General features: G+C 43.1%; 1 protein-coding gene across 1 annotated transcript; it reads left to right on the top strand.

Annotated features, from left to right (window-relative positions):
* The first annotated feature begins 5,925 nt into the window (after nucleotides 1–5,925).
* Nucleotides 5,926–59,074, top strand: LOC311135041 (guanine nucleotide-binding protein G(i) subunit alpha-1). Its single transcript, XM_084168901.1, has 9 exons — nucleotides 5,926–6,398; nucleotides 27,607–27,649; nucleotides 28,967–29,108; nucleotides 32,520–32,677; nucleotides 48,686–48,814; nucleotides 50,217–50,346; nucleotides 52,112–52,265; nucleotides 52,583–52,774; nucleotides 58,022–59,074. Exons 1-8 carry the CDS (start codon nucleotides 6,281–6,283, stop codon nucleotides 52,771–52,773), a joined length of 1,065 nt encoding a protein of 354 aa, XP_084025027.1. The 5' UTR covers nucleotides 5,926–6,280; the 3' UTR covers nucleotide 52,774; nucleotides 58,022–59,074.
* The last annotated feature ends 13,015 nt before the right edge of the window (nucleotides 59,075–72,089 follow it).

Here is a 72,089-nt window from a genome sequence, read left to right on the forward strand (position 1 = left end):
ATATGACATTCTCCCAATCCTCTTCTGGATCATCCAAATGCACTCTAGCAAACTTCAGACGGGCCTGGACATGTACTGGCTTAAGCAGGGGGACACGTCTGGCACTGCAGGAATACTTATTTTCCACCATAATTTGCAAATAAATTCATTAAAAATCCTACAATGTGATTTTTTGGATTATTTTTTCTCAATTTGTCTGTCATAGTTGACGTGTACCTATGATGAAAATTACAGGCCTCTCTCATCTTTTTAAGTGGGAGAACTTGCACAATTGGTGGCTGACTAAATAATTTTTCCCCCCACTGTAAATACCAAAAACTACCTTTTACTTTTGGACGAAATCTGTTCCTGCATCAGTTCTGCCATATAGGCAATAGGAACTGAAGCAGTCTCATTCCATACTAAACATATGCAAGAGGGCCATAGGCTTCAGAATTGTTTTTATACCTAATAATAATATTTTTCAGTGGAGTTGCATACATTCAGAAAACCCTAATGCTGTGCACATACTTAGCACATTTTTTCCATCTAGAACCTAAAAGGGTTATTTGGCTGTCCCCATATGAGAACCCTTTGAAGAACCCTTTTTGGTTCGAGGTAGAACCCTTTTGGTTCCAGGTAGAACCTTTTTGGGTTCCCTGTAGAATCCTTTTCACAGAGGATTTTACAGTGGCTTGCGAAATAATTCACCCCCCTTAGCATTTTTCCTAATTTGTTGCCTTACAACAAATTAAAATTGATATTTTGGGGGGTTTGTATCTCTGGGGCTTTTCAGAACAGGTGTATATATACTGAGATCATGTGACAGATCATGTGACACTTAGATTGCACACAGGTGGACTTTATTTAACTAATTATGTGACTTCTGAAGGTAATTGGTTGCACCAGATCTTATTTGGGGGCTTTATAGCAAAGGGGGTGAATACATATACACGCACCATTTTTCCGTTATTTTTTTCATTTCACTTCACCAATTTGGACTGTTTTGTGTATGTCCATTTTATTTAAAAAATATATTTTGCCTTTATTTAACTAGGCAAGTCAGTTAAGAACAAATTATTATTTACAATGACGGCCTACACCGGCCAAACCCGGGACGACGCTGGGCCAATTGTGCGCCGCCCTATGGGACTCCCAATCACGGCCGGTTGTGATACAGCCTGAAATCGAACCAGGGGGTCTGAGATGCAGTGCCTTAGACCGCTGCGCCACTCGGGAGCATGAAATCCAAATAAAAATCCATTTAAATTACAGGTTGTAATGCAACAAAATAGGAAAAACGCCAAGGGGGATGGATACTTTTGCAAGGCACTGTACATGGATCCCAAATGGGTTCTACCTGGAAACAAAAAGCGTGCTCCTAAGGGGATAGCCGAAGAGACCGTTTGGAACACTTTTTTCTGAGTGTACTACTGTGTGTTGTGCGTACATTCATGAGCTCTAATGAATGTGCTTTTAGAGGTAAAAGAGTGGACACGTCACGTGATCATTATAAAAGAGATGCAGTAGTGCCAAGGGGGCATGAACTATAATCCAAGATGTAGTGATAACACACACACCTCCCCCACGCACCAGAGTGTTCTTTTGCTGTTTAAGTTCAAGAGCGGTGCTATGGGTTTCATTCCATGGTGGGATGCCACTTTATTACACTGTTCCCATGAAAGATGGTGGTCCACTAATATGTGTGTGAGGAAGAAAAGACCAGTGAACAAAGCAGGGCTCTCCTCTTTGACTCTATATGGATAAATACCCCAAGGTGCCAAAGGAAATGAGGTCACTCTGTAACATCCACAGCAGCTGATTGCAGAGCGGCCACATTTAACTTGAGGCTTCATCTGCATAAGATAAGATAAAGCCACCTAGTATTTCCACTAGCCACTGGCTTCTGTAATGGTTGATGCTTGTCAGTTATGCAGTGCCAGACCAGAACAGTAACGTAAGTTACCAATACGCAAGAATGTAATTGTCTTGGAACATGTGTTGCAAACATGCAGGATAGGTAGCCAAACTTTATCTATGGCTCTAAAGCAATACTGTTATGGATCATCATCTTTGTTTGTAACATAGACATGGACAGGGAGATGAAAGGGGTGAGGGGTTTAGGTCTACTGTTAGTATGGGTGGAATCAACCAGTCTTACAAAGCAACCCAATGAGAAAAAAAATATTCTAATGATGAGAGATGTGTACTCTTTTAGGATATAATTGTTTGGATGAATAAGTTTACAAGTCAGGGAATGCATGTGTATGGGCTACATTTCACCTCCTGCCTAGATCAGAGTTGTCTTTCAGCGACTTCACTGCCATCTTGTGGATAATTGTTTGTGTTTTAGTACAGACGGGACACCCCCAGCTGACAGCAGAGATGGGAGTCAAGCATAGAATCATCAAGACCCAGATCAAGACCTAGACCTGACTAAGACCCAGACCTGACCAAGACCAGACCTGACCAAGACCAGACCAAGACACAGCCTCTTGAGACAGAGAGACCTACAAGACCCTCTTTATCAAGACCAAGACCAGTTCAATTGTGGAAAGACAAGACCCAGACTTAGACCTAGAGAGACCCAGCCTGATATCAAGACCAAGACTCTTGACCAGCATGGCCATTTATAGTAGAAACACGGTCAAGATTAGTGAAAAGGGGTGACATCCTCAGTTCCAAAAGCTCACCTGGCTGTTGTTCATCTTACTAACAAAGAGGTGTAATGGGTTTGCACTCAAAAAGATGTCGCATAAAGCTTACTAAATTACTCAATGTTTTTAATTATTTTCACTGCATCAGGGATAGCGTACACAGATGTTTCGGCTTTACAGCCTTCTTCAGGGTGTAGGTACAATTTTCTTTGAATTCAAAACAGTATTTGTAAAGAACAACAGATGAGCAGCAGGTGCTTCTAATCAGGGTTGCCACTCATCTGCCAATCAGGGATGTGGCTTTTCTGGTCTACCTGTATACAAATTAGTCACAAAGAAATACAGAATGATAGGGTATGGGAGCAGGCACGAAGGGCAACTCACAAATCAATCATCTTACTGCCACAAGGGGACACTGTTTCACAATACAATGTGATGGCGCAACTAGCAGTTCAACCTCTTGAAAATCTGATTCACTCTCTCAGACAGTGATTTATTCTCATGGTAACACCAACACACCTTGCATCCTGTTAGTGTATTTGAATAATGATATGGGATTATGGGTATAGTCTAAACAAAATTGTTTAAAGCTGTAGTTAAATGTTTTTTTAAGTGGCCAACCCTGGTTTTAGAGGGCTGCGGTGGAGACAACTTTTGTTCCTGCTCAGCACTACTAACAATTTATTGAAATAATCCACTAACCATGGTCAATTGATCATTTATTCAGATGTTTTAAAGCTGGATTGGAACAAAAGACTGCACACACTGTGGTTCCTCTGGTCCTGGTTTATCCACCTCTGCTGTAGAGCAAGGAGTTACTGGTCCTGGAGTGAGGGAGCAAAGGGGGCAGAGTAGAAAGAGAGACAGAAGAAATGGATATAGACAGAGCATCGTGAAAGGGTGGAGAGAGATTGTGAGGGAGAGAGAGAATGAGGTATCTCATCCCTCAGTGGGAAGACCATGTAACCCTTGAAGGAGCCCTAAAGGAAATTCAATAGAAGCATATTGGGCTGTCTGTGCATCTCTCTCCACCCTGTGCACATTACACAGGCATCACACACACACACACACACACACACTAGTCAGTCCCACGTGGAGGTCATGTTCTCTTGGGAGCATAATGAGTACCACAGTGCTAGCAAGGCACTAATTTAAACTCTCCATTCACCTCACACATACACACATACTGGGGATGCTATCACTTACTGCTAAAAGAAAGCACAGCAAAGCTGGAACCTTAGTGATGGGGTTGTTCACATGGCAACTAAACAAGTCTCTTGCCCTGTCTTTGCCCCCTTAGAAACCGGTACAACTCCTACTCTCAGATTTAACTCACTGTGTTAGTCTCACTAAAAATCACAGACCATCTTTATACTTTATAACAAGTTTGTTTACTCAAACGAGAGTAGACACTGGTATGGTGTTGTTGATAATGAATTTGAGGTCTAAAAGCAGTTAAATGTCCCTTCAGATTCTAAATCTAATGAGGGCACAGAGACGTGTGACAAAAGAGAAAAAGGAAATATGACTTTGTGCTGAAATGTAAGCCCCTTGTGTTGATCCCTTACCAAGTCTTTGTTTTTGTCTGTGCTCTCTAACCCTGTGTGTTTGCTTAGGAAAATCTTTCCCTGTGAGTGGATCGAAAAAATGATGCCACTAGTTTGCATGTAAGGCCCCATCTGAAATGGAAATGCCATGTAAAGCAAGGAGGAGGATTATGACCATATCTCCCATTGCCTTTTTTATATATCTAAGCATTGCACCTGTGTGACTATATCTATGGTGAAGCCATATATATATAATCAATAGAATAAAGCCAACTATTTACACAATATTTAATGGATCTGGAATATGCCATAGCTGCATGTATGAAGCACAGAAAGAGGCAAAGTATTCTAAGCAAAGATGAGATAATCAAACATTCCAAATGGTCAGCTGTGACCCACTATGGCTGTGGTGGTCCACACACCACAGAGAGTTGCTTGGAATGGAATGTCCATTGTCCATTCTACTCATTCTACTTCTATGACGAGGTTCACTCTCTCTGCATTCTATAAGCCATTAGGCATCTGTCAGGATACAGTCATTTGAATGTCTAATCCTTCTGGATGTGGTTGGAGTGAAGAACTACCCAAGGGTTATGAACCTTATGTCATAGTTACTCCAGACAGGGTCATGTTCAGTAGGCAAGGTGTAGAAACAGTGAAACAGAAAGTTAGGCTACTACCTGAACATGTCCAATAAGAAAGCTTATTTTTGCTTTCAACCAATGACCCTGAATAGCATCTCTGTCTGACAGTATATAGGGCTGCTGTGTATAACTCTTGTTATTATTGTGGCTGTAGTTTTCAATGCAAATCCGCTCCTGCTCATAAACTATGTTAGTTACCATGACAGCATAGATGAAATATGAATTAAAATCTCCACAAACACTTGCACGCAAAACATGTACTACGTAAGAACACACACGCACACATTGAATAGAGATTTGAAATTTGGACCAACATATGACTGTTAAACATAGGCTACCGTCTTCAGATATATTCATATTCAGATGTATTAACACTGTTTTTCAGGGAGTCTTGGGATCCATGGAAACATTTATCATCTAAATGGCTGAGCATCTTGACTGGGCACAAGGCCCCCACAGCAGCCAACAAACAAACAAACATCAGCCATGCAAATTAAGGCATTCATTAGTTAACTCAATGCCTAATCCCCATTAGTCTCCGTTAACTCTCTATAATCCATTTTAGATTACGCTGGCTAGCCTGTCTCTCCATAGGCCCTACATAGTCAACCCCCATGCATTTGACATTGTAAAGCATATAATCACATATCAACACATAATCAACTATATTGTGAATTATTAGCATTTTCTAAATGAGGATTTAACATTGAGGATGTTAAATCAATGACTATTAAATTGCAATTGAACAGGGAAATGGACCCTCATCCAGATACTGTATCTACACTGTTTGTAGGGTATATAGTCATATCTTTGGGCCAGGCTCTGAAACCTGGCACTGCACTATTAGGTAGGCTACTTTCCTGACTTCTGAATGTCTGCAAAGATAACACAGCGATAGGTTAGATAGGCTATTGTATGCAATGCACCCAACTGCTTTTTTAGCCTGTCATGTATGTAAACTCACAGGTACAACATTTTGCCTTCATCTCAATGGGTTCAGGGCATCACCTCAAGAAAGCAGCAATATTATAATTTTGGTGCCACTGTGCCGACAGAAAATACAATTTTGTTGAAAGGACTGCGCGCTATCACGCATGCGCAGACATCGGGTACGTGAACAACGGGAAACAACCTATTGATCAACAGCTCAAAAGGGAAAAGAAACGCTGCTTTTTTTTATTTTTTATTGTGAACGATACCAACGGAAATGGTCATCTGAGTACTTCTAAATCGTTAGAGAAGATAAATAGAAACCACAACGAAAAGCTTTTTGAAGGAAAGTTATTTTAGAAGTGCTGCTGAGAAACCATTTATTTGGCTAGACTGGGTGCGAGGCAAGGGCGTGTTTGAATCTCAGAGGGAGGCTCCCTCCTTGTTTTAGCTTGTGCATGTTATTGCATTGTGTATATTTTGTCTTTTTAACTGTTACACCGTTTTGGGAATTGGCTTGAAGATGGGGTGTACTCTGAGCACGGATGATAAGCAGGCGCAGGAGCGCAGTAAAATGATCGACAGAAATTTACGGGACGACGGGGAAAAAGCAGCACGAGAGGTTAAACTGCTTCTGCTCGGTGAGACCAAGACGGAGTGTCGAACGAATGGTTGAATGAAAAATTCGCTAACCTTGGTTTGTTAGTGCGATTAGATTGCCTTGCTTAACTAGCTATCTACCCAGCTAACGTTAACTAGTTAACAGTTTTATACAGATGGTGTACAAGAGTTTGATAGTGCCAATATTGGCAACTTTTATGAATGGAATGAAAATTAACTAATCCAAATTGCTAGCTAACGTTAGCTTAGCCATTACATTAGCTCGCTAAATATCGTTAGCTACTTAGCGTAGTTAGCCAGTCCTTTTGAGTTAGTCCTACTGGCCATGAATCTAACTACACTAGCTAGATAGGTAACTACCCCTATCCTTATTGGCTAGCTAGATTTTAGCTGGTTAACTAATCCCTAGCCGACTAAACTCAACGATTTACAATGGAGTTGAGTGGCGATTAGTGTGAGTGGACTGGAGCTCTGACGTCACATGCAATTACGTTTTATCAACTACTACTGATTTCAGCACCCAAAGAACATCCCGCAATTACACAGAACAATGTCGTGTTTAATTGCGGGCTATTCTTTGGGTGCTGAAATCAGTAGTTTTTGATAAATTGAATGTTTTATGTGACGTCTGAGCTCCAGTCCATCTACACTAGTTGCTGCTCAACTCCATTGTAAATCGTTGAGTTTAGTCGCCTAGCTAATCTCTCTAGGTATCTCAGCTAGGCGTGACACCTGAGTCACTAATGTTAATGTTAGTCTCAATGATCAGATTAACTAGGTGGCTAACGTTACCTAGCTAGTGAACAAAATTATTTACCTAGCTAATGTTGTTAAATTAGCAAAGTATCCTGTCTTCATTTGCACTGCTTTAGCAAAGCCGTTTGAGCTACTACAGCCAGGTTTTTCTGACTAACACTGATTTATTGAACAAAGGGCTCTCAAATTTTCAGCTGAGTGTGCACAATGGCGTGTGAACTCACTCAGATAGTTTGTCAAATTTGTGGATTCGGTTATTTCAGCCACACCTGTTGCTGACAGGTGTATAAAATCGAGCACACAGCCATGCATTCTCCATAGACAAACATTGGCAGTAGAATGGCCTTATTGAAGAGCTCAGTGACTTTCAATGTGGCACCGTCATAGGTTGCCACCTTTCAAACAAGTCAGTTCGTCAAATGTCTGCCCTGCTAGAGCTGCCCTGGTCAACTGTAAGTGCTGTTATTGTGAAGTGGAAACATCTAGGAGCAACAACTGCTCTGCCGCAAGGTGGTAGGCCACACAAGCTCACAGAACGGGACCGCCAACTGCTGAAGCGTGTAGCACGTAATAATCGTCAGTTGCAACACTCACTACCGAGTTCCAAACTGCCTCTGGAAGCAACGTCAGCACAATAACTGTTCGTCGGGAGCTTCATGAAATGAGTTTCTATGGCCAAGCAGCCACACACAAGCCTAAGATCACCATGCGCAATGCCAAGCGTCAGCTAGAGTGGTGTAAAGCTTGCTGCCATTGGACTCTGGAGCAGTGGAAACGCGTTCTCTGGAGTGATGAATAACGCTTCGCCATCTGGCAGTCTGACGGACGAATCTGGGTTTGCCCATGATTTTGGAGTGAGATGTTCGTAGAGCAGGTGTCCACATACTTTTAGTAATGTAGTATATCTAGCTAGCTAATTCGGCTACAAAACTGCAATTAATTCATCCAATGGTTAAGTAGTCGTATAGCTAGCTAGCTGGACTTGGAATTGCAGTTACAGTAACATAGATAGCTACTAGTATGCGCCATATGACAAATCATAGTAGCTAAAAGTATGAATCCATTCCTTTTTGCTGTAATGATAGTTCTAACTTCACTCAAAAGATTCCCACAGCATAATAATGTGTGTGTTGTCAGTCAACTATCCAAGTTATTTGTGTGATGGTCAGGCTTTTTCATTTATTAGGTTTCTCAATTTGCTTCTCGAATAGACTTATGTTTTGTGTATACTGCTAAAATATTACATACGTTTTGTGTTTAATTTTATCCACAGTTTGTAATTATGTAGTTTTTTTTTCCGTTGGGACAGAAAACAAGATCTTAATTGGTCCTTTTCATTAGAATTGTTTTTTTCCCCTGCCAGTGTTTGAAAGCCAAACCTCAAGTCCAGAGTGGTATATTACGAAGCAAGCTAGATCTACTCAGGCTTTAATAAAGCTAGCCAGCTTCCGTTAGCCTCACATTCCAGGTCAGGCTTCATCCGTACTACAACGGTGGATATTGCTCGGGGCTTGTAACTGCTTGTTGAACGCCGAGCTCTCAAGTGAGACAATGCTAAAACATCAATCCATGAGCGTGTCAGTTCCACATTTTCATTTGTCCCGAAATCAAAATGAAAGAAAGGGTATCTTGCAAATTCAGCAGGCTATGGTGTGAAATAGGCTTTTAGAAGTGCCCTCTTAATTTTTTTTTTTACTCAGGTTATCGTTAATGCAGTATTTGGTGTGCTTATCAATGCACAAGCACCTTTTTTCCCACTCCTATCGCTCCTTCTATCTGTGGAACAGCTTGTTTTGTTCCTTCTACCTGTGGAACAGCTTGTTTGGAACCTCTAACCCTGGCAATTTGACTGTTAACCTCATGGGTACACTAGCAATGGCTGTCAGTCTTGACTTGAATGGGAACTGCCATCTGTTATGTCTATAGTTGGTTGCAGCTGTCGGTTTGCCTTTCACAAATTTCTAAATACAATCGCGCGAAAACGTACAGTTTGGAAGCAAATGCTGTCATTACTAAATGTGTAATGTAATGGGTATTTTAACAGTAATATTATTTTACACACATTTGATTAATAACATATTTAATCCGTTGTTTTTCTCAAGTGAATGGGAATTTGACACAATCTTTGCGACCGGGAGGGTATCCGATTTCATTGGTCCTCAACTCGTGGCTCAGGTACTTCATTCAAGATAAAGGGAGTTAGCCTGCCTCGGAAGAGGTTAGTTCTGAAGGATTCGTTGCCATAGAAATGTACCTGGATAAAAGGTGAGCCACTTTCGTGGTACCGGTTATCCCGTTTTTACCAAAGTTACTTCACCAACTCCTCAAACCTGATTTGTAGTGTAGGGCTCAGGAGTGCTGTCTGTGTGGTGTCTTTACATGCAAACACTCAGCTCCTAGAAAACCTCCATTGGCAGCTCAGGTAGTCTAGTTTGAAGTTTTCTTAGTTATATGTACGGGATACGCATGGTATACATCATCCAACGAAATGCTTACTTGCATGTTCCTTCTCGACAATGCAGCAACAATAAGGAATAGTAAAAAAATAGGAATATGAACAAAGTAAATGGCAGAATAGAAAAGATTTTAGCATAAGTATAATACGGGAAGGCACAAGTTATGGTACAATATTTACACGCGTATTGGGGATGTGGGGGTCAAGTGTATAAATTGAGCAGTATAATAAGGGTCTGGTAGCAGCAGTTGTGATGTGTGCTAAGGTGCGGAGGATCAGAGCAGGTGGTCAGTCCAGTTCAAGTGTTCAGCAGTCTGATGGCTTGTAGATATTTTTTAATCAGGGGAACCCAATTGAGACCAGTGTGTCATTTACAATGGTGCCCTAAGGACCAAACAAATTCCATCAATACAACAACAAAAAAGGTAACTACAAGACAGCTATAAATAAATACATTACATCAGGTTATTACAAGTTATACAAATCAATTGAAACAGTAGCAGACTTCAATTAACTCATTTAACAGAGTTTTAAACTGCCCTATCAGCACCAGGGAATCCAGGTTGTAATTTGTTTTGTAAGGTATTCCATAACTGTGGTGTGTTAAAACTAAAGGCGGATTTACCAAACTGGGAAGTGGGGTATGTTGGAAGTTTGTGGATCAGATCTTTGTAAACGAGAAGGGAGTAATGAAGTGATCTATGGGATTTTAGTGAGGTCCAGCCAACCTTCTGATACAGGATGCCGTAAAGCGAAGGGCTCTATGGTAGACGGCATCCAAAGGTTTAAGAGTAGTGGCTGCTGCATTCTGGTAAATGGTGTCACCATAGTCAAGAACTGGCAGGAAGGTTGACTGTACAATCTGCTTCCTGCTGTTCATGGAGAGGCAACATTTATTTCTTAAAAAGAAGTCCACTTTAAATCTTAGCTTTTTAACTAGCATCAGTATGTTTTTTTAAAACATTAGATCTTTATCAATCCAAACGCCCAGATATTTACAGGCGGGAACCTGCTCGATGAGAGAACCATACAATGAGTGAATATGTAGCCCGTCTGACAAATGTTTCAGTGAATTAGAGAATATCTATTTAGTTTTGCCCGCATTATGTACACGTTTTTAAATCAACAAGGGGTTTCTGTAACGTAACAAAATCAGATTGCAACTCTAACATAGCTTGGTCAACAATTGGTGCAATGGCATACATAACTTTATCGAATGCATACAGATGAATGTTACAGGATTTAATACATAGACCAATATTATTTATATAAATAGTAAAGAGAACAGGTCCCAAAATTGACCCCTGCAGTACACCTTTCGTAATAGAGGAAACTAGACTTGACACCATCAGAAAGCACACACTGTCCTGTCTGTCAAATAGTTCTTAAACCATTTGCAAGACTCATTTTCCAGAAACTGTCTAAGCCTGTTGGTGTCAGACGTCATGCTCCGATACCATCTGCCCGACGTTAAGGAAGAGAACAGCTTGTTGCTGGGGTGTGTGAGTTCCTTGATGATGCTGCGTGCCTTCCTCGGGCACCGTTTCGAGTAGTTGTCCTGGATGGGTGGAAGCACGGGCTGTCTTCACCAACCGCTGGAGGGCCTTGGGGTCGTGGATGGAGCAATTCCCGTACCAGGCCGTGATCCAACCGGTCAGGCCGCTCTCGATGGTGCAGCGGTAGTATTTGGAGAGGACCCGGGTCGGCATGCCGAACTTCTTCAGCCGCCTTAGGAAGTACAGAAGCTGTTATGTCTTCTTGACGAGTGGTGGTGGCGTTGGTCCATGACAAGTCCTTGGTGATGCGGACGCCGAGGAACTTAGAACTTGACTCTCTCTACTACAGTCCCATTGATGTGGATCGGGGAATGAACAATCAACTCCTTTGTTTTGCTGACATTTAGGGAGAGGTTGTTGTCACGACACCACAATGACAGTTCACTTACTTCCTCCCTATAGGCTGCCTCGTCTTTGGTTATCAGGCCTACAACCGTAGTGTCGTCAGCAAACTTCATGATAGTTGGTGTCGTGCAGAGCCATGCGGTCGTGGGTGAAAAGGGAGTACATCAAAGGACTGAGGACACCACTGTGGGGCTCCTGTGTTAAGTCAGTGTGGAAGTGGTGGTGTTGCCAATCCTCACAGCCTGTGGTCTGCCCGTCAGGAAGTCCAGGATCCAGTTGCAGAGGCTGGTGTTCAGACCCAGGGCTCTGATCTAGGTGTCGAGCTTGGAGGGGACAATAGTGTTGAATGCTGAACTGAAGGCAATGAACAGCATTCTCACATAGGTGTTCCTCTTGTCCAGATGTGTTACGGTAGTGTGAATAGCGATGGAAATGGCATCTTCCGTGGATCTGTTGCAGCGGTAGGCAAATTGGAGTGGGGCCAGTGTGCCTGGTATGCTGGCCTTTATGGGCCATGACGAGCTACATTACACACATCTGTTGCAAAAAGTGTAACCCAAAGCCTCTGTAGGAAACTTCATAATATATAATTTGGATACAAACATGGAAGTGTCTACCACAGTCTTTCTTCCCTAATCTTGTGATTTAGCCTAAACTTTGGATGGCCGTAAGTATTTTTATTGCATCACACAAACATTGTACAGAACAATATATACAAATATCACAAAAGACCAAAGAAAATTTAAATATACTGAACAAAAATATAAACACAACACCCAAGAATTTCACCGGTTTTACTGAGTTACAATTCATATCAGTCAATTGAAATAAATTCATTAGGCCCTAATATATGGGATTTCACATGACTGGGCAGGGGCACAGCCATTGTTGGGCCTGGGAGGGCATAGGCCCACCCACTCAGAATACATTTTTCCCCACAAAAGGGTGTTATTACAGATAGAAATACTCCTCAGTTTCATCAGCTGTCTGGGTGGCTGGTCTCAGACAATCCCGCAGGTGAAGGAACTGGATGTGGAGGTCCTGGGCTGGCATGGTTACATGTGGTCTGTGGTTGTGAGGCAGGTTGGACATACTGTCAAATTCTCTTATGGTAGAGAAATTAACATAAAATTATCTGGCAACAGCTCTGGTGGGCATTCCTGCAGTCGGCATGCCAGTTGCACGTGGCATTGTGTTATGTGACAAAACTACATTTTAGTGGCCTTTTGCCACCAGCACAAGGTGCACCTGTGTAATGGTCATTATGTTTTAATCAGCTTCTTGATATGCCACAACTGTCAGGTGGATGGATTATCTTGGCAAAGGAGAAATGCTCACTAACAGGGATGTAAACAAATATGTGCACAACATTTGAGAGAGAAGCTTTTTGTGCGTATGGAATATGTATGGGATATTTTATTTCAGCTCATTAAACATGGGACCAACAAGGCCTTCCGAGCGGCGCTGCGGTCAAAGGCACTGCATCGCAGTGCTGAGGCGTCACTACAGCCTCGTGTTCGATCCCAGGCTGTGTCACAGCCGGCTGTGACCGGGAGACCCATGAGGCGGCGCACAATTGGCCCGGGTTAGGGGAGGGTTTGGCTGGCCGGGATTTCGTTGACTCATCGTGCTCTAGCGACTTCTTGTGGCGGGCCAGGCGCCTGCAAGCTGACCGGTTGTCAGTTGGACTGTGTTTCCTCCGACATTGTTGCGGCTGGCTTCCGGGTTAAGCGAGCAGTGTGTCAAGAAGCAGTGCAGCTTGGCAGTGTCGTGTTTCAGAGGACGTATGGCTCTCGACCTTCACCTCTCCCGAGTCCGTAGGGGAGTTGCAGCGATTAGACAGGACAATTGGATACCACTAAAGTTGGGGAGAAAAAGGGGTACAATTTAATAATAATAAACACGGGACACTTCACATGTTGCGTTTTATATTTTTGTTCGGTATATAAAATACAACCAGAGACAAGCATATTACACTATAAACAAGTTACATTTTGACAAATACTGTAGACACTTTGATCATTTGCTATTTATACCTTTTCAGGGATGTTATAATATTCTAAATCAATTAGAAAAATTTACTTTTTTACCCCCCATGAACTTCATTTATAACTTTGAGTAGATTGTGTCAGTCACCTCCCTCACCCTGTTGGTTGTCCTGTCTCTCCAGTTGGTGGTTGGCGGTTGCTTGGCAACATGCACAGGCTGGTTCACATTACCAGCAGTGAGGTCAACAGTGGGCTAAACAAAAACAACTGGGGCACGATGAACCACTCACCTGACTGCTGTTGGAAGACCTAGGCATTATTAATGAAACTCACCTGGCTCTAAGGCTTGAGGATGAACCAAACTCACTGGCTTCAGAAAGTATTCATACCCTTTGACTTATTCCACATTTTGTGTTCTCACCCATCTACACACAATGACAAATTGAAAACATGTTTTTAGAAATGTTTGGAAATTTATTGAAAATGAAATACAGAAATATCTCATTTACTTAAGTATTCACACCCGAGTCAATACTTTGTAGAAGCACCTTCGGCAGCAATTACAGCTGAGAGTCTTTCACGGTAAGTCTAAGAGATTTCCACACGTGGATTGTGCAACATTTGCCCATTTTTCTTTTCAAAATTCTTTAAGCTCTGTCAAATTTGTTGTTGATCATTGCTAGACAACCATATTCAGGTCTTGCCATATATTTTCAAGTAGAAGTCAAAACTGTTACTCTTCCACTTAGGAACATTCACTGTCTACTTGGCAAGCAACTTCAGTGTAGATTTGGCCTTGTTTTAGGTTATTGTTCTGCTGAAGGGGAATTCATCTCCCAGTGTCTGTTGGAAAGCAGAATGAACCAGGATTTCCTCTAGGATTTTGCTTGTGCTTAGCTCCATTCTGTTTCTTTTTTATCCTGAAAAACTCCCCAGTCCTTAATGATTACAAGCATACCCATAACATGATGCAGCCACCACTATGCTTAAAAATATGGAGAGTGGTACTCAGTAATGTGTTGTATTGGATTTGCCCCAAACATAGCACTTTGTATTCAGGAAAAAAGTTAATTGCTTGGCGACATTTTTTGCAGTATTACTTTAGTGCCTTGTTGCAAAATTCACTCTGTCAATTAGGTTAGTATTGTGGAGTACCTACAATGTTGTTGATCCATCCTCAGTTCTCCTATCACAGCCAATAAAGTATTTTAATTCAGTCTGCTTAAATTTTTTTTTTTTTAAGTAAAGCAAATTATGTGACTTGTTAAGCACATTTTTAACAAAGGGGTTGAATACTTATTGACTCGACATTTCAGTTTTTATTTTTTATGAATTTGTAAAAAATTCTAAAAACATAATTCCATTTTGACATTAGGGGGTATTGTGTGTAAGCCAGTGCAACACAACAAAATGTGGAAAAAGTCAGGAGTGTGAATACTTTCTGAAGGCACTGTTGCTCTAAGACGGGATGAACCAAACTTACCTGACCGCTGTGAAGCTACCCCAATGAGCCAATGGCATTAAAGCAGGTTTACCCAACCATTGACTTCTCTGCATATTGAGCATGTTCTAGGCCAGGTCTTCTTAATTGCAGTATCAGGGGCCGTATCCACAAAGTGTCTGAGTATAAAAAAATTGGTCGTAAGTTCTGAGATAAATATAAAAGCTATGCATGAATCCTCTTAGGTTATAAGTTCCATCTAGTCAACAGATATTAAGTAGGCAGCGAGTCAGTGGTTCCTGCTTGATTTCGCATCAGGCCTAATTCACTATATGCCTAAATACTTCTAACCACTAGGCTAATAAATAATAATCTTATTTTTGATTATTTCATTAACCTACATGTTATTTCAATTTATCCATTTGGAGCACAATCACTTCTATTTTTAGATGCCTAAATTGGGCATGCCTATACGTTGGGCAATTGAAAGCATCTAGGGCCTATATTAACTTTGATTGTGTTTGGTGAAAATAGACCTTTCAAACATATTCTGCAACATTATTGACAAGTGACTTAATGCCTACTGTGCCAAAGCGATTTAGAGTTAGGGTGACGTGTGTTAATATTATCTAAATTCCGCTTTTAACAACCGTCATACTGTATGATTCAGTGCAATATGCATATCGCATTCAAAATATCAGAATTGGTTAAAAGGTTATTAATGCCAACATTAGGCAAGAATTAAGAGTAAGGAAAGTGATCGTGTCAGGCTAATTACAGTGCCTTCGGAAAGTGTTCAGACCCCTTGACTTTTTCCACTGTTATGTTACAGCCTTATTCTAAAATTGATTTAATTGTTTTTTTCCCTCATCAATCTACACACGATACCCCATAATGACAAAGTAAAAACAGGTTTAGACATTTTTACTAATTAATTAACAAACTATCACATTTACATAAGTATTCAGACCCTTTACTCAGTACTTTGAGGCCCCTTAGGCAGTGATTACAGCATTGAGTCTTTCTTGGGTATGACCCTACAAGCTTGGCACACCTGTATTTAGGGAGTTTCTCCCATTCTTCTCCGCAGATCCTCTCAAGCTCTGTCAGGTTAGATGGGGCACAGCTATTTTCAGGTCTCTCCAGAGATGTTCGATCGGGTTCAAGTCCAGGCTCTGACTGGGCCACTCAAGGACATTCAGAGACTTGTCCCGAAGCTACTCCTGCGTTGTCTTGGCTGTGTGCTTAGGGTCGTTGTCCTGTTGGAAGGTGAACCTTCGCCCCAGTCTCAGGTCCTGAGCGCTCTGGAGCAGGTTTTCATCATTCCCACAGCATGATTATGCCACCACCATGCTTCACCGCAGGGATGGTGCCAGGTTTCCTCCAGACGTGATGCTTCCGTCTGGCCACTCTACCATGAAGGCCTGATTGGTGGAGTGCTGCAGAGATGGTTGTCCTTCTGGAAGGTTCTCCCAGCTCCACAGAGGAACTCTGGAGCTCTGTCAGAGTGACCATCGGGTTCTTGGTCACATCCCTGACCAAGGCCCTTCTCCACCGATTGCTCAGTTTGACTGGGCGGCCAGCTCTAGGAAGACTCTTGGTGGTTCCAAACTTCTTCCATTTAAGATTGATCGAGGCCACTGTGTTCTTTGGGACCTTCAATGCTGCAGACATTTTTTGGTACCCTTTCCCAGATCTGTGCCTCAACATAATCCATTCTTGGAGCTCTACGGACAATTCCTTCGACCTCATGGCTTGGTTTTTGCTCTGACCATGCACTGTCAACTGTGGGACCTTTATATAGACAGGTGTGTGTGTGTGCCTTTCCAAATCATATCCAATCAATTGAATTGACCAAAGGTGGACTCCAATCAAGATCTAGAAACATCAAGGATGATCAAAGGAAACAGGATGCACCTGAGCTCAATTTCGAGTCCCATAGCAAAGGGTCTGAATACTTATGTAAATAAGGTATTTCTGTGTTTTATTTGCAACAATTTCTAAACTGTTTTCGCTTTGTCGTTATGGGGTATTGTGTGTAGATTGCTGAGTTTTTTTATTTAGTTAATCCATTTTAGAATAAGGCTGTAACGTAACAATGTGGAAAAAGTCAAGGGGTCTGAATACTTTCCGAAGGTACTGTATATCACACGTTTTACAATTGCAACGTTTTATGTACAGTCACATTCACCGTGGTTGTCTAAAGTGTGCTATAGAGTTCACAGCTGGCGACGCCTAATCGTTTTTGGTTATTCTCCATCATTTGAAACAATGTCAATGATTGCCGTCATCACTGTCTTTCCTTTGCGGTACCTCAAACTGTCGCGATTTACCAGCTGAGATACTTTTGAGTTGTTTTTACTCCTGGCTCAGAGTTTGTCTGAACAGTGTCTTAAAACATAATCCTAAAACCTACTCTGAGTTGGGAGTTTTTTTTTGTCAGCAGTTAAAACAATAACAAAGTGTTATCACCGCCACTGTTTTGGTAAAAGGCTGAGGGATGGGGCTGGAGAAATGTAACCACTCTCGAATTCATAGAAAGAGGACCATCCATGATATAAAAATGATAGTTTTAACCATGTTTTGAGGCTAGTGTTTGTTTACATTTACAGTGGGGAAAAAAAGTATTTAGTCAGCCGCCAATTGTGCAAGTTCTCCCACTTAAAAAGATGAGAGAGGCCTGTAATTTCCATCATAGGTACACGTCAACTATGACAGACAAAATGAGAAAAAAAATCCAGAAAATCACATTGTAGGATTTTTTCTGAATTGATTTGCAAATTATGGTGGAAAATAAGTATTTGGTCAAAAACAAAAGTTTCTCAATACTTTGTTATATACCCTTTGTTGGCAATGACACAGGTCAAACGTTTTCTGTAAGTCTTCACAAGGTTTTCACACACTGTTGCTGGTATTTTGGCCCATTCCTCCATGCAGATCTCCTCTAGAGCAGTGATGTTTTGGGGCTGTCGCTGGGCAACACGGACTTTCAACTCCCTCCAAAGATTTTCTATGGGGTTGATCTGGAGACTGGCTAGGCCACTCCAGGACCTTGAAATGCTTCTTACGAAGCCACTCCTTCGTTGCCCGGGCGGTGTGTTTGGGATCATTGTCATGCTGAAAGACCCAGTCACGTTTCATCATCAATGCCCTTGCTGATGGAAGGAGGTTTTCACTCAAAATCTCACGATACATGGCCCCATTCATTCTTTCCTTTACACGGATCAGTCGTCCTGGTCCCTTTGCAGAAAAACAGCCCCAAAGCATGATGTTTCCACCCCCATGCTTCACAGTAGGTATGGTGTTCTTTGGATGCAACTCAGCATTCTTTGTCCTCCAAACACGACGAGTTGAGTTTTTACCAAAAAGTTCTATTTTGGTTTCATCTGACCTTATGACATTCTCCCAATCCTCTTCTGGATCATCCAAATGCACTCTAGCAAACTTCAGACGGGCCTGGATATGTACTGGCTTAAGCAGGTGGACACGTCTGGCACTGCAGGATTTGAGTCCCTGGCGGCGTAGTGTGTTACTGATGGTAGGCTTTGTTACTTTGGTCCCAGCTCACTGCCGGTCATTCACTAGGTCCCCCCCGTGTGGTTCTGGGATTTTTGCTCACCGTTCTTGTGATCATTTTGACCCCACGGGGTGAGATCTTGCGTGGAGCCCCAGATAGAGGGAGATTATCAGTTGTCTTGTATGTTTTCCATTTCCTAATAATTGCTCCCACAGTTGATTTCTTCAAACCAAGCTGCTTATCTATTGCAGATTCAGTCTTCCCAGCCTGGTGCAGGTCTACAATTTTGTTTCTGGTGTCCTTTGACAGCTCTTTGGTCTTGGCCATAGTGGAGTTTGGAGTGTGACTGTTTGAGGTTGTGGACAGGTGTCTTTTATACTGATAACAAGTTCAAACAGGTGCCATTAATACAGGTAACAAGTGGAGGACAGAGGAGCCTCTTAAAGAAGAAGTTACAGGTCTGTGAGAGCCAGAAATCTTGCTTGTTTGTAGGTGACCAAATACTTATTTTCCACCATAATTTGCAAATAAATTCATTAAAAATCCTACAATGTGATTTTCTGGATTTTTTTTTCCTCAATTTGTCTGTCATAGTTGACGTGTACCTATGATGAAAATTACAGGCCTCTCTCATCTTTTTAAGTGGGAGAACATGCACAATTGGTGGCTGACTAAATACTTTTTTTCCCCACTGTACTTTGTTTACAGAGTAAAACAAGCTCATATGTTTTGTTCTGATGTGGTATGACAGTTGAACTAAACTCATGAGGCATTTTATTTGTTATATTCTTCAAGAATTAATGAGTACATATCATTGGAGGCTGCTGAGGGAGGATGACTTATGTCTGGAAAGGAGCTAATGGAATGACATCAAACAAATGGAACCCATGTGTTTGTATTTGATACCATTCCACTCCAGCAATTAACACAAGCCTGTCCTCCCCAATTAAGGTGCCACCAGCCTCCTGTGGTACATATCATTAATTAATCATTACAAAAATGAATCTAGCAACTGTTGATTGACCCTTTTTAAAACAGGTTTAAATAGGATTCCTATGACCTTTTCTGAGACACTTTGGGACAACACCTGGGACAACACCTGGGACACAACATAAAATATTTTAACGAAAAAACAGTCTCATGTCTGCATGTGCAGTCAGTGTTTCTCCTAGATCATTTAAGGCAGGAGCAAATGCCTGTGTGTAATATTCTGAGTGTTTTTTTGTCACAGTGGACCACCCTGTGTTAACTAATATGATAACATTATGGTCAGAGTAGGAGAACTCCATGACAGTAGCTAAAGAAAGGGACTATAGCCGCTAACAAGTAGAATATAAATGCATGCTGGGCCAAGCATGCCCTGAGCTGGTGAAGTGAGCGCTACCGGAGTGAAATTGGAGCGGCCTCTTGGCCGAGGCGCCAGCCTTTGGGAATATCGCTCGGTGCTCCAGTCAACTTGTTAAGGTCTGTAGACTGAGCCTAATAAGGGATTTTTTGTTTAATGTGCATTTAATTCTAAGCAAGTCACAGAATATACGCAATTTATAGACTATAATGATTTAATACTACTAAATGTGTAAATGCTGAGAGCTTTATGTCCCTACCAGACTATTGTGTCGCACTCTCAAATGCTTCACAATGTATTTCTTTGTAGGCTAGAGCCTTGAAATAATAGCCTAAATTCATTTTTCCTTCTTATTGTTCCTTCTTATGCTCCCTATCTGGCTCCTGCTGTTTAATACGACATGTAGCCTATTTGAAATGATGAGCGCTTCTTACATTCACCTTTTCATGTTTATTAAAATACTTTTCATTCAAATCATATGGCTTGGTTTCAATACTCCAAAACCAAGTGGTAGGTCCAGGTAGTCACAAAAATAGATGGGTGTTAGTAAACATTTTATGAATGGAGCGAATTTGGAGCGGCAGTTTTTTCTTCTGTGAGCGGAGCGGTTTTTAGCGAAGCGGTTGGAAAGGATGTGGAGCGCCAAGCTCCGCGCCATGAGCGATGAGCTGGATTTCCGACCGCTCAACTCCGCTCACATACTCTGATGGGGATGTGTAGAGTATGCGTCATTTGAGATTAGCCTAATTTGAATTTTTATAGCAGGGTTTTTTTCCTCGCCAACAGTAGCACTTGCATGGGGCATGTGTGGGGGCTTGGCTGGCTAGCTCTGTGAGCAGTTCAGGAGCACTCCACAGGAGAGGGGATGTGGACTAGTGTCGTCGACAGAACACGTGGTTGTCTGTCATCTTAAACCTTTATAACCCATTGATCCACTACGCTTTAAATGGGATATCCTTTGTGTGTGTGTACGCAGTCAGACTCAGTGACTCATAAGCATATTTTTTTCCCCATGCCAGGGATTGCGCTGGGGGTGTCGGCATTAATCCTCAGATGAAATCATCTTCAGATGAGTGTTTTGAGTGGGTGGATCATCACATATTGTGTGTTAGAGCTGTGTAGTGAGTAGTCTCATTGTTTATTGTGCTTAGGGGAGATGTTTCTATTTCACAGATGCTCAGAGGGAAATTCCTCTCCCCTGGGCCTGTGGTGTTCGTGTAGGCCTATAATAATATGTGCAATTTAGCAGACGCTTTTATTCAAAGCGACTTAGTCATGGGTGCATGCATTTTTACGTGTGGGTGGTCCCGGGAATTAAACCCACTATCGTGGCGTTGGAAAGGCCGTTCTCTACCAACTGAGCTACAAGGCCTGCAGTCTTAATAGTCCATCCGGCCAACCCAGTGTGTCTTGGTGTGTGTTTGAGCTCTGACAGACTTCAGTTAAATAGCAACATAATCAGTGAGATTTACTGAGGTGTGTGTGTGGATGACGTGTGTGTGTGTGTGTGTGTGTTACCTCTGAGAGAGACGGTTAACTGTGTGTGTTTTCTATAAGAGATTGGTGTGTGTGTTGTCATGTGGGACAGTGAGTTGGAGAGCAGTGCTCTCCAGGGAAACCATGCCCTCAGCAGAGAGTAGGTAATTAAAATGTTGTGTGCTGAGCTTAACACACCAAACAATGCCTCAGAGGATGAAAGGCCACGCCTCAAGGTCTGCTACTTTGCTTTTGGTTGTATCAGAACTGCAAAAGGATGCTTTAGGTCCCTCAAACTCAACTCTGGACCTCAAAGCTAGTTCCACTGTGTGTTTTTTTTAATGTATTGTTCCTCTCTAATCAGGGACAGATTTTTAGACCTGGGACACCAATTAATTATCAGGTAGAACAGGACCCGCAGGCTCCAGACCTCATAGGGTAAGAGTCGAATACCCCTGCTAGGTAATATCTGAACTGCACCAAGATGCGCTATATCTGTGACTGCTTTAGTTAACCTAAGTCAGGGTTTCCCAAACTCGGTCCTGCCCCCCCCCCCCCAAACTTTAATACTAAGATGTTTCTCCGCCAACTTTACCATACCTTATATCTGAAAGGTATTGCCGGTATCAAAGCCGAAACTTTTATTTCCGCCTAACTACCTAGTAATCATTTCGGTAAACTTCTGCCTACGGCTCAATATGAAACCGTAATGCTGAGGCCGGTATTAGCACACACTACGCTCTTAAACTCTTGATGGTTGGTAGGCAGCACCAGTTAACCATCTAAACTTTGAGGCATGTCACTTCTCCCATCTCTTCGCATAGCCCACCACTAAGCATGCACCGTTTTCTTAACCACAACTGAATTACTGTGGGAATAAATGTCACTGAATGACGAAACTATTGGAATAAAGTAGGCTAATGTAATTAAGGCATCAAATTGTTTCATGAGCCGAAATAAAAGATGCCAGAAATGTTCCATATGCACAAAAAGCTTCTTTCTCTCAAATTGTGTGCACAAATGTGTTTACATCCCTGTTAGTGAGCATTTCTCCTTTGCCAAGATAATCCATCCATCTGACGGGTGTGGTATATCAAGAAGCTGATTAAACTGCATGATCATTACACAGGTGCTGGGGGCAATAAAAGGCCACTGTAAAATGTGCAGTTTTGTCACACAACACAATGCCACAGATGTCTCAAGTTTTGAGGGAGCGTGCAATTGGCATGCTGACTGCAAGAATGTCCACCAGAGCTGTTGCCAGAGAACTTAATTTCTCTACCATAAGCCACCTCAATGTAGTTTTAGAGAATTTTGCGTCCAGGACGTCCAACCGGCCTCACAACCGCAAACCATGTTTAACCACGCCAGCCCAGGACCTCCACATCCAGCTTCTTCCCCTGCGGGATCGTCTTAGACCAGCCACCGGACAGCTGATGAAACTGTGGGTTTGCACAACCGAAGAATTTCTGCACAAACTGTCAGAAACCGTCTCAAGGAACCTAATCTACATGCTCGTCATCCTCGCCAGAGTCTTGACCTGACTGCAGTTCGGCATCGTAACCGACTTCAGTGGGCAAATGCTCACCTTCGATGGCCACTGGCACACTGGAGAAGTGTGCTCTTCATGGCTGAATCCCGGCTTCAACTGTACCGGGCAGACGGTATATACGGCGTCATGTGGGCGAGTGCTTTGCTGATGTCAATGTTGTGAACAGAGTGACCCATGGTAACGGTGGATATTATGATATGGGCAGGCAATTTGAATGCACAGAGATACCGTGACGAGATCCTGAGGCCCATTTTTGTGCCAGTCATCCGACGCCATCACCTCATGTTTCTGCATGATAATGCATGGCCCCTTGTCGCAAAGATCTGTACACAATTCCTGGAAGCTGAAAATGTTCCATGGCCTGCATACTCAGACATGTCACCCCATTGAGCATGTTGGGGATGCTCTGGATTGACGTGTAAGACAGCGTGTTCCAGTTCCCGCTAATATCCAGCAACGTCGCACAGCCATTGAAGAGGAGTGGGACCACATTCCACAGGTCACAATCAACAGCCTGATCAACTCTATGCGAAGGAGATGTCGCGCTGCATGAGGCAAATGGTGGTCACACCAGATGCTGACTGTTTTTCTGATCCACACCCCTACTTTTTTTTTTTTAGGTATGTGACCAACAGATGCATATCTGTATTCCCAGTCTTGTGAAATCCATAGATTAGGGCCTAATGATTTTTTTAGTTTTATATTGACTGATTTCCTTATGAACTGTTACTCAGTAAAAAAGTTGCATTTTATATTTTTGTTCAGTGTAGTTTAACAAGTGGATTATTTTGCTCTTCAGTCGCTTAGTAGCCTAGGCCTACTCACGACCAAAAGGCTGTGACTTCACTGACTTTTCTCAATCAATGTGATTTTTGTTTCACTGAATCGCCGTCTGTATAGGCTATTAGGTTAATTGGTTTCTGGCTGGGCAGATAAGTAGTGGTATAGCTCATCTATTCGTTTGCTCACGAATAGTCCTAAAGCAATGGGACTCCCTAAATCTTTCTCAGATTATTACCAATCCCACAAGGTATGACTCCAAACACCCATAAAAGGCTACTCTCCTTGATGTTATCCTCACAAATAATCCCGGTAGGTATCAGTCTGGTGTTTTCAGGAATGACTTTAGGGATCACTGTTTTACAGTCTGTGTTCGTAATGGCTGCTCAGTGAAACGACCTGTCCTGATTTGTCATAGACGCTTGCTAAAAAAACTTTAATGAGCAAGCCTTCCTTCATGACCTGGCCTCTGTAAATTGGTATAGAATCAACTTGATCCCCTCTGTCGAAGACGCTTGGACCTTATTTTTTGATATTTTTAGTGGTATTGTTAATAAACGCGCTCCCATAAAGAAAATGAGAATTAAAAGCAGGTTCAGCCCCTGGTTCGACAGTGATCTGGCAGAGTTACTCCACCTCAAGAATTCCATTTGGCAAAAGGCTTGGCACACGCATACTCAGGCTGACAGGCTCTCGTTCAGGCAAATGAGAAATAAGTGCACTCAGGCTATCTGGAAGGCCACAGTTAGTTATTTTAAGGAGCCGTTCTCTCTCTGTGGGTCTAACCCCAAGAAGTTCTGGAAAACGGTTAAAGACCTGGATAATAAACCCTCCTCACAGCTGCCCATGTCCCTTAATGTTGATGATGTGGTTGTTACTGACAAGGAGCACATGGCTGAGCTCTTTAATCACCACTTCATTAAGTCAGGATTCCTATTTGACTCAGCCATGCCTCCTTGCCTGTCCAACATTTCCTCATCTCCCACCCCTTCTAATGCGACTAGCCCCGATGCTCCTCCCTCTTATTCCCATGCCCCTTTACAAAGTTTCTCCCTGCAGGCGGTCACTGAGTCCAAGGTGCTAAAGGAGCTCCTTAAACTTGACCCCAAAAAATCATCTGGGTCAGATAGTTTAGACCCTTTCTTCTTTAAGGTTGCTGCCCCTATCATCGCCAAGCCTGTCTCTCCTCTCTGGGGAGGTTCCCATTGCTTGGAAGGTAGCCACGGTGCGTCCTTTATTTAAAGGGGGAGATCAAGCTGATCTTAACTGTTATAGGCCAATTTCTATTTTGCCCTGTTTATCAAAAGTGTTGGAAAAACTTGTCAATAATCAACTGACTGGCTTTCTTGATGTCTATAGTATTCTCTCTAGTTTGCAATCTGGTTTCTGCTCAGGTTATGGATGTGTCACTGCAACCTTAAAGGTCCTAAATGATGTCACCATTGCCCTTGATTCTAAGCAATGTTGTGCTGCTATTTTTATTGACTTGGCCAAAGCTTTTGATACTGTAGACCATTCCATTCTTGTGGGCCGGCTAAGGAGTATTGGTGTCTTTGGCCTGGTTTGCTAACTACCTCTCTGAGTGCAGTGTGTAAAGTCAGAACATCTGCTGTCTCAGCCACTGCCTGTCACCAAGGGAGTACCCCAAGGCTCGATATTAGGCCCCACGCTCTTCTCAATTTACATCAACAACACAGCTCCGGCAGTAGGAAGCTCTCTCATCCATTTATATGCAGATGATAGTCTTATGCTCAGCTGGCCCCTCCCTGGATTTTGTGTTAAACGCTCTACAACAAAGCTTTCTTAGTGTCCAACAAGCTTTCTCTGCCCTTAACCTTGTTCTGAACACCTCCAAAACAAAGGTAATGTGGTTTGGCAAGAAGAATGCCCCTCTCCCCACCGGTGTGATTACTACCTCCTGAGGGTTTAGAGCTTGAGGTAGTCACCTCATACAAGTACTTGGGAGTATGGCTAGACTGTACACTGTCCTTCTCTCTGCACATATCAAAGCTGCAGGCTAAGGTTAAATCTAGACTTGGTTTCCTCTATCGTAATCGCTCCTCTTTCACACCAGCTGCCAAACTAACCCTGATTCAGATGACCATCCTACCCATGCAGGTAAGGGTGCTCTCTAGCGGCTAGATGTTCTTTACCATTCGGCCATCAGATTTGCCACCAATGCTCCTTATAGGACACATCACTGCACTCTATACTCCTCTGTAAACTAGTCATCTCTGTATACCTGTCGCAAGACCCACTGGTTGAAGCTTATTTATAAAATCCTCTTAGGCCTCACTCCCCCCTATCTGAGATACCTACTGCAGCCCTCATCCTCCACATACAACACCCGTTCTGCCAGTCACATTCTGTTAAAGGTTCCCAAAGCGCACACATCCCTGGGTCGCTCCTCTTTTCAGTTCGCTGCAGCTAGCGACTGGAACGAGTTGCAAAAAACACTCAAACTGGACAGTTATCTCCATCTCTTCATTCAAAGACTCAATCATGGACACTCTTACTGACAGTTGTGGCTGCTTCGCGTGATGTATTGTTGTCTTTACCTTCTTGCCATTTGTGCTGTTGTCTGTGCCCAATAATGTTTGTACCATGTTTTGTGCTTCTCCCATGTTTTGTGCTTCTACCATGTTGTGCTGCTGCCATGTTGTCATGTTGTGCTGCAACCATGCTGTGTTGTCATGTGTTGCTGCCATGCAGTTTTGTTGTCTTAGGTCTCTCTTTATGTAGTGTTGTCTCTTGTCGTGATGTGTGTTTTGTCCTATATATTTTTTTAAAATCCCACATCCCCACAGGAGGCCTTTTGCCAGGCGGTCATTGTAAATAAGAATTTGTTCTTAACTGACTTGCCTAGTTAAATAAAGGTACAATTAAAAAATTATTATAATAATCGGTCACTAATCAGAAACATTTAGCATCCAATAATGTAGCCCAAATTAAGTGTAGGCCTATTATTTTGCTCGATCGCTTATAGGCAACTCCAAAAGCCTGCAGAGGTTGTACATGAGACTCACATGCTTTTGAAAATATGATTGCTATTATTTTCTAGCAGTATCATGATGAAGATATTCTCAATGTAAGACCCTATGCCTGCTCCCTTACAAAGTGGAGTGAGGGTAGGGAAGAGAGGAAACGTGGTTCAAAAAAGCATGAGCTTGAGCTCTGTTTCCAAATATATATTTTTTTTATATGACAGCAGTTCCACATGTTCCTGTGACACACAAATATTATTTGTATGTTATTCTGTTATATTCCATTATATTCTTACTACAAAATGTGTGTGTTTACTGTGATCGGGGTATGTGTGTCTTGTCTCTTTTTAATGAACTATTTATTTAATTAATTTGGACATAAAATAATTCAACTCAAAATGCCATTCTATTGTTTTGAAAATAAATGTTATTAGTCTTATAATGTTTTAGGACCTGCCTAAACAAATTAGTAATGGATTTCTTTTTTATGGTGAATATTCACTGGATTTATTAAAATAGATGCCCACCCACATCTGCACACCACTACTACCACTCATCACCGGCCTGCGCACAGGAGATATAAAAGGCATATGCAGGCGAGAATGTGGTAAAACTGAGCCAGTTTGTAAGGGGGTCATAAACTATTTTTACAGGCAAAATACCGTAAATCCTATGTGAAAGCAGTTAAGGTCTCTGCAACGCCGGAGCTATAATCTCATTGGTGGGAGGATTCAGTTGATTCATCCAATTTAAACTAATGCCTGGCTAACTCTCCTGTTCGAGCAGATCAGACACTTGGTTTCCCAACGTTGTATAGCTATTAGCTACTCAGTATCTGGACAGGTAACTCTCATAGGGCCTTGTGCAAAACGTGAGTTAGGCCTACATGTCTGGATCACAAGTTAGGATCCAGCCCAATAGCTCAAGTCAAAACAGCCATGAATAAATGTGTAATGTGTTGAATGTGTAATGTCTGCATATCACTCACTAATTGGCCTCTTCCCTTCTCTTTCCCGCTCTCTCTCTCTCTCAGGTGCTGGGGAGTCAGGGAAGAGTACAATTGTCAAACAGATGAAGTAAGTTTCTCGTTATGTACTCAAAGTATTGGGACATTGACACATCATATATTGTCATTTTGTAGTCACTTTTATTGTAAATAAGAATATTATGTTTCCAAACACTTCTACATTCATGCTACCATGATTACAGATAATCCTGAATGAATCATGAATAATGAGTGAGAAAGTTAGACGCACAAATATCATACCCTCCAAAAATGCTAACCTCCACTGTTATTGTAATGGTGAGAGGTTAGCATGTCTTTGGGGTATGATATGTGTGTCTAACTTTCTCACTCATCATTATTCAAGATTCATTCAGGATGATCCGTTATCATGGTAGCATCCACATTAATGTAGAAGTGTTTAGAAACGTATTCTTATTTACAATAAAAGTGACTCCAAACTGACACACTATGTACCATTAATTTCTATTGGGCACAAAATAATCTGAAAACCAACAGCAAATGCATCCAGCAAGTTTGTAGACTCACAAGCTTGATATAATCATTGCGTGCTATGAATATGGGACCAAATACTAAACTTTTGACTTCTTTAATACACAAGTGAATGTCCCAATACTTTTGGTCCCCTAAAATGGGGAGACTATGTACAAAAAGTGCTGTCATTTCTAAAAAGTTCACCCGATATGGATAAAAATACCCTTAAATTAAAGCTGACAGTCTGCACCTTAATAACCTCATAGTCATTGTATAATTTTCAAATTCAAGGTGCTAGAGTACAGAGCCAAAACAACAACAAAATTCACTGTCCCAATACTTTTGGAGCTCACTGTAAATGGTTTACGGAAGCTTTTACTTTACATTTAAGTCATTTAGCAGACGCTCTTATCCAGAGTGACTTACAGTTAGTGAGTGCATACATTATTAAATTTTTCATACTGGCCCCCTGTGGGAATCGAACCCACAACCCTGGCGTTGCAAACACCATGATCTACCAACTGAGCTACATCCCTGCCGGCCATTCACTCCCCTACCCTGGACGACGCTGGGCCAATTGTGCGCCGCCCCATGGGTCTCCCGGTCGCGGCCGGCTACGACAGAGCCTGGATTCTAACCAGGATCTCTAGTGGCACAGCTAGCACTGCGATGCAGTGCCTTAGACCAGTGCGCCACTCGGGAGGATAGTTTAAATGATCATGTTACTTCCTATGTATCAATCTATCCAATGTCGTTCCATACCACATTTTAAATAACAGGCAATATGCCTTGTTTGATTACTCACGCTTTCTCTCTCTCCTGCTATCCTACTCCTCCCTCTCTGTATCCCTACTTTTCAATTTACCTCTCTTTCTCCCTCCTTCCCCTCTCCCAGGATCATCCATGAGGCAGGCTATTCAGAGGAAGAGTGTAAGCAGTACAAAGCGGTGGTGTACAGCAACACCATCCAGTCCATAATCGCCATCATCAGAGCCATGGGGCGCCTCAAGATCGACTTCTCCGATGCAGCCAGAGCTGTAAGTGGAGTAGGACACTGGGAGCTCTAGACATTGATCCAAGAGCAGTTTGGTGCTTTTAACTCCTTATAGTTGAGGTTAGGATTAGGGCCAGGATGATACCAGTATCGCAATATTTTTCCCATGGATGAAAACATGAAGCAGACCAACTCTTTGGTCCTTTAAAAACCTGCTGTGTGTAAAATGGTGTGCTATAGCTTGGAAAATAAATGAATGTGACTCTGGATGATAACATAATGTTTGTTTCCAACATTAGGGCTGTTTTCCTAAAGAAGTTAAATCCGCTTCGTGTTTTGTTTCCTTGCCATGATACTAGCAAGTATCGCGATACTGGTATCGTTCCGGTCCTAGTTAAGAGTTGGTGAGGGCAGGGGGTAGGGTTCGGCTGTAAGAGGCACGGGTAGGGTTGATGGTGGTTATAATGGTGCCCCAGCTCAAAAACAGTCCCAGCGCAACCCCTAGGCCCTACCTAAAAAAGATAAAAAGAAGTGATGCTATCTCATTGATGGAAGAAGTGAATGAGTGGGCAGGGCTATTCAACTGGCGGCTTGCGAGCCAGATCCCACCCATTTATCAATTTAGAATGACCCTTTGATCAATTCTGAACATTAATAATAAAGAAACTGCAAAAAAATGTATTCCTGTAGTCCCGCCCATTAAGTGCTCTCAATCAGTATCACACAACATACCAGTTACAGCAAATAAGAACTGCTAACGGGTACAGGGTCTGTCTGCCCGCCTATTGGCTCTTTCACAGCCTGATACACCAGAGCGTGCTTTACGCTTAACTGAGCGGTGAGTTAAAAAACACCATGGACTCAGTTATGGCTATCATAAACTTTATTCGATCAACATCTAGCCTTCAACATTGCTTGTTTCGTAGTCTGCTGAGCACCATAATCTACTTTTACATAAATGTTCGGTGACTAAGCAAGAGTAATAATGCTTTCGAGAGCAGCCTATGTGAGCATAGGGAGGATATGCTTTTCTATTTTTTTGTGACATCTTCAATCAATTGAATGGACTTCATTTGGGACTACAGGGGAGGGATAAAACGGTTATTGACATGATTTGAGCTCAAACAAAATGCTCCATTTCCCTACAACTAAACTCAGCAAAAAAAGAAACGTCCTCTGACTGTCAACTGCGTTTATTTTCAGCAAACTTAACATATGTAAATATTTGTATGAACATGACAAGATTCAACAACTGAGACATAAACTGAACAAGTTCCACAGACATGTGACTAATAGAAATTGAATAATGTGTCCCTGAACAAGGGGATGGTCAAAATCAAAAGTAACAGTCAGTATCTGGTGTGGCCACCAGCTGTATTAAGTACTGCAGTGCATCTCCTCCTCATGGACTGCACCAGATTTGCCAGTTCTTGCTGTGAGATGTTACCCCACTCTTCCGCCAAGGCACCTGCAAGTTCCCGGACATTTCTGGGGGATTGGACCTAGCCCTCACCCTCCGATCCAACAGGTCCCAGACGTGCTCAATGTGATTGAGATCCGGACTCTTTGCTGGCCATGGCAGAACACTGACATTCCTGTCTTGCAGGAAATCACGCACAGAACGAGCAGTATGGCTGGAGGCATTGTCATGCTGGAGGGTCATGTTAGGATGAGCCCGCAGGAAGGGTACCACATGAGGGAGGAGGATGTCTTCCCTGTAACGCACAGCGTTGAGATTGCCTGCAATGACAACAAGCTCAGTCCGATGATGCTGTGACACACCGCCCCAGACCATGACGGACCCTCCACCTCCAAATCGATCCCGCTCCAGAGTACAGGCCTCGGTGTAACGCTCATTCCTTCGACGATAAACGCGAATCCGACCATCACCCCTGGTGAGACAAAACCGCGACTCGTCAGTGAAGAGCACTTTTTGCCAGTCCTGTCTGGTCCAGCGATGGTGGGTTTGTGCCCATAGGCGACGTTGTTGCCAGTGATGTCTGGTGAGGACCTGCCTTACAACAGGCCTACAAGGCCTCAGTCCAGCCTCTCTCAGCCTATTGCGGACAGTCCTGCGCACTGATGGAGGGATTGTGCGTTCCTGGTGTAACTCGGGCAGTTGTTGTTGCCATCCTGTACCTGTCCCGCAGGTGTGATGTTCGGATGTACCGATCCTGTGCAGGTGTTGTTACACGTGGTCTGCCACTGCGAGGACGATCAGCTGTCCGTCCTGTCTCCCTGTAGCGCTGTCTTAGGCGTCTCACAGTACGGACATTGCAATTTATTGCCCTGGCCACATCTGCAGTCCTCATGCCTCCTTGCAGCATACCTAAGGCACGTTCACGCAGATGAGCAGGGACCCTGGACATCTTTCTTTTGGTGTTTTTCAGAGTCAGTAGAAAAGGCCTCTAGTGTCCTAAATTTTCATAACTGTGACCTTAATTGCCTACCGTCTGTAAGCTGTTAGTGTCTTAACGACCGTTCTATAGGTGCATGTTCATTGAATAGTTTATGGTTGATTGAACAAGCATGGGAAACAGTGTTTAATCCCTTTACAATGAAGATCTGTGAAGTTATTTGGATTTTTACGGATTATCTTTGAAAGACGGTCCTGAAAAAGGGACGTTTCTTTTTTTGCCGAGTTTATATTGTCATCATCAGTACAGATCACTCCCGTGATATTGACGTTTTTAGATAAACTCATCAAATCTCGTTGCAAAGATAGCTTTCAGTTTAAGTTTTACATTTACGTCATTTAGCAGACGCTCTTATCCAGAGCGACTTAAAAATTGGGGTCCCCACAGAGGTGGTTCAGTTTGTTATAGGGACCCGTTCTCTACTGATGTGGGGGGAGAGAGACTTCTCTGCAAAAGCTGGTCAGCTGAGATATGAAAAGCATGAAAGGTTTATGTGTAAAAAAAACTACTTAACAAGACAGAAAATTATGAACTTATAAAGAAATATAAAAAAATAACAGAATATGATGCTGGTCAACTGAGATGTCATGCGTAAAAGGTTTCCTGTGTGTAAATAAAAACAAAAGATGAAGCTGTGTAAAACGGACATGTGATGTGATGCAGGTCAAGTGTCTAAGTACAAATGTGTTCCATTATTTAAACAATTTGATGCACTGAATTAGGCTAATCATAAAGGACTTAAAATGAACTTTTAGCAACATTTAATTTGAATAAAAGTGCTTCATAAGATTATAATTGTTTTTGCATTGTTTTATATATCGGTTTTAGGAAGCGTAATCCCATGTAGAAAATGTCTGTGTTAAAAACCAGTTAAAAACCATTTTCAAATGTAGCCCCTGTAAAAATATAGTTGAATAGCCCAAACTTCACCCAGCCAAGGCATCTTAGGTTTAAAACAATCGGGAGAATGTTAGAATAAACCCTACCTTACTGCTTCTGCCTCCTAACCGTTGGTTGTGTCTCATGTCCCCCACCAGGATGATGCTCGTCAGCTGTTTGTGCTGGCGGGATCGGCAGAGGAGGGCTTCATGACCGGCGAGCTAGCCGGAGTCATCCAGCGCCTCTGGAAGGACGGGGGGGTCCAGACCTGCTTCAGCCGGTCACGAGAGTACCAGCTCAACGACTCCGCCGCCTAGTGAGTAGCAAACACTCACCAGAGTTCTGCCCCAAGATTCTTCAACAAGGTGGTGCTGATGAGTCTAACGAGGTGGAGGCCTGGAGGGGGGCAGTGCGTTTTTGAACCATTCTATAGCTAGAGGACCCCTGATGAGTGATAAGTACTGTCTTTTTGCTAGCTAGGGCCCTCTACTTTAAGTGCTACCTGTCTTCCCAGTGGCCTACTTGGTGTGTGAACTGCTGACTGCTCATAACTTGCAGATGATTGTTGACACATCAACCAGGATTAAGGGGCAGGGCAATTTGTGATTTGTTTTGGGAATCAGTGGCTGTTTAGGAGGGGGAGTGGTTTCTCCTCTCCTAGGCAATCAGCAATAAGCTCTTCACCTCTGCTAAGCAATTAGTGTTAGTACTTCAGTCTCCCCTGGTTTCTCAGCGGCGGTCGTGGCGACAAAAGTAAGACTGTTCTGCCGAGTTGTTCTGTGAAGTTATTTGAGGAAGGCTCCACACCCCTCTCTCACTTGAGTATCTTACCTAGTTATTTTCTGATCTAATTGAGCTCTTTTGCAGCTTTGGCAACTGTGTGTGTTTTCTATACCTGTTCACTCCTCTCCTTGCAGGCTTTATAGACGCTCCCCACGCCTTGGCTGCAACCCTTCTAATTTAGTGTACCCAAGCGCACAACTCACTTGGATTTCCATGTCTCTGGCAGCGTTTGGAACTGCCGATCTGCGGTCAAGAACGCTGAGTTCATCTCAGCCTATGCTGCCATTGTCCCTTGACTTTTTGGCCCTGATGGAGACCTGGATCACCCCAGAGAACACTGCTACTCCAGCTGCTCTCTTCATTTGACTACATTTTCTCTCATAGTCCAAGAGCATCTGGTCGGCGCAGTGATGGCACAAGGCTACTCATTTTCTCTTATCTCACTCTCTCACCTGTCCATCTCATTTGAATTCAATGCTGTCACTTCTCCACTCTAAACATTGTCATCTATCGCCCACAGGTGCCCTTGGAGAGTTCCTCAATGAGCTTGACGCCTTGATAAGCTAATTTCTTGACGATGGCTAACCGCTCTTCGTACCCTACGTCTGTCTTCGATTCATTTCTTTTCAACTCTCTCTTTCCCCTCCTTTCCTCTTTTGACCTCACCCTTTCCCAATCCCCTCCAACTCACAAGGCAGGCAATACGCTTGACCTCATGTTTACTAGAGGCTGTTCGCCTACTAATCTCACTGCAACCCCCCCTCCAGGTCTCTGATCACTTTGTTTCCTTTTGTCTCCCTTTCCTCCAACCCTAGCCATTCAGCCCTTACCCAGATAGTGATGAATCGTCACAATCTTCGCTCTCTCTCGCTCCCACTGCTCTCTCCTCTTCTATCCTATCATCTCTCCCTTCTGCTAAATCCTTCTCCCTCAGTCGGTCACCTCTCCTGATTCTGCCTCTTCGACCCTACTCTCCTCCCTTTCCGCATCCTATGACTCACATTGTCCCCTTTCCTCCCGGCCGGCTCGGCCTTCCCCGCCTGCTCTGTGGCTGAGTGACTCATTGCAAGCTTACAGAACAGGCTGCGGGCAGCTGAGCGAAAATGGAGGAAAACTAAACTTCCGGGGGACTGATCATTCTTTCACTCCCTCCTCTACCTTCTCTTCCTCTGTATCCGCTGCTAAAGACACTTTCTATCACTCTAAATTTCAAGCTTCTGCTTCTAACCCTAGGAAACTCTTTTCCACCTTCTCCTCCCTCCTAAATCCTCCAGCCCTCCCTCCTGCGAACGGCTTTGTCAACCACTTTGAAAAGAAGGTTGACGACATCTGCTCCTCATTCACTCAGCCTATTGAGTCCACTGGTCCCACTCACACAGAACTACCCTACGCCTTGACATCTTTCTCCCCTCTCTGAAGATGAAATCCTGCGATTAGTGATGTCTGGCCACCCCACAACGTGCCCGCTCAACGTCATCCCCTCCTCCCTTCTCCAGACCATCTCTGGAGACCTTCACCCATTCCTCACTTCCCTCATCGACTCATCCCTGACCACTGGCTGTGTCCCCTCTGACTTCAAAATGGCCTGAGTTGCTCCCCTCCTCAAGAAACCAACACTTGACTCGTCTGACGTTAAAAACTATTGACATGCTATCCCTTCTTTCTTTTCTTTCCAAGACACTTGAGCGCGCTGCCTCTGTTCAACTCTCATTATCTCTCTCAGAACGATCTTATTGACCCTAACCAGTCATGCTTCAAGACGGGTCACTCAACCGAGACTGCTCTTCATTGTGTCAGGGAGGCTTTCCGCACTGCCAAAGCTGACACTCCCTCCTCTGTTCTCATCCTCCTAGATCTATCCGCTGCCTTTGACACTGTGAACCATCAGATCCACTGTGAACCCTCTCAGGGCTGGGCGTCTCAGGCTCTGCACACTCTTGGATTGCATCCTACCTGGCAGGCCACTCCTACCAGGTGACGTGGAGAGGATCTGTGTCTGCACCACATACTCTCACTACTGGTGTCCACCAGGGCTCGGTTCTATGCCCTCTCCTCTTCTCTCTATATACCAGGTCACTCGGCTCCGTCATATCCTCACATGGTCTCTCCTATCATTTGCTATGTGAATGACACTCAACTACTTCTGTCCTTCCCCCCCCCCTTCTGACACCCAGGTGGCGACATGCATATCTGCGTGCCTGGCAGATACCTCAGCTTGGATGTCGGTACCACGACAAGACGGAGCTGCTCTTCCTCCTGGGGAAGGCCTGCCCGCCCAAAGACCTCTCCATCACTGTTGACAACTCCAGTGTCGCCCACCGAGTGCAAAGAACCTTGGCATGACCCTGGTAGGGCTGACCCTAATTAGTCGACTGGTCAATTGTTTTTTTGTCGCAGTAGCAAATGTATATATTATTTTTATGGCACACGAGACACCTGTCTTATTTGAGCACATCTCAATTAATCAATCCATTGCGGAGGCCGAGACTAATCCATTGCGGAGGCCGCGGGGATGGCACAGGCCAAGAAGAAAAGCAGTGTGGCTAAGATGCACGTCTCTCTCCAGAATGCACACTCTCCCGCCAATTTGTGCACATTCATTTTTTCCTATCCTATGCTAACACTTGTGAAACCAAGTTTTGGTTTATTTCATTCCATTTACGAGTTTTGTCAATTTAGTCATTGTCTTTCGTTTGGAGCACTCCTGTCAATGTTGAGTAAGGACGCGCACCTGATTTATGAATAGAGGTAGGCCTGTAGGCTACATGGCCTGCTCGCAAATGTAGGCATATAAATGTGCTCATTTGGGGATTTGATAGTATTTCTGATTGGCTTAACGCACCACCACTAATAAAGCAAACAGTCTGTTTTTACATCCATTGAGAATGACAATAGTTAGGGGAAAAATGTAATGCTCTGATCCAGTGGAAACATCATAAAATAGACCTACCTGATTACTTCTTATCCCTTGCGCAAATAGCCTACAGTTGTCTGTCCCGAGGTCACTGGCGCTGACAACTCTGAGGGCCCAGACCCAAGTTGATACAATGTTTCAAATTCGTTGCAGACGGGCCATGCATCCAATGTGGTTTATAAGATATTTATTGTTATCAGGATATATTCTACCCGCAGGCTGCAATGTTTTTATTTATTGACATTATAGGCTATTTTTACATAGTTGGCAATATAAGTTACTTTTTAGGTTTGTTTCATTTAAATTTAGATAGAATTTTGATTAACCACCTGACAATGATTTTGAGATTAAGATGTTATAAATTAAAATGAAACTGTTCCACGGAAATGTGCATATGAAAACCAAAACTGGCATGCAGATCGGTAGAAACGGTAAGATAAATTGGCATTCCACAGGAGAAAGATTGCAGACTCCTCGTGTAGCCTATTGCCGGCAACTTCAGGAGCGTAACGGCAGAATCTGCGAAAGCCAGTAGGAGGAGGGGGGTCAGGTTAAGGTTTTTTCTTCTGGTTGTCTTGGTCTCTGGCTTCCTATTGAGTCATTTGTCTTATTTAATCAAACAGTGAACTTAAAGCATCAGACAAGCTCAATGCATATAGTTGATTTTATTAAAACACAAAGGGGTGTGTCTATATATGGAACAATACACTTTTTAAAATCGATTGGTCAAAAGAACAGGGAACCTTCTGTCGACAAATATATTTTTTAGTCGCAGAAAACCATAGAAAACACCCTGTCGTTCTCTGCAAACATCAAAGCAGTGACTCCCTCCTGCAGGTTCATGCTCTACAACAGCCGTAGAGTCCGAACCTACCTCACACAGGAAGCGGCTCAGGTCCTAACCCAGGCACTTGTCATCTCCCGCCTGGACTACTGCAACTCGCTGTTGGCTTGGCTCCTCGCTTGTGCCATCAAACCCCTGCAACTTATCCAGAACACTGCAGCCCGCCTGGTTTTCAACCTTCCCAAGTTCTCCCATGTCACCCCGCTCCTCCGCACACTCAGCTGGCTTCGAGTCGAAGCTTGCATCCACTACAAGACCATGGTGCTTGCCTACGGAGCAGCAAGAGGAACTGCCCCTCCCTACCTTCAGGCTATGCTCAAATCCTACACCCCAACCCGAGCACTCCTTTGGTCTCTTGGCAGCTCCCGCTCAGCCCAAGCTCTTCTCTGTCTTGGCACCTCAATAGTGGAACGAGCTTCCCCCTGAAGCTAGGACAGCAGAGTCCCTTCCCATCTTCCGAAAACACCTGAAACCCTACCTCTTCAAAGAGTATCTTAAATAATCCCCCTCCTCACCCTCCTCTCCTGAACCAACACTTGCACTTGATAAGAGCGACTAAAAACACCTGTCACTGACATTTCCTGCAACCTACAGCCTTAAATGATAACAAATAAAGTAGCAAACGGAGATTAAGTGCAAATTAATAATTTCATTTATTTTTAATATTTAAATATTAAAATAAAAAAACTCACTTAAGTTGATTCGGACAAAGGAAAAAACACTGTTCTGTTAATAAAAACGTGCGCAAAATTGATTTCAGAGCTTTCTTTGAAAGATTTTTTGTGTTCCATTCCTTAAGCATGAAACGCACAGAGAATCTGACTGCACAGTAGGAGGCCATTCCTTCTCTTGCTAGAACAAAATACTTACTGCTGCATACCGACCTTGTAGAATCGCAATGCTCGGCAGTCGGCAGTGGACGACAACTTGACTTCGAGCCAATTGGAGAGCACGAACTCCCCACATGGGGGAGCCGACAGGCATGACAAGAATAAGAAAAAAATGGGGCACTTTTTCCAGTCTAATCCACCCCCCTTTCATCTGACTTGTTCTAACTTGGGGCCTCCCGAGTGGCGCAGCTGTCAAAGGCACTACATCACAGTGCTTGAGACGTAACTACAGATCCGGGTTCGATCCCGGGCTGTGCTGCAGCCGGCCGCGACCGGGAGACACATGAGGCGGCGCACAATTGTCCCAGTGTAGTCCGGGTTAGGGGAGGATTTGGCCGGCTCGGATGTCCTTGTCCCATCGTGCTCTAGCGAATCCTGTGCCGTGCCAGGCGCATCCACGCTGACACTGTCGCCAATTTTACGGTGTTTCCTCTGAAACATTGGTGCGGCTGGCTTCCGGGTTAAGCAAGCAGCATGTCAAGAAGCAGTGCTGCTTGGCAGGGTCGTGTTTCGGGGGACGCATGGCTCTCGACCTTTGCCTCTCCCGAGTCTGTACGAGAGTTGCAGCGATGGGACAAGACTGTAACTACCAATTTGATATCATGAAAATTTGGGAGAAAAAGGGGTAAAAAGTACAACAAAAACAATTTCTACCTTAAACAATAGCAAGTCTTTTACATATTTTACATCTAGCTAAAGAGTTTTGTGCTTGAATGTTTTTTGTTAGGTTTGATGATGTGAACTTGCTTGTTAGTTGGCTAGCTTGCTAACTGAGCAAGGCAGTCACACACACACACACACTTCATATGAAACTAATCAAATCAAATTTTATTTGTCACATGCGTGGAATACAACAGGTGTAGACCTTACCGTGAAATGCTTACTTACGAGCCCTTAACCAACAATGCAGTTCAAGAAATAGTTAAGAAAATATTAACTAAATAAACTAAAGTAAAAAATAAAATAACAAGGCTATATACAGGGGGTACCGGTACCAAGTCAATGTGCGGGGGTACAGGTTAGTCGAGGTAATTAATACATGTAGGTAGGGGTAAAGTGACTATGCATAGATAATAAACAGCGAGTAGCAGCAGTGTGAAAACAAAGGGGGGTGGTGTGTGTGTCAATGTAAATAGTCCGGGTGGCCATTTTGATTTAATTGTTCAGCAGTGTTATGGCTTGGGGGTAGAAGCTGTTAAGGAGCCTTTTGGACCTAGTCTTGGCTCGCCGGTACCGCTTACTGACACTTCCTGCCATACCAGCCAGTGATGCAACCAGTCAGGATGCTCTCGATGGTGCAGCTGTAGAACTTTTTGAGGATCTGGGGACCCATGCCAAATCTTTTCAGTCTCCTGAGGGGGCAAAGGGGTTGTCGTGCCCTCTTCACGACTGTCTTGGTGTGTTTGGACCATGATAGTTTGGTGGTGGTGTGGACACCAAGGAACTTGAAGCTCTCGACCCACTCCACTACAGCCCCGTCGATGTGAATGGGGGCGTGTTTGGCCCTCCTTTTCCTGCAGTCCACGATCAGCTTCTTTGTCTTGCTCACGTTGAGGGAGGTTGTCCTGGCACCACACTGCCAGGTCTCTGACCTCCTCCCTATAGGCTGTCTCATCGTTGTCGTTGAGCAGGCCTACCACTGTTGTGTCGTCAGCAAACTTAATGATGGTGTTGGAGTCGTGCTTGGCCACGCAGTCGTGGGTGAACAGGGAGTACAGGAGGGGATTAAGCACGCACCCCTGAGGGGCCCCCGTTTTGAGGATCAGCGTGGCAGATGTGTTGTGTTGCCTACCCTTACCACCTGGGGGTGGCCCCTCAGGAAGTCCAGGATCCAGTTGCAGAGGGAGGTGTTTAGTCCCAGGGTCCTTAGCTTAGTGATGAGCTTTGTGGGCACTATGGTGTTAATTGCTGAGCTGTAGTCAATGAACAGCATTCTCACATAGGTGTTCCTTTTGTCAAGTGGGAAAGGGCAGTGTGGAGTGCGATTAAGATTGCATCATCTGTGGATCTGTTGGGGCGGTATGCGAATTGGAGTGGGTCTAGGGTTTTGAGGATGGTGTTGATGTGAGCCATGACCAGCCTTTCAAAGCACTTCATGGCTACCGACGTGAGTGCTACAGGGCGGTAGTCATTTAGGCAGGTTACCTTCACTTTCTTGGGCACAGGGACTATGGTGGTCTGCTTGAAACATGTAGGTATTACAGACTCGGTCAGGGAGAGGTTGAAAATGTCAGTGAAGACACTTGCCAGTTGGTCCGCGCATGCTCTGAGTACATGTCCTGGTATTCCGTCTGGCCCTGAGGCCTTGTGAATGTTGACCTGTTTCAAGGTCTTGCTCACATCGGCTACGGAGAGCGTGATCACACAGTCGTCCGGAACAGGTGATACTCTCATGCATGCTTCAGTGTTGCTTGCCTCGAAGCAGTCCGTAATAGTTTGTAAGCCCTGCCACATCCAACGAGCGTCAGAGCCGGTGTTGTAGGATTAAATCTTAGTCCTGTATTGACGATTTGCCTGTTTGATGGTTCGTCTGAGGGCATAGCGGGATTTCTTATAAGCGTCCGGATTAGTGTCCCGCTTCTTGAAAGTGGCATCTCTAGCCTTAGCTCGGTGCGGATGTTGCCTGTAATCCATGGCTTCTGGTTGGGATATGTACTTATGGTCACTGTGGGGACGACATCGTCGATGCACTTATTGATGTGTCCTGAGGTGGTATACTCCTCAATGCCATTGGATGAATCCCGGAACATATTCCGTTCTGCTCTAGCAAAACAGTCCTGTAGCGTAGCATCGGCGTCATCTGGCCACTTACGTATTGAGCGAGTCACTGGTACTGCCTGCTTTAGTTTTTGCTTGTAAGCAGGAATCAGGAGGATAGAATTATGGTCAGATTTGCCAAATGGAGGGCGAGGGAGAGCTTTGTATGAGTTATTTTCCCTCTGGTTGCACGTGACCTACTGGTAGAAATTAGGTGAAACAGATTTAAGTTGGGGCGGAAAGTGCAGCACAATGCACACAACACTAAAGGCTTTACCAAGCTAGCTCTCTGGCCACTGTAGCTAGTAACATAATTAAGTCACAATGGATTAGTTTCCATGAAGTTTTTTGTTTTTCCAGGTTTCCTTTTCCCTCTGTATTTTTCAGGGTTTTGCTCTCAAAATCACACATTATTATTATTTTTTACTTGCATATGGTTGTTTTTCTATGTCCACAACAATGCTTAAACCACATCAGGAGACCACTTTTGAGGTCTGGGAAAAATAGAAGACATTTTGATTTTTGTGTGGAGTTACCCTTTTAATGCAAGTGTGCACCAGCAAGAGACCATTGTTTGGTTAGCGATGTTTCTTTAGTGCTCATGTGATTGCAGAGTTTGCTAAACAGATGGCCACTGGATTGATGCAAATAATCATATAATTCTGCCAGGTAGACATAGTCTAGTTAACAAATGAGAAGGTTTTTGGGAAAGCCTTTCCATCTCTACCAGAAGAAGGTTATCATTAGTGTCATCACTAAAGGCTACACAAAGTAGACATACATAATGGTCTGGGGCTGTTTTTCATGGTTCGGGCTAGGCCCCTTAGTTCCAGTGAAGGGAAATCTTAACACTACAGCATACAATGACATTCTAGACAATTCTGTGCTTCCAACTTTGTGGCAACAGTTTGGGGAAGGCCCTTTCCTGTTTCAGTATGACAAGGCCCCCTTGCACAAAGCGAGGTCCATACAGAAATGGTTTGTTGAGATCGTTGTGGAAGAACTTGACTGGCCTGCACCGAGCCCTGACCTCAACCCCATCGAACACCTTTGGGATGAATTGAAACGCCGACTGCGAGTCAGGCCTATTCGCCCAACATCACTAATGCTCTTGTGGCTGAATGGAAGCAAGTCCCTGCAGCAATGTTCCTAGATCTAGTGGAAAGCCTTCCCAGAAGAATGGAAGCTGTTATATCAGCAAAGGGGGAACCAACTCCATATTAATGCCCATGATTTTGTAATGAGATGTTTGACGAGCAGGTGTCCACATACGTATGGTCATGTAGTGTATGACGGTGCCACGTTGAAAGTCACTGAGCTCTTCAGTAAAGCCATTCTACTGCCAATGTTTGTCTATGGAGATTGCATGGCTGTGTGCTCGATTTTATACACCTGTCAGCAACGGGTGTGGCTGAAATAGCCGGAATCCACTAATTTGAAGGGGTTGTCACATACAGTTCCTTCAGAAAGTATTCAGACCCCTTGACTTTTTCCATATGTTACGTTACAGCCTTATTCTAAAATGGATTAAATCCTCAATTTCCTCATCAATACCCCATAATGACAAAGCAAAAACAGGTTTGTAGAAATTTTAGCAAATGTATAAAAAGAAACGGATACCTTATTTACATAAGTATTCTGATCCTTTGCTATTTTTTTTACATTTTAGTCATTTAGCAGACACTCTTATCCAGAGCGTGAGTGCATACATTTATTTTTAACTCTGAGCCAGGAGTAAAAACAAGAGTAGGTGAACGGATGATCTCCGCATGTGTGGGTCCCACCGTGAAGCATGGAGGAGGAGGTGTGGGGGTGCTTTGCTGGTGACACTGTCTGTGATTTTATTTAGAATTCAAGGCACACTTAACCAGCATGGCTACCACCAGCATTCTGCAGCAATACACCATCTCATCTGGTTTGCGCTTAGTGGGACTACCATTTGTTTTTCAACAGGACAGTGATCCAAAACACACCTCCAGGCTGTGTAAGGGCTATTTGACCAAGAAGGAGAGTGATGGAGTGCTGCATTAGATGACCTGGCCTCCACAATCACCTGACCTCAACCCAATTGAGATGGTTTGGGATGAGTTGGACTGCAGAGTGAAGGAAAAGCAGCCAACAAGAGCTCAGCATATGTGGGAACTCCTTCAAGACTGTTGGAAAAGCATTACAGGTAAAGCTGGTTGAGAGAATGCCAAGAGTGTGCAAAGCTGTCATCAAGGCAAAGGGTGGCTACTTTGAAGAATCTCAAATATAAAATATATTTTGATTTGTTTAACACTTTTTTTGGTTACTACATGATTCCAGTTGTGTTATTTCATAGTTTTGATGTCTTCACTATTATTCTACAGTGTAGAAAATAGTAAAAATAAAGGAAAACCCTTGAATGAGTAGGTGTGTCCAAACTTTTGACTGGTACTGTGTGTATATACAGTGAGGGGGAAAAAAGTATTTGACCCCTCTGCAAAACATGACTTAGTACTTGGTGGCAAAACCCTTGTTGGCAATCACAGAGGTCAGACGTTTCTTGTAGTTGGCCACCAGGTTTGCACACATCTCAGGAGGGATTTTGTCCCACTCCTCTTTGCAGATCTTCTCCAAGGTTTTGAGGCTGACATTTGGCAACTCGAACCTTCAGCTCCCTCCACAGATTTTCTATGGGATTAAGGTCTGGAGACTGGCTAGGCCACTCCAGGACCTTAATGTGCTTCTTCTTGAGCCACTCCTTTGTTGCCTTGGCCTTGTGTTTTGGGTCATTGTCATGCTGGAATACCCATCCATGACCCATTTTCAATGCCCTGGCTGAGGGAAGGAGGTTCTCACCCAAGATTTGACGGTACATGGCCCCATCCATCGTCCCTTTGATGCAGTGAAGTTGTCCTGTCCCTTTAGCAGAAAAACACCCCCAAAGCATAATGTTTCCACCTCCATGTTTGACGGTGTTCTTGGGGTCATAGGCACCATTCCTCCTCCTCCAAACACGGCGAGTTGAGTTGATGCCAAAGAGCTCCATTTGGTCTCATCTGACCACAACACTTTCACCCAGTTCTCCTCGGAATCATTCAGATGTTCATTGGCAAACTTCAGACGGGCATGTATATGTGCTTTCTGGAGCAGGGGGACCTTGCGGGCGCTGCAGGATTTCAGTCCTTCACGGCGTAGTATGTTACCAATTGTTTTCTTGGTGACTATGGTCCCAGCTTCCTTGAGATCATTGACAAGATCCTCCCGTGTAGTTCTGGGCTGATTCCTCACCGTTCTCATGATCATTGCAACTCCACGAGGTGAGATCTTGCATGGAGCCCCAGGCCGAGGGAGATTGACAGTTATTTTGTGTTTCTTCCATTTGCGAATAATCGCACCAACTGTTGTCACCTTCTCACCAAGCTGCTTGGCGATGGTCTTGTAGCCCATTCCAGCCTTGTGTAGGTCTACAATCTTGTCCCTGACATCTTTGGAGAGCTCTTTGGTCTTGGCCATGGTGGAGAGTTTGGAATCTGATTGATTGATTGCTTCTGTGGACAGGTGTCTTTTTATACAGGTAACAAGCTGAGATTAGGAGCACTCCCTTTTAAGAGTGTGCTCCTAATCTCAGCTCGTTACCTGTATAAAAGACACCTGGGAGCCAGAAATCTTTCTGATTGAGAGGGGGTCAAATACTTATTTCCCTCAATAAAATGCAAATCAATTTATAACATTTTTGACATGTGTTTTTCTGGATTTTTTTGTTGTCATTCTGTCTCTCACTGTTCAAATAAACCTACCATTAAAATTATAGACTGATCATTTCTTTGTCAGTGGGCAAACGTACAAAATCAGCAGGGGATCAAATACTTTTTCCCTCACTGTGTGTGTGTGTGTGTGTATGTATGTATGTGTATATATATATATATATATATATATATATATATATATAATTTTTTTATGCGTAATCTCCAACAGTAAAGGGGTCTGGGTCGCTGCATATTCGGCTCCTATTCCCAACCACTGCGGCGTGAGTGCAGTCAACCAGTATAATTAGTGTTTGTGAAGTAAATATAGTTATTATTATTAAATAATCCTTTCTAGGGCTGGTTCTGCCTTCTGAGATAGATGAGACACTTCTAAAGTGTACATTGATCATTTGTCCTGGCCAGCGTGATAGGCCTACCTCTGGTTTTGTTTAAGTCAAAGGAAAGGAATAGGTTATCCCTCTCGGGGTCAATAACAAGAGTAAAAACAACATAAAGCACTTGCTATTTGAGAATAAAATCAATTAGATTATTTAGGCATTAGGCATCATTATAGTATATTAAAGAGATTGGTTCAACTCTCCATATAATTCTCCAATGAAATAAATGTAAACAGATGCAGGCCTATAACCACTGGAGTAGCCTACAGTTCTGTTGTACTGCATGCAACCACATGTGGGGCGCACTCATTCTGACCCACTGGGGGACAGAGCGGGCAGATCATTAAGAACTGGGTGGTATGACTTGTAACATCAATGCAACATCCGTCTGCTTTGGGCACCGGTAGAGCAAAAGCAAGTGCGTGTTCAGTTGACCTAGCTACATTTCTTGTACATTCCACCTTGGGATTCAGTTAATGGATACATTTCTATATAATTGTCCAACAAAGAGCTGGAGATGATCATTGAAAGGTGCATAAAGAATGCAGCCCCCATGCACTTACCACAAATTCCTTGTTTTGCTAAGTTTGCCGTATTGTACATTGCTCTCCGTTATAACATTATTTTGTATGGTCACTAGCAGAGAATACATGATCCCAGTAAATACAGGGGAAACACTGTGACGACGCGCTTCCCACGGTTTGTTTTTCTACTATCAGATACTCCGACTATAAAACGCTGTCATTTTCTCAATATTATCCTAGGAGTTGAGAAATAAATAAAACAAGAATGGAAAGCTGGGAACCTATTTTCAATAGAATAGGCCATCAATGCTGTGTTTTTCCCACGGTTGCATTTAGAATTGTTGTGCAATGACTGGGCTTATCATAACACGTTTCTCATTTACATTTTACATTTACATTACATTTTAGTCATTTAGCAGACGCTCTTAACCAGAGCGACTTACAGGAGCAATTAGGGTTAAGTGCCTTGCTCAAGGGCACATTAACGTCATTTAGCAGACGCTCTTAGCCAGAGCGACTCACAAATTGGTGCGTTCACCCTATAGCCAGTGGGATAACCACTTTACAATTTGGGGGGGGGGGGGGGTTAGAAGGAATACTTTAGCCTATCCCAGGTATTCCTTAAAGAGGTGGGGTTTCAAATGTCTCCGGAAGGTGGTGAGTGACTCCGCTGTCCTGGCGTCGTGAGGGAGCTTGTTCCACCATTGGGGTGCCAGAGCAGCGAACAGTTTTGACTGGGCTGAGGGGGAGCTGTGCTTCCGCAGAGGAAGGGGAGCCAGCAGGCCAGAGGTGGATGAACGCAATGTCCTCGTTTGGGTGTAGGGACTGATCAGAGCCTGAAGGTACAGGGGTGCCGTTCCCCTCACTGCTCCAAAGGCAAGCACCATGGTCTTGTAGCGGATGCGAGCTTCAATTGGAAGCCAGTGGAGTGTGCGGAGGAGGGGGGTGACGTGAGAGAACTTGGGAAGGTTGAACACCAGACGGGCTGCGGCATTTCTCTCCACGCATCAACCAACTCACTGCCAGAAAGGTGATATTCCAGTAAAACTAGGCTATTTGTGCATTAATCTTCAGAACATTTATTTGGGGCACATTGGCCACAGTGGCTGCAAGGCATGCATTCTTTAGGAGGCCAATATGGCCACTCAATAGGGAATCTAAGGCCATGGCTGTCGATTCCGCAGGGAAATTCGAAGCCTGGTTGGCGCTAAATCACACGTGCACAAATATCAGCTGATACCACGGCAAATCCATGTAGCATAAGTTTGTTTATTTTGATCATATGGAACGACAAGAAACTTTACACAATTGTACACATTTTATACTAAACAAAAATATAAAAGCAACATGCAACAATTTAAAAATATTTTACTGAGTAACAGTTCATATAAGGAAATCAGTCAATGTAAATAAATAAATTAGATCCTAACCTATGGATTTCACATGACTGGGAATACAAATAACCATCTGTTGGTCACAGATACCTTAAAAAAAGGTAGGGGCGTGGATCAGAAAACCAGTCAGTATCAGGTGTGACCACCATTTGCCTCATGCAGTTCTGTCACAGAGTTGATCAGGCTGTTGATTGTGGAATGTTGTCCCACTCCTTCAATGGCTGTGCGAAGTTTCTGGATATTGGCGGGAACTGGAACGCTCTGTCGTACACGTCGATCCAGAACATCCTCAATGGGTGACATGTCTGGTGAGTATGCAGGCCATGGAAGAACTGGGACATTTTCAGCTTCAAGGAATTGTGTACAGATCCTTGCGACATGGGGCCGTGCATTATCATGCCGAAACATGAAGTGATTGTGGCAGATGAATGGCACAACAATGGGTCTCAGGATTTCATCACGGTATCTCTGTGCTATTTCAGCTCATGAAACATGGGACCAACACTTTACATGTTGCGTTTTTATATTTTTGTTCAGTATACAGTACCAGTCAAGTTTGGACACACCTGCTCATTCAAGGGTTGTTCTTTATTTTTTTCTATTTTCTACATTGTAGAATAATAGTGAAGACATCAAAACTATGAAATAGTCATGTAGTAACCAAAAAAGTGTTAAACAAATCAAAATATATGTTATATTTGAGATTCTTCAAATAGCCACCCTTTGCCTTAATGACAGCTTTGCACATTGGCATTCTATCAACCAGCTTCACCTGGAATGCTTTTCCGACAGTCTTGGAGTTCCAACATATGCTTAGCACTTGTTGGCTGCTTTTCCTTCACTCTGCCGTCCGACTCATCCCAAACCATCTCAATAGGGTTGAGGTCTGGTGATTGTGGAGGCCAGGTCATGTGATGCAGCACTCCATCACTCTCCTTCTTGGTAAAATAGCCCTTACACAGCCTGGAGGTGTGTTGGGTCAGTGTCCTGTTGAAAAACAAATGATAGTCCCACTAAGCCCAAACCAGATGGGATGGCGTATCGCTGCAGAATGCTGTGGTAGCCATGCTGGTTAAGTGCGCCTTGAATTCTAAATAAATCACAGACAGTGTCATCAGCAAAGCACCCCCACACCATAACACCACCACCTCCATGCTTTACGGTGGGAACTACACATGCGGAGATCATCCGTTCACCCACACCGCGTCTCACAAAGACACTGCGGTTGGAACCAAAAATCTCCAATTTGGACTCCAGACTAAAGGACACATTTCCACCGGCCTAATGTCCATTGCTCGTGTTTCTTGGCCCAAGCAGGTCTCTTCTTATTGGTGTCCTTTAGTAGTGGTTTCTTTGCAGCAATTCGACCCATGAAGGCCTGATTCACACAGTCCCCTCTGAACAGTTGATGTTGAGATGTGTCTTTGACTTGAACTCTGTGAAGCATTTATTTGGGCTGCAATTTCTGAGGCTGGTAACTCTAATGAACTTATCCTCTGCAGCAGAAGTAACTCTGGGTCTTCCATTCCTGTGGTGGTCCTCATGAGAGCCAGTTTCATCATAGCGCTTAATATTTTTTGCGATTGATTTGCTGAAACGTATTAAGAAGGAAAGAAATGCTACAAATCAACTTTTAACAAGGCACACCTGTTAATTGAAATGCATTCCAGGTGACTACCTCATGAAGGTGGTTGAGGGAATGCCAAGAGTGTGCAAAGCTGTCATCAAGGCAAAGGGCGGATATTTGAAGAATCTCAAATATAAAATATGTTTTGATTTGTTTAACACTTTTCTTTTTTTGGTTACATGATTCCATATGAGTTATTTCATAGTTTTGATGGTTTCACTATTATTCTACAATGTAAAAATAAAGAAAAACCCTTGAATGAGTAGGTGTGTCCAAACTTTTGACTTGTAGTGTATATTAGAAATGCAGGGCATTTTCGGGCTTGAGATTTTTCAGAAGGGAGGTTTTTACATAGTGGCGCAGCGCCCCTCTTACATTCTTTGGGGAGAACCGCGTGCGCGCGGCGCGCACACACACACACACACACACACCCTCCTCATCTCACTCCCACTCTCTCTCCTTCCCCTTTTTCTCTCTCAGTTATCTGAATGACCTGGATAGGATAGCCCACGGAGCGTACGTGCCCACCCAGCAGGATGTGCTGAGGACCAGGGTGAAGACCACCGGCATTGTGGAGACGCACTTCACCTTCAAAGACCTCCACTTCAAGTGAGACAGTCCCCAGTGTACCCACTCTAAGGGTCTATCTCAATAGTCTAAGCCAACTGGGACACCCATTGGGTGTGAGTCACCCTCTAGTCTAGAGAGGGTTCAGGGCTGAAGTTTACTGGCTGTAGTGTTTATGAGTAGTGTGATGGTTTGTGAGAGATGGCAAAATGTAAATGTTTAATGTAGATACAGTGGGGAGAACAAGTATTTGATACACTGCCGATTTTGCAGGTTTTCCTACTTACAAAGCATGTAGAGGTCTGTAATTTTTATCATAGGTACACTTCAACTGTGAGAGACGAAATCTAAAACAAAAATCCAGAAAATCACATTGTATGATTTTTAAGTAATTAATTTGCATTTTATTGCATGACATAAGTATTTGATCACCTACCAACCAGTAAGAATTCCGGCTCTCACAGACCTGTTAGTTTTCTTTAAGAAGCCCTCCCGTTCTCCACTCATTACCTGTATTAACTGCACCTGTTTGAACTTGTTACCTGTATAAAAGACACCTGTCCACACACTCAATCAAACAGACTCCAACCTCTCCACAATGGCCAAGACCAGAGAGCTGTGTAAGGACATCAGGGATAAAAGTGTAGACCTGCACAAGGCTGGGATGGGCTACAGGACAATAGGCAAGCAGCTTGGTGAGAAGGCAACAACTGTTGGCGCAATTATTAGAAAATTGAAGAAGTTCAAGATGACGGTCAATCACCCTCGGTCTGGGGCTCCATGCAAGATCTCACCTCGTGGGGCATCAATGATCATGAGGAAGGTGAGGGATCAGCCCAGAACTACACGGCAGGACCTGGTCAATGACCTGAAGAGAGCTGGGACCACAGTCTCAAAGAAAACCATTAGTAACACACTACGCCGTCATGGATTAAAATCCTGCAGCGCACGCAAGGTCCCCCTGCTCAAGCCAGCGCATGTCCAGGCCCGTCTGAAGTTTGCCAATGACCATCTGGATGATCCAAAGGAGGGATGGGAGAAGGTCATGTGGTCTGATGAGACAAAAATAGAGCTTTTTGGTCTAAACTCCACTCGCTGTGTTTGGATGAAGAAGAAGGATGAGTACAACCCCAAGAACACCATCCCAACCGTGAAGCATGGAGGTGGAAACATCATTCTTTGGTGATGCTTTTCTGCAAATGAATTACTTAATCATACAATGTGATTTTCTGGATTTTTGTTTTAGATTCCGTCTCTCACAGTTGAAGTGTACCTATGATAAAAATTACAGACCTCTACATGCTTTGTAAGTAGGAAAACCTGCACATTCGGCAGTGTATCAAATACTTGTTCTCCCCACTGTATGTTTGAAAATACTTTGAGAGTTTTCAAGTGTGTGTTTGCGCATACATACTAACAGTCTGTATTTGTATTTTCTCCCCAGGATGTTTGACGTGGGGGGTCAGAGGTCTGAGAGGAAGAAGTGGATCCACTGCTTTGAGGGAGTCACCGCCATCATCTTCTGTGTGGCGCTCAGTGACTACGACCTGGTGCTGGCCGAGGACGAGGAGATGGTGAGATTCATCCCTCCCTCACCCTCATTCTATCTCTGCTCATCAGTCATTGTTATCGTACACTCTCCCTCTGTCATCCTTGTCCCTTGTTCATTCTCATCCTTTCCTCATCCCCGTCCTCCAATCTTTCTCATGCTTCGCACATTTATTGTCATCCCTTACTGGTGGGTAGGAGCGTTGGGCCATTAACCGTAAGGTTGCTGGATCGAATCCCCGAGCTGACAAGGTAAAAATCTGTAATTCTGCCCCTGAGCAAGGCAGTTAACCCACTGTTCCCTGGGCGCCAATGACGTGGATGTCAATTAAGGCAGCCCCCCGCACCGCTCTGATTCAGAGGGGTTTGGTTAAATGCAGAAGACACATTTCAGTTGAATGCATTCAGTTCTACAACTGACTAGGTATCACCCTTTCCCTTTCCTTGTGATCTCTTGTTCTTTCTCGTATAAAACAAGTGTACATTTATTCACATGGATTGAGTTTCACATTTTCCGCCCCTATTGCATCAGAAAGACAAACTACATAACCGTAGCAACTGTTGTGATATTATATTTACCCCTATTATATGGGTTTCTAAAAACCTGTGCTGTGTGTTTTTTTAATTATTTTTTATAATGTACGTGTATGTTACCCGCAACCGGATGAATTTCCCTTCTTGGGAGAATGGGACTAGCCTAGGGTTGGGCGGTATCCAGATGTTCATATCTTCATACTGTCCTTCTCTCTTCTGGGATTTACGGTATTACGGTCTTAGTACACAAGAGGCCGCTAAAAACGGGTAAAAGCCCATTGGGCGTCTATTACCAGAATGCTAACAAAATTAGCACAAGTACTAGCGAGTTTCTATAGAGGCTGCTAGCTAAATATGCAAACGAGCACAAATTGAATAAAACTAATTGCAAAGACAGGCAATCCAGCTCATAAAGTTATACAAGTATAGGTAGTAGCTACCGAATGTCATTTCGGGTGAGTTTGGACAATTTACAAGCAAATGTGAATGGGACACATTGAAAATGAAAGTTGAGGCATGCTTGTCTAAAGGAAGAACAGCACTGCCTCTGGAGCAGCATGTGTACACGCTGTGTCTGTGTGGAGTCTGGAGTCGCTAGGGCAACGGGCCTGCCTGCTCTGCTCGGAGAAGAAGGGGAAGAACAGACTGAGGGGCCGAGATCAGAGAGGAGAAAAAAACGCAAGGAAATCAAGAAAGCAGTGGCAGCTGTACAGATAACTCATCCAAAGCGCTTTGACTACTCAAACACTGCAGAAAGGTAACACTATATGATGCGCCTTATTAATTCAGCTACTTACTTAGCGAACTAGCAAGTTAAACCAAATACACAGCTGGACTCGGCAGCTTCCGCTTTCTCTCATTGTGCTATTTACAAACAAACACGTGACTGGCTCAACTGTTCTGGGGAACTATGATAAGCTTCATAATGTAAAATAATCTCCTAATTTATTGCACAAGTTGACTGCGGGTATTAACTTAAAAAGTAGCTAAAAATGTATTAATAAACTTCAAATAAATTATTTTTGGGAGGGGAAAAAATGCTGTGGCTATTTCCAAATACCCCCGTATATGATATATATACGGTACACCGTCCAAGCCTAGACTAGCCTGCCTGGTCCCAGATCAGTTTGTGCTGTCTTGCCAATACAATGGTCATTCTCACGGCAAGACGGCTCAAACAGATCTGGGACCAGGCTATAATGGGACCACTGGACATGTGTAACTAAAGCATTGTGTGGTTGTCTTTCTGTCCCTCAGAACCGAATGCATGAGAGCATGAAGCTGTTTGACTCCATCTGCAACAACAAGTGGTTCACAGACACCTCCATCATCCTCTTCCTCAACAAGAAGGATCTGTTCGAGGAGAAGATCAAGAAGAGTCCTCTCACTATCTGTTACCCGGAGTACGCAGGTAAGAGACACACACACACACACACACACACACACACCATCTGTTACCCTATCTACAAATCATCTTGAATTCCAGATTCTGGTGAATCTGAAGCCTTGCTCAGGTCGATCCACTCGAACGCACAGCGCGTTCCAGGTTGTCTTAATTCCAGCAGTCGCGTTGTGCAGATTATCAGATCTCGCAACACCTGGAAAAGTGTTTAACATCTCAGGAACTCATAATGGTGAAGGAAAAACTAACAGTCCATCCCTAAAAGACCTAATCTTATGAGTATGTCTCTTTCACCCTCTCTCTATCTCTATCTCTATCTCTCTCAGGCTCCAACACGTATGAGGAGGCGGCGGCCTACATCCAGTGTCAGTTTGAGGACCTGAACAAGAGGAAGGACACCAAGGAGATCTACACCCACTTCACCTGTGCCACCGACACCAAGAATGTGCAGTTTGTCTTCGACGCAGTCACCGACGTCATCATCAAGAATAACCTGAAGGACTGTGGCCTCTTCTAGGGTAGGCTAAACATAATTTATAACTGGGTGGTTCGAGCCCTGAATGCTGATTGGCTGACAGCTGTGGCATATCAGACCGAATACCACGGGTATGACAAAACGTTTATTCTTAATGCCCTAATTATGTTGGTAACCAGTTTATAATGGCAATAAGGCACCTTGGGGGTTTGTGGTATATGGCCAATATACCACGGCTAAGGGCTGTATCAAGGCACTCCACGATGTGTCATGCGTAAGAACAGCCCTTAGCCGTGGTATATTGGCCATATACCACACCCCCTCGTGACCTTATTGCTTAAATATAACTTAGTGTGTAAAAATGACTGTTGCTTATACACTGATAAAGTTTGATCATAAAGTTACTGGTCCCCTCCCCCATGTCAAACACCGCCTTGTAACCAACATCGCAGAAGGCGTGTTCGCAGAAGGGCGTGGTTTACGTAGCTAGTGTACTGGTGCCAAAATTTGACTTCAGCGTGTCAGCAAATATAATTACAGGTTTCCCCTACTCATCTATAGGACCTTCAGAGAGTATTCACACCCCTTGACTTTTTCCACATTTTGTTGTTACAGCCTGAATTTAAAATGGATTACATTTAGATTTTGTCACTGGCCAACACACAAATACCCGATTAATGTCAAAGTGGAATTATTTTTGTTAGACATTTTTACAAATGAATACAAACAATTTAAAGCTGAAATGTCTTGAGTCAATAAGTATTTAACCCCTTTGTTGTGGCAAGACTAAATAAGTTCAGGAGTACAAATCAGCTTAACAAGTCACATAATAAGTTGCATGGACTTTCTGTGTGAAATAATAGTGTTTAACATGATTTTTGAATGACTTTATGTACCCCACACATACAATTGTCTGTAAAGTCCCTCAGTCGAGCAGTGAATTTCAAACACAGATTCAACCACAAAGACCAGGGAGGTTTTCCAATGCCTCGCAAAGAAGGGCATCTATTGGTAGATGGGTAAAATAAAAAGCAGACAATGAATATCCATTTGAGCATGGTGAAGTTATTAATTACACTTTGGATGGTGTATCAATACACCCAGTCACTACAAAGATACAGGTGTCCTCTGTAGCTCAGCTGGTAGAGCACGGCACTTGTAATGCCAAGGTAGTGGGTTCGATCCCCGGGACCACCCATACACAAAAATGTATGCACACATGTCTGTAAGTCGCTTTGGATAAAAGCGTCTGCTAAATGGCATATTATTATTATTATTATAACTCAGTTGCCGGAGAGGAAGGGAACCGCTCAGGGATTTTCCCATGAGTCCAATGGTGACTTTAAAACAGTTAGAGTTGAATGGCTGTGATACTAGAAAACTGAGGATGGATCAAGAACTTTGTAGTGTACAATACTAACCTAAATGACAGAGTGAAAAAACATATTCCAAAACATGCATCCTGTTTGCAATAAGGCACTAAAGTAAAATGACCAAAAAAATGGCAAAGAAATTAACTATGTCCTGAATACAAACCGTTGTTGGATTTGCCCCCAACATAACACATCAATGTGTACCACTCTTCATATTTTCAAGCATGGTGGTGGCTGCATCATGTTATGGGTATGGTTGTCATCAGCAAGGACTAGGGAGTTTTTTAGGATACAAATAAACAGAATAGAGCTAAGCACAGGCAAAATCCTAGAGGAAAACCTTGTTCAGTCTGCTTTCCAACAGACACTGGGAGACGAATTCACCTTTCAGCAGGACAGTAATCTAAAACACAAGGCCAAATCTATACATGAGTTGCTTACCAAGATGACATTGAATGTTCCAGAGTGGCCTAGTTACAGTTTTGACTTAAATCGGCATGAAAATCTATGGCAAGACCTGAAAATGGCTGTCTAGCAATGATCAACAACCAACTTGACAGAGCTTGAATAATTTTTTAAAGAATAATGTGCAAATCTTACACATACCCAGAAAAATCACAGCTGTAATCGCTGCCAAATGTGATTCTAACATGTATTGACTCAGGGGTGTGAATATTTATGTAAATTAGATTTTTCTCTTTCATTTTCAATAAATTTGTAAAAAAAATTCTAAAAACATGTTTTCACTTTGTCATAATGGGGTATTGTGTGTAGATGGGTGAGAAAAAAAGACAATGTATTCCATTTAGAATTCAGGCTGTAACACAACAAGTTGTGGAACCATTTATTTGTTAAATTACCCCCTTTTTCTCCCCAATTTCGTGATATCCAATTGGTCGTTACAGTTTTGTCCCATCGCTGCAACTCCCGTACAGACTCGGGAGAGGCGAAGGTCGAGAGCCATGCGTCCTCCAAAACACGACCCTGCAAAGCCACACTGCTTCTTGACACACTGCTCGCTTAACCTGGAAGCCAGCCGCACCAATGTGTCGGAGGAAACACGTACAACTAGCAACCAAAGTCAGCGTGCATGCGCCCGGCCCGCCAAAAGCGGTCGCTAGAGCGCGATGGGACAAGGACATCCCGGCCGGCCAAACCCTCCCCTAACCCGACGACGCTGGGCCAATTGTGCGCCACCACATGGATCTCCCAGTCGCGGCCGGCTGTGACACAGCCTGGGATTGAACCCGGGTCTGTAGTGACGCTTCTAGCACCACTCGGGAGGCCATGAATACTTTTCTGAAGGCACTGTAAGGCAAATATACTTATAGGTTTCCGCTTTCATCTGTGTCAGGTGTTCGCTAGTTACTGGCTAGCTAGGTATGCTGAGCACTTATTGGCTGCTTTTCCTTCACTCTGCGGTCCAACTCATCCCAAACCATCTCAATTGGGTTGAGGTCAGGTGATTGTGGAGGCCAGGTCATCTGATGCAGCACTCCATCACTCTCCTTCTTGGTCAAAATAGCCCTTACACAGCCTGGAGGTGTGTTGGGTCATTGTCGATAGTCCCACTAAGTGCAAACCAGATGGGATGGTGTATCGCTGCAGAATGCTGTGGTAGCCATGCTGGTTAAGTGTGCCTTGAATTCTAAATAAATCACAGACCGTGTCACCAGCAAAGCACCATCACACCACCTCCTCCAGGCTTCATGGTGGGAACCTCATATGCGGAGATCATCCGTTCACCTACTCTGCGTCTCACAAAGACACGGATGTTGGAACCAAGAATTTGGATTGATCAGACCAAAGGACATATTTCCACCGGTCTAATGCCCATTGCTTGTGTTTCTTGGCCCAAGCAAGTCTCATCTTCTTATTGGTGTCCTTTAGTAGTGGTTTCTTTGCAGCAATTCGACCATGAAAGCCTGATTTCAAGCTGTCTCCTCTGAACAGTTGATGTTGAGATGTCTGTTACTTGAACTCTGTGATGCATTTATTTGGGCTGCAATCTGAGTTGCAGTTAACTTTAATGAACTTATCCTCTGCAGCAGAGGGACTTCCTTTCCTGTGGCGGTCCTCATGAGAGCCAGTTTCATCATAGCGCTTGATGGTTTTTGCGACTGCACTTGAAGAAACCTTCACATTTCTTGAAATTTTCCATATTGACTGACCTTCATGTCTTAAAGTAATTATGGACTGCTGTTTCTCTTTGCTTATTTGAGCTGTTCTTGCCATAATATGGACTTGGTCTTTTACCAAAATAGGGCTATCTCCTGTATACCACCCCTACCTTGTCACAACTCAACTGATTGGCTCAAACGCATGTTTTTAGAAGGCACATTCCAGGTGACTACCTCATGAAGCTGGTTGAGAGAATGCCAAGGGTGGCTATTTGAAGAATCTCAAATATACCGTATTTTCCGCACTATAAGGCGCACCGGAGTATAAGCCGCAGCAGCTAAATTGAATGATATTGAATGATGCGTACATATATAAGCCGCACTGGACTATAAGCCGCAGGTGTTTTAATGTTTAATTACCATATGTAAGGGTTCGTGCACAGAGGGGATTGTCGGGAAAGAGACAAACTGTCTCGCTCTCGTAATGTCTGTCTGTCTTGCTCTCGTTCTGTCTCTCGTTCTGTCTCTCGTACCACTCTCGGTTCCACTTTTACTTTTGCGCGCTACCTGTCTCACTTTTTTCCGCTTAAAGGTGGGGGGCGCGGACCGGTCATAGAGCCCATAGAGTTAAAGTTGGTGGACTGTAACCTGTAAAATCCATAGATTTAGGAGGTCTTCTAGTGGCCGTTAGCTGTAAAAATCCATAGATTAGCCGCACCGTTATATAAACCGCAGGGTCGAAAAATTTGAAAAAAGGCGCGGCTTATAGTCCGAAAATTACGGTAAATTACATTTTGATTTGTTTAACACTTTTTTGATTACTACATGATTCCATATGTGTTATTTCATAGTTTTGATGTCTTCACTATTCTACAATTACATTTTAGTCATTTAGCAGACGCTCTTATCCAGAGCGACTTACAGGAGCAATTAGGGTTAAGTGCCTTGCTTAAGGGCACATCGACAGATTTTTCACCTAGTCGGCTCGGGGATTAGAACCGGCGACCTTTCGGTTACTGGCACAACGCTCTTACCCACTAAGCTACCTGCCGCCCCTTTTACATTTACAATGTAGAAAATAGTAAAAATAAAGAATAACCCTTGAATGAGTAGGTGTGTCCAAACTTTTGACTGGTACTGTATGTAATGTACCCAGACCTCACCTTGCAAAGTTTCAACAAGCTAGCTTGATAAACAGTGCTGACAATTCTATTTGGCTACCTAGCAAAATTATATAGCCAACATTTTGTCTATATTGATGCTGTTACAAAAACCGTTGGATAAACAAATCATTTGTTAAACCGTGATGTATGACAGGATTGGATGATGCATGCCATTTTAATGTTTGTTGCTTTGTGTATCAGCAAATTTGCTTGAAATAATCTCACTTCAACATGTTGCTTGACATAGGCGTTTTCAAAGAACTGTCAGTGAAGGTGAGCTTTCTGCCCACTCAGCCTTTTATCTCCCCGCCCACTCAGTCTTTTCAGACTTCCTGGTAGTTTGACATGCGAGAAAGTTGTAAAAAAAAAATATGTTTAGCATTTTAATTGGGAAAAATATTGTGGGTGATGTTTCAGTCACTCAAAAGGCTATTTTACATGGGAATCAGAATGACTGTTCAGGACCTTTTTAAGACTTTCTAGAGTCAGGCCTGGACAGATTCTCAATTCCAAATCAACCCCCCCTAACCCGGTGCAGTTGTATGTCTGAAGGGATTGTATAGGCATTATGACAAGGCACCTAGCATATCAGAGGTGTTATCTAAACATTGTGTTTTACCCTCTTTCTGTACAGGCAGTGTGGTGGCCAGCGTGCGCTCAGTGACTTTCTTAGGGACGTCTGTGACTGGATGGGGGCGGATCATGGACACTTTGTAGAGAACGTCTCTTTTAACCTCTTATTAACTTATGTTGATCTCTGAAAGGTTTTAAATGCCTTGTAGAAAACGTTTGTGTAAAATATTTGTACAACTGTCACTGGCTGGAGTTTTTCACTGTTTTTAAAATGTTTTTGTTTTAACCGGTCAAGGTTTTAGTTTTTTATTTTATTTTTTCTTATATTTTTTTTCTTCTCATTTTTCTATTTTTAGGTACTTGTGCCTTTGCATGCCTTAGTTGCAGTGTTTTGTTTTTGTTTGCTAAATTGTAATAGATGTATTTAGATGTCATCATTCAATACACCCTCCCCAAATATTATCTCTATTTGTTTCCAAATATGGTTTCCATGACTGACATCCCATAAATATTGTGTCCATGGAAATGATGGAATAGACCAATTAAGACCAACTTGCTCTTGATAGACCAACTCACTCTGACACTGACATACTGTGAGAGCTGTGTGTGTCTTTGTGTGCATGACTGTATGCTTGTGTGAGTGAGTGCATTTATGTGTGTGTGTGTGTGCGGCATGCATGAATGTGTGGATATAAATACAAAGGGACTCTCTTCTTTTTACTTGTCATCCTCTTTCACAGTCTGGTTTTCTGGAAAATTTACCAAAAAGGCAACTTTATATTTAATGTGACGTCACATGGTTGGGGTGACATTGCGGATGGTAACATTCCTACACCAAATCATTATTTGAAAGACAAACTTTGAAAAGAGGATGACAACTACAGCCTTGTAGCAGACGACAGGACCATAGATATAAAGTGCATAGATGGACAAAGGGAGGTGGATGGGTGGAAGTGCACTGTTATGATGTTGACGATATGTTTCGTAATGGTTTCAGGTTACATATCCCCCTAACCCCCCACCCTTCTGTTTCCATTGGATGGGGACGTTAGTGGACTAATTTCCATTATTTTGCTAATAAAATAAATGCTGTGGTGAAACGACGGCGTCCTTCAACAATGGTGGCCTCAGTTTCTTTCTTGTGACGATTTTGAACTAATATTTATGTATTTTTCTGCCACCTTTTGGCTTGCAACATTGACATATATACAGTGGGGGGGAAAAGTATTTAGTCAGCCACCAATTGTGCAAGTTCTCCCACTTAAAAATATGAGAGAGGCCTGTAATTTTCATCATAGGTACACGTCAACTATGACAGACAAATTGAGGGAAAAAAGTCCAGAAAATCACATTGTAGGATTTTTAATGAATTTATTTGCAAATTATGGTGGAAAATAAGTATTTGGTCACCTACAAACAAGCAAGATTTCTGGCTCTCACAGACCTGTAACTTCTTCTTTAAGAGGCTCCTCTGTCCTCCACTCGTTACCTGAATAATGGCACCTGTTTGAACTTGTTATTAGTATAAAAGACACCTGTCCACAACCTCAAACAGTCACACTCCAAACTCTACTATGGCCAAGACCAAAGAGCTGTCAAAGGACACCAGAAACAAAATTGTAGACCTGCACCAGGCTGGGAAGACTGAATCTGCAATAGGTAAGCAGCTTGGTTTGAAGAAATCAACTGTGGGAGCAATTATTAGGAAACGGAAGACATACAAGACCACTGATAATCTCCCTCGATCTGGGGCTCCACGCAAGATCTCACCCCGTGGGGTCAAAATGATCACAAGAACGGTGTGCAAAAATCCCAGAACCACACGGGGGGACCTAGTGAATGACCTGCAGAGAGCTGGGACCAAAGTAACAAAGCCTACCATCAGTAACACACTACGCCGCCAGGGACTCAAATCCTGCAGTGCCAGACGTGTCCCCCTGCTTAAGCCAGTACATGTCCAGGCCCGTCTGAAGTTTGCTAGAGTGCATTTGGATGATCCAGAAGAGGATTGGGAGAATGTCATATGGTCAGATGAAACCAAAATAGAACTTTTTGGTAAAAACTCAACTCGTCGTGTTTGGAGGACAAAGAATGCTGAGTTGCAGCCAAAGAACACCATACCTACTGTGAAGCATGGGGGTGGAAACATCATGCTTTGGGGCTGTTTTTCTGCAAAGGGACCAGGACGACTGATCCGTGTAAAGGAAAGAATGAATGGGGCCATGTATCGTGAGATTTTGAGTGAAAACCTCCTTCCATCAGCAAGGGCATTGAAGATGAAACGTGGCTGGGTCTTTCAGCATGACAATGATCCCAAACACACCGCCCGGGCAACGAAGGAGTGGCTTCGTAAGAAGCATTTCAAGGTCCTGGAGTGGCCTAGCCAGTCTCCAGATCTCAACCCCATAGAAAATCTTTGGAGGGAGTTGAATGTCTGTGTTGCCCAGCGACAGCCCCAAAACATCACTGCTCTAGAGGAGATCTGCATGGAGGAATGGGCCAAAATACCAGCAACAGTGTGTGAAAACCTTGTGAAGACTTACAGAAAACGTTTGACCTGTGTCATTGCCAACAAAGGGTATATAACAAAGTATTGAGAAACTTTTGTTATTGACCAAATACTTATTTTCCACCATAATTTGCAAATAAATTCATTAAAAATCCTACAATGTGATTTTCTGGATTTTGTTTTCTCATTTTGTCTGTCATAGTTGACGTGTACCTAAGATGAAAATTACAGGCCTCTCTCATCTTTTTAAGTGGGAGAACTTGCACAATTGGTGACTGACTAAATACTTTTTTTCCCCACTGTACTACATGCCAACACGCAAAAACACTCATGCATACATGTTGTTTTACACGTGCTTATCCACCCAAGCATTGTTCACCTGACAAAACAGGTCAAACTCAAGCCTTCTCGTCTTGTCCTCTCCTTACCTGGGATATCACTCCAGGTATCCATGGCAATGGACTGACTGGAGGTTAATCTAATTTGCAATGGACAATACCTGTGGTAACTTAAATTCTACCAATAAGACATGCATATTAAAGGTTTGTAAGTAATAACATTGATTCATGACGTGTATTCACAACTCATTCTAGGTCATGATGGACTGTGTCTAGACAGGCAGCCCAATTTTTATATTTTTTCCACTAATTGGTCTTTTGACCAATCACATCTGATCTTTTCACATCTTTTTCAGAGCTGATCTGATTGGTCAAAAGACCAATTTAGTGAGGGAAAAAAATATCAGAATTGGGCTGCCTGTCTAAACGCAGCCGATGAGGTGCGCTGAGCCTGCCAATCGGTCTGTGTAGTTGAATAGTTAGCTCACAGCACCTGCTACAGGTGATGAGTGTGAAACAGTCTTGCTTCTGTCCCTCTCCTTGCCCCAACCCTATGAACACATCAACTGCCTCCCACAAATAATCGTTAAGTATCACTCCACAAAAGCTGCGGCGCTTGCAGAGCAAGGGAAACAACTACTTCAAGGTCTCAGTGAGTGACTTCACTGATTTAAATGCTACAAGCGCACCGCTAACTAGCTAGCCATTTCACACAAATGCGTACTGCATACTATACTGATGGTCTGTGGTAGTAAGTAGTACATATACGGTAGTAGCACAGTCACAACAACTTACATATATTCATTACATTTTAGTCATTTAGCAGCTGCTCTTATCCAGCAACTTATAGGAGCAATTAGGGTTAAGTGCCTTGCTCAAGGGCACTATATTTTACTTGTTACTCACTTTGCACTCTCTACTCTAGCATACACTCTAACCCAGTGGTTCCCAACCTTTTTCAGTTACTGTACCACCAAATTAATTTTGCTCTGACCAGAGTACCCCTGAAGTACCCCCCTCGTGCATTTTACCAGTAAGCCTATGGTCTCATGAGTCTTCTCAGAGTACCCCCTAGTACCCCTGGTTGGGATTCCACTGCTCTAACCCACATGCATGTCAGTTGCAATGGTTGGTTGGACTAGGGTCCCTAGCCTAGACCCTTTCCCTGCACCTACCTACCACTCCTGTGTTCACATATGAGTCTCAACAACTTCTTGCCCAAGTTGCCCTTGTGTAAGTTCCAATACAATTTTTACATTACCATGTAGTTTACCAATAAAATGGTCTGATGGTGATGTGGATATACTCGGAATACATATCCCAAAGGAAATAAATGATCTCACTTCAATACATTTTTATAGAAAGTTAGCAAAAATAGATAAGATCTTACTACCATGGAAAGGAAAATACCTGTCAATTTGTGGAAAAATCACCCTGATTAACTCTTTAGTATTATCCCAGTTTACCTATTTGCTTATGGTCTTGCGAACAGTTTTTTAAATTATATGAGAAAAAAATATTCAATTTTATTTGGAACGGCAAGCCAGACAAAATTAAAAGGGCATATTTATATAATGAATATGAATTCGGAGGACAGAAATTATTAAATATTAAAGCATTAGACCTATCACTAAAAGCTTCAGTCATACAAAAGTTATACTTAAATCCGAACTGGTTCTCAAGCAAATTAGTAAGATTGTCTCACCCAATGTTCAAGAAAGGCCTTTTTCCCTTTATTCAAATTACAACAACTCATTTGCAGTTATTTGAAAAGGAAATCATCTCCCAAATATCACTATTTCTAAAACAAGCCATAGAAAGTTGGTTGCAATTTCAATTTAATCCTCCAGAAACGACAGAACAAATAATGCAACAAATATTGTGGTTAAATTCAAATATACTAATTGACAAAAAACCTTTCTTTTTTGACAGAAAGTTTAAAAAAGGTATAATCTTCGTAAATGATATCATCGGTAGGACTGGTGGAGTTATGTCGCACATGCAGCTAACAAAAACATATGGAAATGTCTGCTCTACCCAAAATTACAACCAAATAATTGCAGCCTTACCGCAAAAGTGGAAGAGGAAAGTGGAAGGAGGAGAAAGTAAGGAACTCGTCTGTCGGCCTTGCATTAAAGAACATAATTGGTTAAGGAAAACTGTGATAAATAAAAAAGTATATCAGTTTCACTTAAGGACCAAAGGATTGACAGCCGTCCCATATAGATTGCAAAATAGTTGGGAAGAGATTTTTGACGTACCGATCCCATGGCATAGTGTTTATGAACTGACACGCAAAACGACACCGGATTCAAAAATTAGAATCTTTCAATTTAAATTATTATATAAAATTCTTGCTACCAATAGAATGTTATTTATATGGGGGATACAATCTTCCCAGCTCTGCAGATTTTGCTGTGAAGAGACAGAATCATTAGATCATTTGTTTTGGTTCTGTCCATTTGTAGCTTGTTTTTGGACACAGGTCCAGGAATGGCTAAAGGATTGCAATATTTATCTGGAGCTAACCTTGCAGATAGCATTACTGGGTGATCTGAAAAGTCATATTCAATCGATCAATAATATAATAATACTTTTAGCAACACATTTTTTTTATTTATTCACAATCTGTAGAAGCAATGAGAATAGAAAGGTTCAGAACTTTTGTAAAACATCACAGTACGGTTGAAATATATATGGCAAATAGAAATCCTATTTGGATGGTGTTAAGAGATAGATGGGAGGTATTGAATAGAGTTGAAGGATGGGACTAATAACAAATAACAACAAATAATAACAAAGATAGCTAATAATGTAAGCATACTGTGTCCATAATAAGGATATAGGTTGTATGTTGGGAGCTTTTGGGAAAGAGCACAGTTAAAAATATATGGCATATAGAAGCAAACCGGATGGACATCATGAGAATGATCGGAAAGGTTGAGAGTAGAAGAAGTTCAGGAACAAAAAATATATATTATATATATATATATATATATATATATATATATATATATATATATAATAGAATTATTGTAAAATTAACTGTGTCCATAAGGTGTAGATAGTAAGTATAGACCGGAAGTAGAGGCCTGGGCATTGTTGTTCACTAATTTACTCCAAGTAGGGAAAGGATGGCGGGGTTGAAAAGTAATAAAGGGGAGTATATATATAAAAAACATGGGGGATTGGAAGTGATGCAGACAATTACATTGATAGAAGATACAATCTATCTGCAATATTAAGCTGATCCATCCCCCAGAAAAAAGAAAAAAGTTCCACTTCTCAGGAATCACATTGATATAGAATTCTGCATGCACACATCTCAGTAGATTGCTATGATACTGATGTGGTTCCTGAGAGTTTAAACCGATTTTCCAGGCGTTGTGGGCTATCTGAAACCAAGGTGTTCCATGGCAATACAGTTTTCTGTTTTCTAATGAGGCTCAGTTTGATTTATTGTTTGCTAAAGTATGAACACTGTGTAGCTACTGGATGAACCATATTTCAGAATATTTAACATTGTTTGGGCCTGCCTGTGTAGGTGTTCCAAGTGATCAGACTGGAAAAGTGAACAGAGTAAAGCTAGCTGCAACACAAAGACCTTCTGCTGTGTGTAGCTAGATCCCCCCCCAATCCATCGGGGATGCTCCAGATTTGTCTCAGTGGTTTGTTGCTTCTCAGGAGAATGAAGCCAAGGACAATGTTACAAGTCCTGATGCCCTGATGTATGATGCACTGTGACCTACCTGCTTTTATTGATTAGCTGTAAGAGGATGAAGTTGCAAGTGTTAAGGTGGCTAGGTGAACTCTACTCACTCAGCCTCAGCTTTGCTCAGTACAGTCAGTAGTGGGGCATGTTTGAGCGGATTAATTTTGTGAAGTCGGTGACCATCGTTTGTCACCGCCTTTCAAAGTGTGTTGCATTATGGGGATAAAAATGTTCCAACTTGCGCCGACATCAAAGATGGTGGATAAATGATGTCTTACTCAGGCCGTTTACCATTGGAAAAAAGGGTCACAGGGAGTGGGCTGTCTCGCCAACTTGGAACCAACTTTGGAGCGATTCTAAAGCTAGCTACATGGGATACAAATTAAAGTGATATTTGAGACCTCTCTCTAACCTATTAATTGTACACACTTTATGCTTTCGGTTTGAGAGTGTGTGATATGGGGGTATAGAAACATTTATTTCGATATTTATAAAGACAAACCGTTACAATAATAAACAATAGCAGTATATATTGTCACGCCCTGGCTCTGGGGACTCTTAAATGTTGAGCCAGGGTGTGGATTTTCTATGTTTAGTTTTCTATGTTTTTTGTTCTAGATCGTTTAGTTCTATGTTGGCCAGGGTGGTTCCCAATCAGAGGCAGCTGTAGCTCGTTGTCTCTGATTGGGGACCATACTTAGGCAGCCTGTTGGCACCAGTTAGTTTGTGGGATCTTGTTCCGTAAAGGTTTGTGTTGTTGTAACCTCAGGACTTCACGTATCGTTCGTTTTGTTGTTTTGTTCGTGTGTTGTGTACTAAATAAAATGTACGCTTATCACGCTGCGCCTTGGTTCCACAAGTCATCAGTCAACGTTCGTGACATATATACAAAAGTTCAGTGCCTTCAGAAAGTATTCAGACCCCTTGACTTTTTCCACATTTTGTTACGTTACAGCCTTATTCTAAAATGTATTAAATAAAACATTTTCCTCAGCAATCTACACATAATACCCCATAATGACGAAGCGAAAACAGGTTTTAGGAAATTTTTGCAAATGTATTATAAATAAACAACTGAAATAGCTTATTTACTTAACTATTCAGACCCTTTGCATCCTGTTACCATTGATCATCCTTGAGATGTTTCTACAACTTGATTGGAGTCCACCTGTGGAAAATTCAATTGATTGAACATGATTTGGAAAGGCACACACCTGTCTATATAAGGTCCCACAGTTGACAGTGCATGTCAGAGCAAAAACCAAGCCATGAGGTCGAAAGAATTGTCCGTAGAGCTCCGAGACAGGATTGTGTCGAGGCACAGATCTGGGGAAGGGTACCAAAAAATGTCTGCTGCATTGAAGGTCCACAAGAACACAGTGGCCTCCATCATTCTTAAATGGAAGAAGTTTGGAACCACCAAGACTCTTCCTAGAGCTGGCCACCCGGCCAAACTGAGCAATGGGTAGAGAAGAACCTTGGTCAGGGAGGTGACCAAGAACCCGATGGTCACTCTGACAGAGCTCTAGAGTTCCTCTGTGGAGATGGGAGAACCTTCCAGAAGGACAACCATCTCTGCAGCACTCCACCAATCAGGCCTTTATGGTAGAGTGGCCAGACGGAAGCCACTCCTCAGTAAAAGGCACATGACAGCCTGCTTGGAGTTTGCCAAAGGGCACCTAAAGACTATCAGACCATGAGAAACAAGATTCTCTGGTCTGATGAAACCAAGATTGAACTCTTTGGCCTGAATGCCAAGCGTCACGTCTGGAGAAAACCTGGCACCATCCCTACGGTGAAGCATGGTGGTGGCAGCATCATGCTGTGAGGATGTTTTGCAGTGGCAGGGACTGGGAGACTAGTCAGGATCGAGGCAAAGATGAACGGAGCAAAGTACAGAGAGATCCTTGATGAAAACCTGCTCCAGAGCGCTCAGGATCCCAGACTGGGGCGAAGGTTCACCTTCCAACAGGACAACGGCCCTAAGCACACAGCCAAGACAATGCAGGAGTGGCTTCGGGACAAGTTTCTGAATGTCCTTGACATTGTGGCCCAGACTTCAACCCGATCGAACATCTCTGGAGAGACCTGAAAATAGCTGTGCAGCAACGCTCCCCATCCAACCTGACAGAGCTTGAGAGGATCTGCAGAGAAAAATGGGAGAAACTCCCCAAATACAGGTGTGCCAAGCTTGTAGCATCATACCCAAGAAGACTTGAGGCTGTAGTCAAAGGTGCTTCAACAAAGTACTGAGTAAAGGGTCTGAGTACTTATGTAAATGTATATTTCCTTTTTTTATTTTTAATAAATTATCAAACATTTCTAAAAACCTGTTTTTGCTTTGTTATTATGGGGTATTGTGTGTAAATTGATGAGGGGAAAAAACGATTTAATCAATTTTAGAATAAGGCTGTAACTTAACAAAATGTGGAAAAAGTCAAAGGGTCTGAATACTTTCCAAATGCACTGTATGTGAGAACTCCTTCAAATGAGTGGATTCCGGCTATTTCAGCCACACTCATTGCTGACAGGTGTATAAAATCGAGCACACAGCCATGCAATCTCCATAGACAAACATTGGCAGTAGAATGGCTTTACTGAAGAGCTCAGTGACTTTCAACGTGGGACCGTCATAGGATGGCACCTTTCCAACAAGTCAGTTCGTAAAATTTCTGCCCTGCTAGAGGTGCCCCAGTCAACTGTGAGTCCTGTTATTGTGAAGTGGATACGTCTAGGAGCAACAACGGCTCAGCCGCAAAGTGGTATACAGTATACAATGACATTGTAGACGATTCTGTGCTTCCAACTTTGTGGCAACAGTTTGGGGAAGGCCCTTTCCTTTTTCAGCATGACAATGCCCCTGTACACAAAGCGAGGTCCATAAAGAAATGGTTTGTCGAGATCGGTGTGGAAGAACTTGACTGGCCTGCACAGAGCCCTGACCTCAACCCCATCAAACACCTTTGGAATGAATTGGAACGCAGACTGCGAGCCAGGCCTAATCGCCCAACATCAGTGCCCGACCTCACCAATGCTCTTGTGGCTGAATGGAAGCAAGTCCCATTACATTTAAATTTTACATTTACGTCATTTAGCAGACGCTCTTATCCAGAGCGACTTACAAGTTGGTGCATTCACCCTATAATTAGTGGGATAACCACTTTACAAAAAAAAAATGTTTCGGCCTGAGCAATAGCAGTGGGTGAGCCGGGCCCTGTTTCAGAGGGACAGTTCTGGGAACATCGAGTTCATTCTGAGACCAACCAAGAACTGCCACTAACCTCACCTGCCCCCTTCTTTGCAACATGTTTTTTCTTGTGGATGCCCCAACGCATGAAGCTGGCATGCACTCAGCCCCAGTGCCAAGGCCACCTGCTCTCAGACTGTGGGCTCTATAAGACCGTGCAGAGGATTCTGGACATTGACGAGTGGTATTACATGGCCACAGAGTTCATTGAATGCAGTCAGTGTTAGAGGAAAGTGGCAGGGTGGTGTCTGGATGTGCTAAATCAACTGCCTCCAGGTTGTCGCCTGCATTTTCCAGCGATCCTTACCTCCCGGTAAGTTTATCCTTCTCTGGTCCAGATGGGGCTCAACTAAGTATCTAGAGAGAAGGAGGGAAAGAGAGAGATAAAGAGAGAGGATACATGGTCCATAGACCATGCCATGTAGCATTACTACCTCAAGATAGGACAGGAAAACAAGAAGAGCGATAAATACTTTCATTGCATCTTTACCCATCTAAAGGTTTGACTTTTTCAAACCAGAGTTGACCAACCACAGACGGAAACCAACCATATATCCAATCAGATCAAACCAACCAAGTCCCTCAAAGAGGGGTCAAACCTTACTGTGATAAACTGCGGGGGGTAGCCTGAGGACAATAGAAGTCCATTGTAGAACAATACAAATTACCACAGAGATATATGAAACATCATACTTTCAAATAAATGACATCAAATTTCTCGTCAGTGCACAAGGTTCGGACAGGTACCAAACAGAGATGTAATAGTATTATTATAACACACATTTCAGTAGTCAGTTTTCTTGTGTAGTGGTAATGGTGTTGGAGAGAGTTGGGGCCATTTGGCCCCAGGTGACAAAAAACACATGTGTGGGGGCAGGGCCTACAAAAGCTCATCACTGGGCAAGTGTCTCCTGAAGTTTAGTGTCTGTCCGTACACCTGATGAGCTCTTGACGTTTATTGCTTCTGCTCACTTCCTTTTGATGATCCTGTCTAACCTTTTGATGTGTGTGTGTGTCTGCTCTTTTCGTACAACAGCTTGTGTTGCAACAAGACGGTGGTGAAGATGATGCGGTGAGAAAATCTCAACGGGTTCTACAGGATGTTGCAAGTACAACAGTGAGACCTGGATGACTCGCGTCATGGAGTCCACCAGAGATGGTGCCGGTGCCCAAACCCCATATGTTGCGTAGGTGCTGCAGGATTCCTGGGACTCTGACAGTATCCTACTGATGATGGGGTGGAGTCAGATGAATCCCACATGGATGAAGAGGAGGAAGAGTTTGACCCTTTCTACGACCCCACCGTCTTCCCTCTCGATTCTGATGTCCCAGAATGTTTGCTTTGGGAGTAAAAAGTAAATACATTAAGTGGTCTTTGGAGGGGTTCTTCCTGTCAGATTCCATGCATGTGTGTGTTTGAGATTGACTACAGTTGGACTGTGCAGAATCACTGATCTACAAATCTCTTTGCATTCCACACTTATTATGTGATCAGGACTAGTGATTCTGTGCCTTGCCTTGCTCAAACTGATCCATTCAACCATTATCGGTCTATAGGTTAATTGACATAATTTAGTGGAATTAAATTGGTTTGTGTGTACAGTATATTCGTTATCGATCTTAGTTTTCACACGCATACAGATACAGAGCCTTTGAGTGGAAAATCTGTCAGACAGCGCAAGAGCTGCTGCTGCTGCAGCATCTTGTGGTGCTTTCAACACAACTGGGAACTCGGAAAAGCACAAGGTAAAATCATGACGTCAGTGATCTTCAGGTCGGAAAGTCGGAGCTCTAGAAAGAGGCACGAGTTCCTGAGTTGGAGTCGGAGATTTCTGAGTTCCCAGTTGTTTTGAACATGGCATCAAACCGCAACAGAAGGCAGGCTTCATCAGCGCATCACACACCAATTTGCAGTGAGCTGGAGGCAGTCTGCATTTTGAAAACATACTTAATTGTTTAAAACCTGAGCGTTTAATACATATTATGAGGCATGTCTTACCTTGCTTCAAAGTAGCCTCTCTTTCTAAATTTCTAACGGATATTTTAATCTCTGTCACATCAAACCGCTCCCTTTTGACAACGGTGTTTTCCTCTAACTGCAGTATGGAACCAACAGTCGTGCATTGTCTGCTGCCTTATGCGCATTACTGCGCTTATAATAATAATAGTTTATCAACATTTGAAGTTCAATGTTCTGATCTGTTGCATCAGACTCATTGCTTTTTAAAGTTGTTTTTCTATGTAGCCTAGGTCTACTGGTTTTGAATTTGGGATGTATCGTCCCACAACTGTCCCAGAGTCTGTTTGGAACAGTGGCATGTATTCATGGATGCCAAGGGAAGGCAGGCTTCCCAAACAAATTGACCAAGAAATAACAAATAATTTATCTTTCGTCTCTCTGTGTTTCTTAAGTTTCCTTCAATTCGCAAGAGGCTGAATGTATCAAACAGGAGAAAGCATTCAAGCGAGCGAAACAGCGCCCCTCTGTCTCTCTACATGTAGGCCATCTATCTGATGCTGTCTGGTCCAAACGAGTATGACATTGTTGCCGCCAGTAACATTGAAGGCAAGGGAAGCCAGCGAGCATTTGGCCTCCCTTGATAAAAAAAAAGTATAATAAATGTGCCGATCCGCGTTGAGCTAAACTAACTAGCTAGCTAAAATTGGCCCTTTCCTAAATTAGCCATGGATGGAGATAGCGATTTGGACTTTTTACTTAATTCTCCATACTGAGAATTTTACCTACGCACCGCTACTGGTTTGAAATAGGCTATTTCTTTCTTGACAAGCTGACCAATAGAATAGGTAGCCTAAACTTTTCTACTATAGTAGATTGACATAGGCTAGTGATTTTGCTGTTTGTTACTTGTCTTGTTGGCTGAGGAAAAGTAAATGTGGACGGTTATTCTAACATGTTCAAAGTGCACATCATAATTCGGTAAGAAGGACTGCACATCATTGCATCCTCGACTTGCATGTTCTGTTAATATGAATTACCATATTCTAAATGTGATTTCTGTCATTCTGAGCACCATGGGTGGACGCCCTAATCAGGTTATGCACTCAATGCATATGGGTCTGGTACATTTCTCAAATGTCTGGTAAATTAAAATGTTGCTGGTCAAATGTCAGGTGCCACATTTTCCTAACGGAAACCCTGTTTCCACGTCATCTCCTGACATCCTCAGACATGGATTGACGTCCAATACTTACTTGTATCAAGGGTGACCTGGCTGGTGAATTGAGGGTAGGAAAGAGATTAAACATGGATAAATAAAAGCATGGGCTGGGCCTCCCAAGTGGCGCAGCTGTCTAAAGCACTGCATCGCAGTGCTTGAGGGGTCACTAGAGCGTCGTCTGGGTTAGGGGAGGGTTTGGCCAGAGGGGCTTTACTTGGCTCATCGCGCTCTAGCGACTCCTTGTGGTGGACCGGGCGCCTACAGGCTGACTTCGGTCGTCAGTTGGACGGTGTTTCCTCCAACACATTGGTGCAGCTGGCTTCCGGGTTAAGCAGGCATGTGTTAAGAAGCGCGGTTTGGCGGGTCATGTTTTGGGGGACGCAAGACTCGACCTTCGCCTCTCCCGAGCCCATTGGGGAGTTGCAGCGATGAGACACGATCGCAATTAGCTATCATGAAATTGGGGGGGACAAGGAGGTAAAGAAATTAATCGTGGGCTTGCGGTCTGTTTCTAATTATCTCTTTTTTATATGACAGTGGTTCCACACGTTCCCGTGACACAAGTTGTTTGGGAAAAACATTATTTGTATTTTATTCTGTTATATACCATTAGGCCTATATTCTTACTACAAAATATATGTGTGTTTACTGTGATTGGGGTAGGTATGTCTTGTCTGTTTAATGAACAATATAATGAACTATTGATTTCATTTATTTGGAGGTAACATAATTTAACTCCAAATATGCCATTCTATTGTTTTGAAAATAGATTTGATTAGTCTTATAATGTTTCTTAGGACCTGCATAAAATAATTAATAATGGATTTATTTTTGATGGTGTATATTCAATGGATTTATTCAAATAGATGCCCATCCACATCTGCACACCACTACTACCACTCATCACCGGCATGCCGGCAAAAGGCATATGCAAGAATGTGGTAAAAATGGGCCTGTTTGTAAGGGGTTAATATAAACATTGGCCAATTGTTTTTACAGGCAAAATACCGTAAATCCTATGTGAAAAATTATACATTTAGAATGAGTTTCCAAGCATTTAGCTTTCTTTCCTGCAGCTTACTTTTCAAAAGATGACTTTCTAGTTATTTGTCAAAAAATCGTGCCCAGCCAAACTAGCTGAAAT

Source organism: Coregonus lavaretus, assembly GCF_964263955.1.
Source record: "Coregonus lavaretus genome assembly, chromosome: 9".
NCBI lineage: Eukaryota > Metazoa > Chordata > Actinopteri > Salmoniformes > Salmonidae > Coregonus > Coregonus lavaretus.

Excerpts from the sequence above, each read along its gene's own strand:
- LOC311135041 (XM_084168901.1), top strand. The coding sequence starts at position 6,281 with ATGGGGTGTACTCTGAGCACGGATGATAAGCAGGCGCAGGAGCGCAGT. Across the intron at positions 27,650-28,966 it reads ACAATTGTCAAACAGATGAA|GATCATCCATGAGGCAGGCT; the intron begins GTAAGTTTCTCG and ends CCCCTCTCCCAG. Across the intron at positions 50,347-52,111 it reads TGGCCGAGGACGAGGAGATG|AACCGAATGCATGAGAGCAT; the intron begins GTGAGATTCATC and ends TCTGTCCCTCAG.